This window comes from Salmo salar, chromosome 12 (genome assembly GCF_965601325.2).
Source record: "Salmo salar chromosome 12, fSalSal1, whole genome shotgun sequence".
NCBI classification, from domain to species: Eukaryota; Metazoa; Chordata; class Actinopteri; order Salmoniformes; family Salmonidae; genus Salmo; species Salmo salar.
In genome coordinates this window covers 40,976,925-41,049,013 of record NC_138302.1, presented here as the reverse complement: position 1 = coordinate 41,049,013, position 72,089 = coordinate 40,976,925, and the positions used below count along the sequence as shown (strand labels likewise).

General features: G+C 41.9%; 1 protein-coding gene across 1 annotated transcript; it reads left to right on the top strand.

Annotated features, from left to right (window-relative positions):
• The first annotated feature begins 24,416 nt into the window (after positions 1-24,416).
• LOC106565017 (syndecan-4-like) lies at positions 24,417-68,674 on the top strand. The gene is made up of 5 exons (XM_014131587.1): positions 24,417-24,521; positions 67,714-67,906; positions 68,013-68,041; positions 68,163-68,346; positions 68,523-68,674. Exons 1-5 carry the CDS (start codon positions 24,417-24,419, stop codon positions 68,672-68,674), a joined length of 663 nt encoding a protein of 220 aa, XP_013987062.1.
• The last annotated feature ends 3,415 nt before the right edge of the window (positions 68,675-72,089 follow it).

Sequence of the window (72,089 nt, the reverse complement as noted above, 5' to 3'; positions counted from 1 at the left end):
CTGTATGCCAACTAAATGCATTTAAAACGTTTTCGAGTGTTTGTTACCATCAATCACCAGGCCGACAAAAGGATGTGGACACTGACAGACTTTGTTTTTTTTCAAGACCTCCATATATCACTCATGCCGTCCCCCATTAACTTGGGTCCGAAATATGGTGTTCCCATAGTGGGCATGGAGGTCTAGATGCCCTCTGAATGCATTTAAAACCTTTTTGAGTGTTTTGTTCTCATTCAATCACCAGGCTGACAAAAGCATATGGACACTGACAGACTATGTTTTTTCAAAACCTCCAAATAATCACTCATGCCGGCCCCCATTAACCTCCCTGGCCGAGGTGAGACGCTTGCGCGTGTTTCCCACCCTGGTCAACAGCCAGTGGAATCGCGTGGCGCGAAATACAAATACCGCAAAAATGCTATAACTTAAATTTCTCAAACATATGACTATTTTACACCATTTTAAAAGACAAGACTCTCGTTAATCTAACCACATTGTCCGATTTCAAAAAGGCTTTACAGCGAAAGCAAAACATTAGATTATGTCAGGAGAGTACCCTGCCAAAAATAATCACACAGCCATTTTCAAAGCAAGCATATATGTCACAAAAACCCAGAAGACAGCTAAATGCAGCACTAACCTTTGATGATCTTCATCAGATGACACACCTAGGACATGATGTTATACAATACATGCATGTTTTGTTCAATCAAGTTCATATTTATATCAAAAAACAGCTTTTTACATTAGCATGTGACGTTCAGAACTAGCATACCCCCGCAAACTTCCGGGGAATTTACTAACAATTTACTAAATTACTCACGATAAACGGTCACAAAAAGCATAACAATTCTTATAAGAATTACAGATACAGAACTCCTCTATGCACTCGATATGTCCGATTTTAAAATAGCTTTTTGGTGAAAGCACATTTTGCAATATTCTAAGTACATACCCCAGCCATCACAGGGCCAGCTATTTAGACACCTGGCAAGTTTAGCCTTCACCAAAATCAGATTTACTATAACAAAAATGTTCTTACCTTTCCTGTTCTTCGTCAGAATGCACTCCCAGGACTTCTACTTCAATAACAAATGTAGATTTGGTCCCAAATAATCCATCCTTATATCCAAATATCCTCTGTTTTGTTCCTGCGTTCTAGACACTATACGAATGGTAAATAACGGTCGTGCGCATGGCGCATGGCGTGACAAAAAATTTCTAAATATTCCATTACCGTACTTCGAAGCATGTCAACCGCTGTTTAAAACCAATTTTTATGCCATTTATCTCGTAGAAAAGCGATAATATTCCGACCGGGAATCTGCAATAAGCTAAACAGCCGAATGAAATTTCTCCACGGGGGCGAATCGTGCACGCGCCTCATTCAATGGTCCTCTGATCGGCCACTTGGATAAGGCGATAATCTGTTTCAGCCAGAGGCTGCCTCGTCATCGTTCAGGTTTTTCCCGGGTTCTGAGAGCCTATTGGAGCCCTGGGAATTGTCATGTTACAGCTAAGATCCTTACTCTTCAATAAACAGATGCAAGACGCACGACTCCTTGTCAGACAGGCCACTTCCTGCATGAAACCTTGTCAGGTTTTTGCCTGCCATAGGAGTTCTGTTATACTCACAGACACCATTCAAACAGTTTTAGAAACTTTAGGGTGTTTTCTATCCAAACCTGAACAATAATATGCATATTCTAGCTTCTGAGTTGGTGTAGGAGGCAGTTAAAAATGGGCACATATTTTTTCCAAAATTCTCAATACTGCCCCCTAGACCAAACAGGTTAAACATGATTTAGACCTTGTTTATGAAAAAAAAATTATTTCTGTATTACATGATTGCAACTTGCTGAAAAGTGTCAACAGTGTTCCTATCATCTGGATTAAGCAGTACAGCAAAAATGGTACTTACAGAGTGCACTCAAACATAATTTAGACCTTGTTTATGAAAAACTGTTTATTTCTGTATTTCAAGATTGCAACATGCTGAAAAGTGTCAACAGTGTTCCTATCATCTGGATTAAGCAGTACAGCAAAAATGGTACTTACAGAGTGCATCAAACATGATTTAGACCTTGTTTATGAAAAACTGTTTATTTCTGTATTACATGATTGCAACTTGCTGAAAAGTGTCAACAGTGTTCCTATCATCTGGATTAAGCAGTACAGCAAAAATGGTACTTACAGAGTGCACTCAAACATGATTTAGACCTTGTTTATGAAAAACTGTTTATTTCTGTATTTCATGATTGCAACATGCTGAAAAGTGTCAACAGTGTTCCTATCATCTGGATTAAGCAGTACAGCAAAAATGGTACTTACAGTGTGACTCAAATATGATTTAGACCTTGTTTATGAAAAACTGTTTATTTCTGTATTTCATGATTGCAACATGCTGAAAAGTGTCAACAGTGTTCCTATCATCTGGATTAAGCAGTACAGCAAAAATGGTACTTACAGAGTGACTCAAACATGATTTAGACCTTGTTTATGAAAAACTGTTTATTTCTGTATTACATGATTGCAACATGCTGAAAAGTGTCAACAGTGTTCCTATCATCTGGATTAAGCAGTACAGCAAAAATGGTACTTACAGAGTGACTCAAACATGATTTAGACCTTGTTTATGAAAAACTGTTTATTTCTGTATTACATGATTGCAACATGCTGAAAAGTGTCAACAGTGTTCCTATCATCTGGATTAAGCAGTACAGCAAAAATGGTACTTACAGAGTGCATCAAACATGATTTAGACCTTGTTTATGAAAAACTGTTTATTTCTGTATTTCATGATTGCAACATGCTGAAAAGTGTCAACAGTGTTCCTATCATCTGGATTAAGCAGTACAGCAAAAATGGTACTTACAGAGTGCATCAAACATGATTTAGACCTTGTTTATGAAAAACTGTTTATTTCTGTATTACATGATTGCAACTTGCTGAAAAGTGTCAACAGTGTTCCTATCATCTGGATTAAGCAGTACAGCAAAAATGGTACTTATAGAGTGCATCAAACAAGATTTAGACCTTGTTTATGAAAAACAGTTTATTTCTGTATTTCATGATTGCAACTTGCTGAAAAGTGTCAACAGTGTTCCTATCATCTGGATTAAGCAGTACAGCAAAAATGGTACTTATAGAGTGCATCAAACATGATTTAGACCTTGTTTATGAAAAACTGTTTATTTCTGTATTACATGATTGCAACTTGCTGAAAAGTGTCAACAGTGTTCCTATCTGGATTAACCTCTATGGGCAAGGCGGGACGAATTCGTCCCACCTACGTAACAGCCACCTGAATTCAGTGGCGCGATTTTTGAATCGTTTGAAATACTATTACTTCAATTTCTCAAACATATGACTATTTTACAGCTATTTAAAGACAAGACTCTCCTTAATCTAACCACACTGTCCGATTTCAAAAAGGCTTTACAACGAAAGCAAAACATTAGATTATGTCAGGAGAGTGCCCAGCCAGAAATAATCAGACACCCATTTTTCAAGCTAGCATATAATGTCACAAAAACCCAAACCACAGCTAAATGCAGCACTGACCTTTTATGATCTTCATCAGATGACACACCTAGGACATTATGTTATACAATACATGCATGTCTGTTCAATCAAGTTCATATTTATATCAAAAAACAGCTTTTTACATTAGCATGTGACGTTCAGAAAAAGCAAACTTCCGGGGAATTTACTAACAGTTTGCTAAATTACTCACGATAAACGTTCACAAAAAGCATAACAATTATTTTAAGAATTATAGATACATTACTCCTCTATGCACTCGATATGTCCGATTTTAAAATAGCTTTTCGGATGAAGCACATTTTGCAATATTCTAAGTAGATAGCCCAGCCATCACGGCTAGCTATTTAGACACCCGGCAAGATTAGCCTTCACCAAAATCCTATTTCCTATAAGAAAAATGTTCTTACCTTTCCTGTTCTTCGTCAGAATGCACTCCCAGGACTTCTACTTCAATAACAAATGTAGGTTTGGTCCCAAATAATCCATCGTTATATCCAAATATCCTCTGTTTTGTTCGTGCGTTCTAGACACTATACGAATGGTAAATAACGGTCGTGCGCATGGCGCATGGAGTGACAAAAAATGTCTAAATATTCCATTACCGTACTTCGAAGCATGTCAACCGCTGTTTAAAACCAATTTTTATGCCATTTATCTCGTAGAAAAGCGATAATATTCCGACCGGGAATCTGCAATAAGCTAAACAGCTGAATGAAATTTCTCCACTGGCGAATCGTGCACGCGCCTCATTCAATGGTCCTCTGATCGGCCACTTGGATAAGGCGATAATCTGTTTCAGCCAGAGGCTGCCTCGTCATCGTTCAGGTTTTTCCCGGGTTCTGAGAGCCTATTGGAGCCCTGGGAATTGTCACGTTACAGCTAAGATCCTTACTCTTCAATAAACAGATGCAAGACGCACGACTCCTTGTCAGACAGGCCACTTCCTGCATGAAACCTTGTCAGGTTTTTGCCTGCCATAGGAGTTCTATTATAATCATAAGATACCATTCAAACAGTTTTAAAAACTTTAGGGTGTTTTCTATCCAAACCTGAACAATAATATGCATATTCTAGCTTCTGAGTTGGTGTAGGAGGCAGTTAAAAATGGGCACATATTTTTTCCAAAATTCTCAATACTGCCCCCTAGCCCAAACAGGTTAAGCAGTACAGCAAAAATGGTACTTACAGAGTGACTCAAACATGATTTAGACCTTGTTTATGAAAAACTGTTTATTTCTGTATTACATGATTGCAACTTGCTGAAAAGTGTCAACAGTGTTCCTTTCATCTGGATTAACCTCTTGGGGCTAGGTGGGACGCTAGCGTGCCACCCGTGGTGCACTCCATCAACAGCAGGTGCATTTCAAGAGCGGCAAATTTGAATCCAAATAAATGTCAAAATTCAAATTTTTCAAAAATACAACTATGTTACACCATTTGAAAGATAAACATCTCCTTAATCTAACCACGTTTTACGATTTCAAAAAGGTTTTACGGCGAAAGCATAAATTTAGAGTATGTTAGGACAGTACATTTACAAGAGTTGTGTGTAATGTTTTGTCAAGTCAAAGACAGGGTCACCAAAACCATAAAACCAGCTAAAATGATGCACTAACCTTTTACAATCTCCATCAGATGACACTCCTAGGACATTATGTTAGACAATGCATGCATTTTTAGTTCTATCAAGTTCATTTTTATATCCAAAAACAGCGTTTTACTATGGCATTGATGTTGAGGAAATCGTTTCCCTCCAATAACCGGCAGTCAAGTCAGCGTCAGAAATTAAATAATTAAAATTAGAAAACATTGTTAAAATATTATATTGTCATTTAAAGAATTATAGATTTACATCTCTTGAACGCAATCAACTTGCCAGATTTAAAAATAACCTTACTGGGAAATCACACTTTGCAATAATCTGAGCACTGCGCCCAGAAAAATACGCGTTGCGATACAGACTAGACGTCATGTTGGGGAGATCTAAAATCGAAAATACTATGTAAATAATCCATTACCTTTGATTCTCTTCATCAGATGTCACTTCCAGGTATCACAGGTCCATAACGAATGTAGTTTTGTTCAAAAAAGCTCATCATTTATGTCCAAAAATCTCCGTCTCGTTAGCACATGATGTAAGCCAGCCGGACTTCTCGTCATGAACGAGGGGAAAAAATATATTTCCGTTCGTTCAAACATGTCAAACGTTGTATAGCATAAATCATTAGGGCCTTTTTTAACCAGAACATGAATAATATTCAAGGTGGACGAATGCATACTCTTTTATAACGTATTGGAACGAGGGTACCCAACATGAAGTAGCGCGCCAGGTGTCTAATGGGACATCACCGTTCCATGGCTCTTGTTCGGTCAGATCTCCCTCCAGAAGACTCAAAACACTTTGTAAAGGCTGGTGACATCTAGTGGAAGCAATAGGAAGTGCCAAAATATTCCTAAACCCCTGTGTTTTTCAATGGGATAGGTTTAAAGTCAATACAACACATCAGGTATCCACTTCCTGTCAGAAAATGTCTCAGGGTTTTGCCTGCCAAATGAGTTCTGTTATACTCATAGACACCATTCAAACAGTTTTGGAAACTTTAGAGTGTTTTCTATCCATATATAATAAGTATATGCATATTCTAGTTACTGGGTAGGATTAGTAACCAGATTAAATCGGGTACATTTTTTTTATCCAGACGTGCAAATGCTGCCCCCTAGACCCAACAGGTTAAGCAGAACAGCAAAATGGTACTTACAGAGTGCATCAAACATGATTTAGACCTTATTTATGAAACACTGATTATTTCTGTATTTCATGATTGCATCATGGTGAAAAGTGTCAACAGTGTTCCTATCTGGATTAAGCAGTACAGCAAAAATGGTACTTATAAAGTGCATCAAACATGATTTAGACCATGTTTATGAAAAACTGTTTATTTCTGTATTTCATGATTGCAACATGCTGAAAAGGCTCAACAGTGTTCCTATCATCTGGATTAAGCAGTACAGCAAAAATGGTACTTACAGAGTGCATCAAACATGATTTAGACCTTGTTTATGAAAAACTGTTTATTTCTGTATTACATGATTACAACTTGCTGAAAAGTGTCAACAGTGTTCCTATCATCTGGATTAAGCAGTACAGCAAAAATGGTACTTACAGAGTGACTCAAATATGATTTAGACCTTGTTTATGAAAAACTGTTTATTTCTGTATTTCATGATTGCAGCATGCTGAAAAGTGTCAACAATGTTCCTATCATCTGGATTAAGCAGTACAGCAAAAATGGTACTTACAGAGTGCATCAAACATGATTTAGACCTTGTTTATGAAAAACGGTTTATTTCTGTATTACATGATTGCAACTTGCTGAAAAGTGTCAACAATGTTCCTATCATCTGGAGTAACCTGTTAGGGCTAGGGGGCAGTATTTACATGGCCGAATAAAAAACCTACCCGATTTAATCTGGTTATTACTACTGCCCAGAAGCTAGAATATGCATATAATTATTGGCTTTGGATAGAAAACACCCTAAAGTTTCTAAAACAGTTTGAATGGTGTCTGTGCGTATAACAGAACTCATATGGCAGGCAAAAACCTGAGAAGATTCTGTAAAGGAAGTACCCTCTCTGACCATTCCTTGGGCTTCTTGGCTCTGTTTATTGAAAACTTAGGATCTTTGCTGTAACGTGACACTTCCTACGGCTCCCATAGACTCTCAGAACCCGGGAAAAAGCTGAATGATGTAATTCCAGCCCCTGGCTGAAAAACATTAGCGTCTTTGGTAAGTGGTCTATCAGAGGACCATCAGACTGAGGCGCGTGCACGGGGCGACACCATGTTTTTATTTTCTCTCTCTTTGTACTAAAACACATTTTCCCGGTCGGAATATTATCGCTTTTTTACGAGAAAAATGGCATAAAAATTGATTTTAAACAGCGGTTGACATATTACGAAGTACGGTAATGGAATATTTAGAATTTTTTTTGTCACGAAACACGTCGGGCAACACCCTTCTTTACCCTTTCGGATAGTGTCTTGAACGCACGAACAAAACGCCGCTATTTGGATATAACTATGGATTATTTTGAAACAAACCAACATTTGTTATTGAAGTAGAAGTCCTGGGAGTGCATTCTGACGAAGAACAGCAAAGGTAATAACATTTTTCTTATAGTAAATCTGACTTTGGTGAGGGCTAAACTTGTTGGGTGTCTAAATAGCTAGCCCTGTGATGCCGGGCTATCTACTTAGATTATTGCAAAATGTGCTTTCACCGAAAAGCTATTTTAAAATCGGACATAGCGAGTGCATAGAGGAGTTCTGTATCTATAATTCTTAAAATAATTGTTATATTTTTTGTGAACGTTTATCGTGAGTAATTTAGTAAATTCACCGGAAGTTTGCGGGGGGTATGCTAGTTCTGAACGTCACATGCTAATGTAAAAAGCTGTTTTTTGATATAAATATGAACTTGATTGAACAAAACATGCATGTATTGTATAACATAATGTCCTAGAAGTGTCATCTGATGAAGATCATCAAAGGTTAGTGCTGCGTTTAGCTGTGGTTTGGGTTTATGTGACATTATATGCTAGCTTGAAAAATGGGTGTCTGATTATTTCTGGCTGGGTACTCTGCTGACATAATCTAATGTTTTGCTTTCGTTGTAAAGCCTTTTTGAAATCGGACAGTGTGGTTAGATTAACGAGAGTCTTGTCTTTAAAATCGTGTAAAATAGTCATATGTTTGAGAAATTGAAGTAATAGCATTTCTAAGGTATTTGAATAACGCGCCACGGGATTCCACTGGCTGTTACGTAGGTGGGACGAAATCGTCCCACTGGCCCTAGAGAAGTTTAGTACAGCAAAAATGGTACTTACAGAGTGCATCAAACATGATTTAGACCTTGTTTATGAAAAACTGTTTATTTCTGTATTACATGATTACAACTTGCTGAAAAGTGTCAACAGTGTTCCTATCATCTGGATTAAGCAGTACAGCAAAAATAGTACTTACAGAGTGCATCAAACATGATTTAGACCTTGTTTATGAAAAACTGTTTATTTCTGTATTACATGATTACAACTTGCTGAAAAGTGTCAACAGTGTTCCTATCATCTGGATTAAGCAGTACAGCAAAAATAGTACTTACAAGGTGACTCAAACATGATTTAGACCTTGTTTTTGAAAAACGGTTTATTTCTGTATTACATGATTGCAACTTGCTGAAAAGTGTCAACAGTGTTCCTATCATCTGGATTAAGCAGTACAGCAAAACTGGTACTTACAGAGTGACTCAAATATGATTTAGACCTTGTTTATGAAAAACTGTTTTTTTCTGTATTACATGATTGCAACTTGCTGAAAAGTGTCAACAGTGTTCCTATCATCTGGATTAAGCAGTACAGCAAAAATGGTACTTATAAAGTGCATCAAACATGATTTAGACCTTGTTTATGAAAAACTGTTTATTTCTGTATTTCATGATTGCAACATGCTGAAAAGTGTCAACAGTGTTCCTATCATCTGGAGTAAGCAGTACAGCAAAAATGGTAGTTACAGAGTGACTCAAACATGATTTAGACCTTGTTTATGAAAAACTGTTTATTTCTGTATTACATGATTGCAACTTGCTGAAAAGTGTCAACAGTGTTCCTATCATCTGGATTAAGCAGTACAGCAAAAATGGTACTTACAGAGTGCATCAAACATGATTTAGACCTTGTTTATGAAAAACTGTTTATTTCTGTATTTCATGATTGCAGCATGCTGAAAAGTGTCAACAATGTTCCTATCATCTGGATTAAGCAGTACAGCAAAAATGGTACTTACAGAGTGCATCAAACATGATTTAGACCTTGTTTATGAAAAACTGTTTATTTCTGTATTACATGATTGCAACTTGCTGAAAAGTGTCAAGAGTGTTCCTATCAGCTGGATTAAGCAGTACAGCAAAAATGGTACTTACAGAGTGACTCAAATATGATTTAGAACTTGTTTATGAAAAACTGTTTATTTCTGTATTACATGATTGCAACTTGCTGAAAAGTGTCAACAGTGTTCCTATCATCTGGATTAGGCAGTACAGCAAAAATGGTACTTATAGAGTGCATCAAACATGATTTAGACCTTGTTTATGAAAAACTGTTTATTTCTGTATTTCATGATTGCAACATGCTGAAAAGGGTCAACAGTGTTCCTATCATCTGGATTAAGCAGTACAGCAAAAATGGTACTTACAGAGTGCATCAAACATGATTTAGACCTTGTTTATGAAAAACTGTTTATTTCTGTATTACATGATTACAACTTGCTGAAAAGTGTCAACAGTGTTCCTATCATCTGGATTAAGCAGTACAGCAAAAATAGTACTTACAGAGTGACTCAAACATGATTTAGACCTTGTTTTTGAAAAACTGTTTATTTCTGTATTACATGATTGCAACTTGCTGAAAAGTGTCAACAGTGTTCCTATCATCTGGATTAACCTCTATGGGCTAGGTGGGACGCTAGCGTGCCACCCGTGGTGCACTCCATCAACAGCAGGTGCATTTCAAGAGCGGCAAATTTGAATCCAAATAAATGTCAAAATTCAAATTTTTCAAAAATACAACTATTTTACACCATTTGAAAGATAAACATCTCCTTAATCTAACCACGTTTTACGATTTCAAAAAGGTTTTACGGCGAAAGCATAAATTTAGAGTATGTTAGGACAGTACATTTACAAGAGTTGTGTGTAATGTTTTGTCAAGTCAAAGACAGGGTCACCAAAACCATAAAACCAGCTAAAATGATGCACTAACCTTTTACAATCTCCATCAGATGACACTCCTAGGACATTATGTTAGACAATGCATGCATTTTTAGTTCTATCAAGTTCATATTTATATCCAAAAACAGCGTTTTACTATGGCATTGATGTTGAGGAAATCGTTTCCCTCCAATAACCGGCAGTCAAGTCAGCGTCACAAATTAAATAATTAAAATTAGAAAACATTGGTAAAATATTATATTGTCATTTAAAGAATTATAGATTTACATCTCTTGAACGCAATCAACTTGCCAGATTTAAAAATAACCTTACTGGGAAATCACACTTTGCAATAATCTGAGCACTGCGCCCAGAAAAATACGCGTTGCGATACAGACTAGACGTCATGTTGGGGAGATCTAAAATCGAAAATACTATGTAAATAATCCATTACCTTTGATTCTCTTCATCAGATGTCACTTCCAGGTATCACAGGTCCATAACGAATGTAGTTTTGTTCAAAAAAGCTCATCATTTATGTCCAAAAATCTCCGTCTTGTTACCACATGATCTAAGCCAGCCGGACTTCTCGTCATGAACGAGGGGAAAAAATATATTTCCGTTCGTTCAAACATGTCAAACGTTGTATAGCATAAATCATTAGGGCCTTTTTTAACCAGAACATGAATAATATTCAAGGTGGACGAATGCATACTCTTTTATAACGTATTGGAACGAGGGTACCCAACATGAACTCGCGCGCCAGGTGTCTAATGGGACATCATCCTTCCATGGCTCTTGTTCGGTCAGATCTCCCTCCAGAAGACTCAAAACACTTTGTAAAGGCTGGTGACATCTAGTGGAAGCAATAGGAAGTGCCAAAATATTCCTCAGCCCCTGTGTTTTTCAATGGGATAGGTTTAAAGTCAATACAACACATTAGGTATCCACTTCCTGTCAGAAAATGTCTCAGGGTTTTGCCTGCCAAATGAGTTCTGTTATACTCACAGACACCATTCAAACAGTTTTAGAAACTTTAGAGTGTTTTCTATCCATATATAATAAGTATATGCATATTCTAGTTACTGGGTAGGATTAGTAACCAGATTAAATCGGGTACATTTTTTTTATCCAGACGTGCAAATGCTGCCCCCTAGCCCTAACAGGTTAAACATGATTTAGATTTTGTTTATGAAAAACAGTTTTTTTCTGTATTTCATGATTGCAACATGCTGAAAAGTGTCAACAGTGTTCCTATCATCTGGATTAAGCAGTACAGCAAAAATGGTACTTATAAAGTGCATCAAACATGATTTAGATTATGTTTATGAAAAACTGTTTATTTCTGTATTTCATGATTGCAACATGCTGAAAAGTGTCAACAGTGTTCCTATCTGGATTAAGCAGTACAGCAAAAATGGGACTTGCAGAGTGCATCAAACATGATTTAGACTTTGTTTATGAAACACTATTTATTTCTGTATTTCATGATTGCAACATGGTGAAAAGTGTCAACAGTGTTCCTATCTGGATAAAGCAGTACAGCAAAAATGGTACTTACAGAGTGACTCAAACATGATTTAGACCTTGTTTATGAAAAACGGTTTATTTCTGTATTACATGATTGCAACTTAATGAAAAGTGTCAACAGTGTTCCTATCATCTGGATTAAGCAGTACAGCAACAATTGTACTTATAAAGTGCATCAAACATGATTTAGACATTGTTTATGAAAAACTGTTTAATTCTGTATTACATGATTGCAACTTGCTGAAAAGTGTAAACAGTGTTCATATCATCTGGATTAAGCAGTACAGCAAAAATGGTACTTACAGAGTGACTTAAACATGATTTAGATTTTGTTTATGAAAAACAGTTTTTTTCTGTATTACATGATTGCAACTTGCTGAAAAGTGTCAACAATGTTCCTATCATCTGGATTAAGCAGTACCACAAAAATGGTACTTATAGAGTGCATCAAACATGATTTAGACCTTGTTTATGAAAAACGGTTTAATTCTGTATTACATGATTGCAACATGCTGAAAAGTGTCAACAGTGTTCCTATCATCTGGATTAAGCAGTACAGCAAAAATGGTACTTACAGAGTGACTCAAACATGATTTAGACCTTGTTTATGAAAAACTGTTTAATTCTGTATTACATGATTGCAACTTGCTGAAAAGTGTAAACGGTGTTCATATCATCTGGATTAAGCAGTACAGCAAAAATGGTACTTATAGAGTGACTCAAACATGATTTAGACCTTGTTTATGAAAAACGGTTTATTTCTGTATTTCATGATTGCAACTTGCTGAAAAGTGTAAACAGTGTTCATGTCATCTGGATTAAGCAGTACAGCAAAAGTGGTACTTATAAAGTGCATCAAACATGATTTAGACATTGTTTATGAAAAACTGTTTAACCTGTTTGGGCTAGGGGGCAGTATTGAGAATTTTGGAAAAAATATGTGCCCATTTTTAACTGCCTCCTACACCAACTCAGAAGCTAGAATATGCATATTATTGTTCAGGTTTGGATAGAAAACACCCTGAAGTTTCTAAAACTGTTTGAATGGTGTCTGTGAGTATAACAGAACTCCTATGGCAGGCAAAAACCTGACAAGGTTTCATGCAGGAAGTGGCCTGTCTGACAAGGAGTCTTGCGTCTTGCATCTGTTTATTGAAAAGTAAGGATCTTACCTGTAACGTGACAATTCCCAGGGCTCCAATAGGCTCTCAGGACCCGGGAAAATCATGAAGGTTGACGAGGCAGCCTCAGGCTGAAACAGATTTTTGCCTTATTCAAGTGTCCCATTAGGTGACAATGGAGTGAGGCGCGTGCGCGATTAGCCCCCGTGGAGTATTTTAATTCGGCTGTTTAGTTTATTGCAGATTCCCGGTCGGAATATTATCGCTTTTCTACGAGATAAATGGCATAAAAATTGGTTTTAAACAGCGGTTGACATGCTTCGAAGTACGGTAATGGAATATTTAGAATTTTATTGTCACAAATTGCGCCATGCGCGCGACACTTCTTTACTATTTCGGATAGTGTCTGGAACGCACGAACAAAACGCCGCTATTCGGATATAACGATGGATTATTTTGGACCAAACCAACATTTGTTATTGAAGTAGCAGTCCTGGGTGTGCATTCTGACGAAGACAACAAAAGGTAATCAAACTTTTATAATAGTAAATATGATTATGGTGAGTGCTAAACTTGCCGGGTGTCTAAATAGCGAGCCCGTGATGCCTGGGCTATGTACTTAGAATATTGCAAAATGTGCTTTCACCAAAAAGCTATTTTAAAATCGGACATATCGAGTGCATAGAGGAGGTCTGTATCTATAATTCTTAAAATAATTGTTATGCTTTTTGTGAACGTTTATCGTGAGTAATTTAGTAAAATGTTAGCGAATTCCCCGGAAGTTTGCGGGGGGGGGTATGCTAGTTCTGAACGTCACATGCTAATGTAAAAAGCTGGTTTTTGATATAAATATGAACTTGATTGAACAAAACATGCATGTATTGTATAACGTAATGTCCTAGGGTTGTCATCTGATGAAGATCATCAAAGGTGAGTGCTGCATTTAGCTGTGTTTTGGGTTTTATTGACACATGTCCTTGCTCGGAAAATGGCTGTGTGATTATTTTTGTCAATGTACTCTCCTAACATAATCTAATGTTTTGCTTTTGCTGTAAAGCCTTTTTGAAATCGGACAATGTGGTTAGATTAACGAGAAGTTTATCTTTAAAATGGTGTAGCAAACATCAGCAAACATCAGTCTGGGTTTCTGCTCTTTAGCCTAAAAGCAGAGGACTTCAACCTGGTAAATTCCAACATGCAATATAAAACGATTTCCTAACTTTTTTTTCTTTACCTTCAAAATGAGACAAACACTCACAATCCAACAAGGACCATTAACCCATTTAATCCCAATTTTTTCCCAGACATGAAAATATCCAAATATTGTGTCATTAGTAAAGCCTTTGAAATAATCAATCATAAAAAAATGTTAATTTTCATGGAAAATGTAGGTGAAAAACTGTGTTTTATGGTCGGTCACGGATAATGTGATGTATACGGAATGAACATGTTTCTCTTATGCAGTCATGAACATGCTTATATATCCCATCCCAGTTATTAACACATATAAAACTCTGTCACTGGCAGTCCCCAGCACTGCTACTAGGATGTCCCATCACATTCTGGTGTGACTATTTTACACATCAAAACCCCTTTATACAACACCGATATGAATACTGAGAGCAAAGACAAAAAAACAACAACCTTCAACGTATTTCAACGTTGTTACTTTACTGTAACTTTAGTGCAACATGTATTGAAACATTAATATTGTAACTTTATTGTAACATTTGAACTTGTACTTTAGTGCAATATTCACTAACAACTGTATAGCAGTCGTGTCATTCATTCACACTGAACATAAAGGTAACATTTAGGATAGAGGTAGGCTGTAGAACATGCATTCAAGTAGAGGCCTACACTGAATATATATATTATACACATACACACATATATATTATAGAGGTAACCTGTAGAACATGCATTCAAGTAGAGGCCTTCACTGAACAAAACAAATAAATAAAAAAATCTATATATATTACACACATATATACATATATATATTATAGAGGTAGGCTTCAGAACCAAGTGCACAATTAGTTTGTGCATCACTATTTTGAACTACGATCAGTCAGACCTACTGTTATACAATATGTCTTCAATCAAATGATCCTCTTTTCCAGAAACATTTCAGTCATTTTGATTGTCTTTTTCCCTTTTTCGTCGACTTTTCTTCCTAGAGTCAGTTGTACTGCTTCTCCTCACCCTTTATTGACTTTTCTATTTTTCTTCTATTGGCTTTTTCAGTCCTTTTTCATTCGCTCTCATCTCCTTTTCTACTGTCCGTGGTATATCTTGAAGCGCTCAATGTGCAGTGGCGCTTTGCACTTCTCACATGCATATGTAGTGCGTTCGTCACAACGACGACATCTCTGGGACCGGTGCATCGTGTTGATTGGCCAGTGAGAAGCTTTGTCATATCTTGCCTGATCTTCAACAGTAGCAGCCAGTAGAGATCTCCTTCCACGGCTCAGTGGTTTCGGGCCAAACTTGTGCCATTATCCATGAGAAGATGAGCAGGTTGATGGTCCCTCCCATAACATCTCTGTCAAATAAATGGCTGTTTACGAGTGCTGTTGAGAGACCACGCAGAGATGGGCCGCCACCACTTCTTAGACCTGATGGAGATACGGTATCTTGAAACCTGTAGGTTGTGAAGTTCAACACCACCACTTCTTAGACCTGATGGAGATACGGTATCTTGAAACCTGTAGGTTGTGAAGTTCAACACCACCACTTCTTAGACCTGATGGAGATATGGTATCTTGAAACCTGTAGGTTGTGAAGTTCAACACCACCACTTCTTAGACCTGATGGAGATATGATATCTTGAAACCTGTAGGTTGTGAAGTTCAACACCACCACTTCTTAGACCTGATGGAGATTTGGTATCTTGAAACCTGTGGGTTGTGAAGTTCAACACCACCCATGCGCCCATCGTATCGGTTGATGCATTTTGGTTGTGCGACTTTGTCAAAAAGGCACGTCGCTCCTTGTTCCATCTCTTGACAGAGGCCTCACTGTATTTATTCTCCATGTTTGTTGCCACTGCGACAATGTTATTGTCTTTCTAACGGACCAGCAACTTGTCTCCTTGGGTCAGAACCTCAGAGGTTCCCCGGGGTAACTTCATGAAGTCCTTCTGTGGCTTGAATGGGACATCAAACAGATGATTCTGCCTCATCGTTCCAGAGCTCCCCTATCCTCTTTTTGTCATTTAATTGAGGAGTGCAAGCGAAGTGAAGAGGTTGTCATGAAGGAACTTGCAACCTTGACGCACCTGAGATTGCTCTGCAACACCGAGAACGACACTGGGTCCATGACTCAACCCAGTCTCAGGGAGGAGAGTGTGAGGTGGTGAGGGGTAGGTCTTCATCACCGATAACGTTGTTCCTGTCATGATCAGTTTGCATAGGTTCAGCCCATACATTCAACAGCCTGGCTGGCAAATAGCCTGTCTCCACAATCTCTGAGGGATAACTGCAATGTTGCATGCCTCGTCTGAGCAGTCACCTAGATCGTATGCAGAACTTGACACAAAGTGAAACTAAAAGAAAGAACAGAGTAGAAAGTTAGGTAGAACAAGAGCTATGTGTGTGTATACCTGGATGCACTGTGTTATCCCGCCGGTCGCTATTGTTGCCGTCAACATCTTTACTCATTCTATGATCACACTGAACAAAGTTGAGTAATTGCAAATGCATATAGCAATACACCTTAAAGATGATGTGTACCAAACATCTTTGTCCTATCTTAATGTTAATATACTTTACTAACCTTTTGTTTGGGAGCTTTGATGCAGCCATCGTCTTCTCATGATGCAACCAGGAAGTAAACAGCTCTGGTCATGTGACAACTTACAATAAACATGTGACACTGCACATATTTCATTTAGAGCCTTTATTATTTCAATATATGCTGGAAATGCCTTGATATATCATTCAGACATTTTTTAAAGCCTCATAACTTGAAACGTTTTTTACGGTCACTATTGTGACTGATGGGATTAAATAGGTTAAAATAGGATTTTTCAATTAACTTAAAACACTTATTTTGCAAATGTGATTTGTTTATCATTTAAGATAGCATTTGTGTCATGCCACTTGGGTGGATGTAGTGTGAGGAGGGTGGATGTAGTGTGAGGAGGGTGGATGTAGTGTCAGGAGGGTGGATGTAGTGTGAGGAGGGTGGATGTAGTGAGGAGGGTGGATGTAGTGTGAGGAGGGTGGATGTAGTGTGAGGAGGGTGGATGTAGTGTGAGGAGGGTAGATGTAGTGTGAGGAGGGTGGATGTAGTGTGAGGAGGGTGGATGTAGTGTGAGGATGGTGAAGTTCTTGTGCTCATGACCCTCGGCCTATCACATGTGAGCATACTAGACTCAACATTTGTTTAACTGTTACATCTAGACGTTCCGCTAGCGGAACACCGCTCCAATATCCAATGATAGGGCGTGGCGCGAATTACAAATTCCTCGAAAATCCGAAAACTTCAATTTTTCAAACATATGACTATTTTACACCATTTTAAAGACAAGACTCTCCTTTATCTAACCACACTGTCCGATTTCAAAAAGGCTTTACAACGAAAGCAAAACATTAGATTATGTCAGGAGAGTACCCAGCCGGAAATAATCAGACACCCATTTTTCAAGCTAGCATATAATGTCACAAAAACCAAAACCACAGCTAAATGCAGCACTAACCTTTGATGATCTTCATCAGATGACACTCCTAAGACATTATGTTATACAATACATGCATGTTTTGTTCAATCAAGTTCATATTTATATCAAAAACCAGCTTTTTACATTAGCATGTGATGTTCAGAACTAGCATACCCACCGCAAACTTCCGGTGAATTTACTAAATTACTCACGATAAACGTTGACAGAATACATAACAATTATTTAAAGAATTATAGATACAGAACTCCTTTATGCAATCGCGGTGTCAGATTTTAAAATAGCTTTTCGGCGAAAGCATATTTTGCAATATTCTGAGCACATAACCCGGCCATCACGGCTAGCTAATTTGACACCCAGCAAGTTTGGCCCTCACCAAACTCAGATTTACTATAAGAAAAATTGGATTACCGTTGCTGTTCTTCGTCAGAATGCACTCCCAGGACTTCTACTTCAAAAACAAATGTTGTTTTGGTTCCAAATAATCCATAGTTATATCCAAATACTGCCGTTTTGTTCGTGCGTTCAGGTAACTATCCGAAGGGTGACGCGTGAGCGCATTTCGTGACAAAAAAAATCTAAATATTCCATTACCGTACTTCGAAGCATGTCAAACGCTGTTTAAAATACATTTTTATGCTATTTTTCTCATAAAATAGCGATAATATTCCAACCGGGCGACGTTGTATTCATTCAAAGGCTGAAAGAAAAAAATTGAGAATTCTCATGAACGTGCTTCTCGGTCTCACTGTTCCCAGCCTGACCAGTAACAAACAGAGCTGCTGTACTTCGCCCAGAGACTGCAGACACCCCATTACACTTTCTGGCGCCTTCTGAGAGCCAATGGAAGCCTTAGAAAATGTCACGTTACAGCAGAGATGCTGTATTTTTGATAGAGATGCAACTGAAGGACAACAAATTGTCAGACAGTGCACTTCCTGTATGGAATCTTCTCAGGTTTTGGCCTGCCATATGAGTTCTGTTATACTCACAGACACCATTCAAACAGTTTTAGAAACTTTAGAGCGTTTTCTATTCAAATCTACTAATTATATGCATATTCTCGTTTCTGGGCAGGAGTAATAAACAGATTAAATCGGGTACGTTTTTTATCCGGCCGTGCAAATACTGCCCCCTAGCCCCAACAGGTTTTAAACAGAAGCTACTAAAGGGGAGGCCAGAAACCCTTTTCACAGAACTCTACAAAAATGGTGAGGTGAGTAATCTCATCTTCCTCACTGACCAGCCAAACGCATGGCGCTCAGCAGTCTGCTCTCACTACCCATCCATAAAGAAAGAGGGAATCTGTAATGGGTGGAAGCTGAAAATCAAAGAGGTAGACAAACCTGACAGCACCATGATAACAATCAACCTCTACAAGACTGGGACTGTCATGGTGCCAGGTAACATTAGGCTGTTTGAAACAGACTGGGACTGTCATGGTGCCAGGTAACATTAGGCTGTTTGAAACAGACTGGGACTGTCATGGTGCCAGGTAACATTAGGCTGTTTGAAACAGACTGGGACTGTCATGGTGCCAGGTAACATTAGGCTGATTGAAACAGACTGGGACTGTCATGGTGCCAGGTAACATTAGGCTGTTTGAGACAGACTGGGACTGTCATTGTACCAGGTAACATCAGGCTGTTTGAAACAGACTGGGACTGTCATGGTGCCAGGTAACATTTGGCTGTTTGAAACAGACTTTCAGACCGTGGAGTGAGGACACCACTAGTGACATGCCCTCCCACAAGACAAACTCCACCAGCACCACCCTCACCCCTCACTATCCCCACCCAAAAAGGCACATCCAGTACCTCTCTTCCCACCATAGTGGAGGACACGCCCCAGGAGGAGAGCGACCCCCTCAGTGCAGAGCAGGCTCAGGCCCTCCTCAACACCATGGCTGCCATGAGGGATGAGTTCACCAAACTGGAGGGGGAGGTGGTCCTGCTCAGGGAGAGCGTGAGCAAACAGCAACCAGACAACCAAACCTTAGAGGAGCTCCTAACCAAGCTGCGGACAGAGCAGGAAAGCAGCCTTGCAACACAGCTGAAAGAGTTCAGCAAGAGAGAGACGGACTCAAGAGATAGCTGGCTGATCTAACAAAGGAGGTGAGAGAGCTCCAAAAAGACAGGCAGAACAATAATAATGATCTGACCTCACTAAGAGAGAAGCTGCAGGAGAGAAAGAGAACAGAGGACAGGCTGCGGGAGAGAAAGAGAACAGAGGACAGGCTGCGGGAGAGAAAGAGAACAGAGGACAGGCTGCAGGAGAGAAAGAGAACAGAGGACAGGCTGCAGGAGAGAAAGAGAACAGAGGACAGGCTGCGGGAGAGAAAGAGAACAGAGGACAGGCTGCAGGAGAGAAAGAGAACAGAGGACAGGCTGCAGGAGAGAAAGAGAACAGAGGACAGGCTGCAGGAGAGAAAGAGAACAGAGGACAGGCTGCAGGAGCAGCTAGATCAGCACTCTATGACCTGCCCTCACACAGCAGATGAGCCCAGCTCAACCAGCCAGGCTTCCCCAGCCCTGCCTGCTGCACCCCTCCTCCCCAGCCCACAGAACAGCCTCTCACTGACAGCAGCACCAACACAGACCAGCCACACCCCAGCTCCAACACCCACCAGCCCCCCCTCTGCCCCCTCCAGTCCAGAAGAAACACTGGCTGACATCGTCCTGTTGATGGACTCAAATGGGAAGTTTTTTTAGGAGAAGAAACTTTTCCCTAGACACAAAAGGAGAAAGGTGGGGTGCCCAACAACGCAGAGTGCCATGGAGCTGCTTGATAAGGCCCATCTCGGGTCGCCAAGCCACATAATCATACACACCGGAAGCAACGACCTGCGTGCTCAGCAGGAGAGGGTGGTGGACTTCACAACGGGGAGTGATTGAGAAGGCCTCCGCAATCTTCCCCAACTCAAGAATCGTGGTGTCAATCCTTCTACAGAGGAAGGACTTCCACCCTGCCACAATCCAGAGAATAAACGCCAGCCTCTCCCGGGACTGTGCCCTGCGACCCAATGTACAGTTGGCCCCCCATCCCACCATCCATCTGTACTGTCTCTATGACCATGTTCACCTGTACAGGGAGACAGTCCTCATCCTTGCCAAGACATTTAGCTGTGGTTTGGGTTTATGTCACATATATGCTTGCTTGGAAAATGGCTGTGTGATTATTTGTGTCTATGTACTCTCCTAACATAATCTAATGTTTTGCTTTCGCTGTATAGCCTTTTGGAAATCGGACAACGTGGTTCGATTCAGGAGAAGTGTATCTATAAAATGGTGTAAAATAGTCCTATGTTTGAGAACTTTGAATTTTGACATTTTGTGGTTTTAAATTTGGCGCTCTGATTTGTCACTGGCTGTTGAATAGTGTGGGACGATTTCGTCCCACCTCCCATAGAGAGGTTAAAAATCTTTCCTCGTTGTGCCATTTTTGGCCTCTGGAGGGTAGAGAATTGACTCAGCGCTGAGGGGGAGTGGGGACATGGTGCCTGTAGGCTCTGCTGCGGCTGCTCTGTCCTGCTGCCCCGTTGCCATAGCAACCAGTTTGTTTGTCTCCTGCTGCTAGCTAGCTCTAATTTAGTTCAAAAAACAGCAAAAAGAGTGACAAATCTTCGCACAAAAAAAACAGAAGATATGTTTAGAGTTAGTCCGTGCTCCTTATTGGTTTACTCACTCAGTTTGGTCGTTTGATGTAGTTGTGTTAAACTCCCCTTGCTTGGTTTATTCTAGCTCGTTTCTTCTGGCTAGCTTGTTTGTCTGTTGCCTAGGTCTTTGTTGTGTAGCTAGCTAGCTAGAGTCAAAACTTCTTAACTTGAGGCGCAAAGTTACTTTTTTTCTATTCTGAATGAATAGAGTTGTTCATCACTTCTTGTCTGGAATTCTTTTTCCATTAGAGTGTTTTTCTCATTCTAAAAACAAAAGCTCATGTTGAGCATGACTCTCTCCCTCTCTCTGTCTCTCTCTGCGTCTCTCTCTCTCTGTGTCTGTGTCTCTCTCTGTGTGTCTCCCTCTTTCTCTCTGTCTCTCTGTGTCTCTCTGTGTCTATCTCTCTGTGTCTGTCTCTCTCTGTGTCTGTCCTCTCTCTGTCTCCCTCTGTGTCTTTCTTTCTCTCTCTTTCTCTGTGTCTCTCTCTTTCTCTGTCTCTGTCTCTCTGTAACTCTCTCTCTCTGTGTCTCTCTGTTTGTCTCTCTCTCTCTGTATCTCTCTGTGGCTCTGTCTCTGTGTCTCTCTGTTTGTCTCTCTCTCTCTGTCTCTCTCTCTGTGACAGTTTCATTGCTTCTTTAATCAGAACAACAGTTTTTAGCTGTGCTAACATAATTGCAAAATGGTTTTCGAATTATTACAATTTACAATTTACAATTTACAATTGAATTATCAATTAGAATTTTAAAATGAAAAACTTTGATTAGCTAACACAACGTGCCATTGGAACACAGGAGAGATGGTTGCTGATAATGGGCCTCTGTACGCCTATGTAGATATTTCATAAAAGATCTGCCGTTTTCAGCTACGATAGTCATTTACAACATTAACAATGTCTACACTGTATTTCTGATCAATTTGACGTTATTTTAATGAGCTTTTTTTCCCGTTTTCTTTCAAAAACAAGTGACCCCACACTTTTGAACGGTAGTGTCACGCCCTGGCCATAGAGAGGGTTTTGTTCCCTATTTTGGTTAGGCCAGGGTGTGAGTAGGGTGGGCATTCTATGTGCCCTTTTCTATGTTTTGTGTATTTCTTTGTTTTGGCCGGGTATGGTTCTCAATCAGGGACAGCTGTCTATCGTTGTCTCTGATTAGGAACCATACTTAGGTAGCCTTTTCCCACAGGGTTTTTGTGGGTAGTTCATTTCTGTTTTGTGTTTGCACCTTACGGTACTGTTTCAGTATTCTCTTTGTTATTTTTGTTTTAGTGTTCAGTTATTAAAATAAGCATGAACACTTACCACGCTGCGTTTTGGTCCGATGATTCGTCTTCTTCAGACGACGAATACTGTTACAGGTAGTATATATATTTTTTACCTTTATTTAACCTGTCTGGGCTATGTGGGACGTTAGCGTCCCACTCTATTCAACAGCCAGTGGAAGAGCGTGGCGCGAAATACGAAAACCTCAAAAATGCTATAATTTCAATATCTCAAACATATGACTATTTTACACCATTTGAAAGATAAGACTCTCGTTAATCTAACTACATTGTCCGATTTCAAAAAGGCTTTACAGTGAAAGCAAAACATTAGATTATGTCAGGAGAGTACCCTGCCAAAAATAATCATACAGCCATTTTCAAAGCAAGCATATATGTCACAAAAACCAAAACCACAGCTAAATGCAGCACTAACCTTTGACAATCTTCATTAGATGACACTCCTAGGACATCATGTTACACAATACATGCATTTTTTGTTCGATAAAGTTCATATTTATATATAAAAACAGCATTTTACATCGGCTCGTGACGTTCAGAAAATATTTTCCCTGAAATGCTTCCGGTGATCAGCGCTACAATTTACAAAATTACTATTCGAAAACATTGTTAAAATTTAATATTGTCATTCAAAGAATTATAGATTAACATCTCGTGAATGCAACCGCATTGCCAGATTTAAAAAATAACTACTGGGAAATCACACTTTGCAATAAACGACGTGGTATGCTCAGAAAAATAGGCTAGGCGATACATGTTAGCGCCATCTTGGAACCATCTAAAATCAAAAATACTATCGTAAATATTCCCTTACCTTTGATTATCTTCATCAGAAGGCACTTCCAGGAATCCCAGGTCCACAACAAATGTAGTTTTGTTCGAAAAAGTTAATAATTTATGTCCCAATAGTTCCTTCTTGTTAGCACGTTCCGAAGGCTACTCATAATGTACTGAAGCGCGCGGGACTTGTCGTCACGAATGTGCAACAAAATATATATTTACGTTCGTTCAAACATGTCAAACGTTGTATAACATAAATCTTTAGGGCCTTTTTCAACCAGAGCTTCAATAATATTCAAGGCGGACGATTGCATTGTCTTACTAAACGTTTCGGAACAAAAGGTTTCTCATGGGCGCCCGCGTCATAGTAGTAATAGCCCTCCTCCTGTGACCAACTTCCCAAGCCTCTCTTTGGGTCAGTTTCTACCATAGAAGACTCAAACCACTTTGTAAAGACTGTCGACATCTAGTGAAAGCCTTAGGAAGTGCTAAATGGAGGCAGGAGTAGTAACCAGATTAAATCGGGTACATTTTTTATCCGGCCATGCAAATACTGCCCCCTATCCCCAACAAGATATACTGCCCCCTAGCCCCAACAGGCTAAGTACGCTGCGCCTTGGTCTACTCCTTTAGACGAACATCACAGCCAGTCAGGAGCCCGAGTACAAACTTGGTTCAAACATGAATCTATCTAACCCTATCGACCTGGACCCTAGTTTTCCGGACTCAGCTCAGCTCAGCTAGACCAGAGAATCCAGGCGCTGCTGGACATGTGGGAGATGCAAAGACTGCTGAAGATCTCTCTGGTATCCTCCAAGGTCATCATGAAAAAGGGAGTTCAGAGTTTTTTGGATGCCGTCATCAATTTGCCTCTCAACACCAACACAACACAGAGCTCTGCTTCTGCAGGGACCAGTTGAAACTCCAGGCCTTCGCAGACCATGAACTCACTGCCATATTCTTCACGGTCTTCAACACAATCGCCAAGATCTTGGATTCCAGCGAGCCCCTCGCAGAGGGCTAAAAGCGCAGTTGATGCCCACCAACAAAAGCGCTATTATGGGCTTCCTGTCCGAAGTGTATGGCTACGTGTCCTCCCTGAGAGAGAAGGGAGGTGCAACACTTACCGTCAGCCAGATGACGGCACCGTACATCGCAGCCCTGGTAGCCAACAGGAGTCTCTAGCACCTGTATACGTGTCTCGTCAAGCCTCAGCCTCACCTGGTCAAGCTCAAGCCTGCTACAGCCAAAGCTTCAACCACAAGGTTCTGGTGTTGCTGGAGGCAGGGCAGGGCAGCTTCAATGGGCCTTCCTAATGGGTGAGCAGGACATACAGGAGGAGGAGGAGTGGTATGGGGATGAGGGAGTTCTGGGGTATATGTTCATCGGCATAGGGATGGAACTTTTTTTGTTTCTTATTCGACACAAAAACACCAACACCTCCAGTGATGTCAGGTTACATACTGACTGCTGCTGGGCCACTATCCATCAGTTCACCTCGGCGTATAAGAGGATGGAATTTAAAGTTTAGCATTGTTTACATCGATTACAGGATATGATCTGAATAATAATGGCACCGGAGGAGATGGCTTCCGTTTTACGATCCCGTAACCAATTATGCTATTGTGTGTGTTTTTTTGTGTTATTTGTAACTTATTTTGTACATAATGTTTCTGCCACCGTGTCATAAGACCGAAAAGAGCTTCTAGATATCAGGACAGCGATTCCTTCCCCGTACTGGAGGAATACTTTTACTTTATTGAGTCGGACGGGAAGGATTTACTTCAAACGCCCGACAAGGCCCTCATCATTCGCAGGAGAAAGAGACGGAGATATCGGGGACGAAGATCTGGGTGCGTTGTAAGGAACCATCGGTCCTATTAGCCAACGCACAATCAAAGGATAAGAAAATAGACGAACTAAGTTCACGTATATCCTACCAACAGACATAAAAACTGTAATATCTTATGTTTCACCGAGTCGTGGCTGAACGACGACATGAATAACATACAGCTGGCTGGGTTTTACGCTTTTTTGGCAGCATAGAACAGCGGCCTCTGATAAGACGAGGGGTGGTGGTGGATTTATATTTGTAAACAACAGTTGGTGCATGAAATCTAAGGAGGTCTCGAGGTTTTGCTCGCCTGAGGTAGAGAATCTCAAGATAAGCTGTAGACCACACTATTTACCAAGAGAGTCTTCATCTATATTCTTCGTAGCTGTCTATATACCACCACAAACCAATGCTGGCACTAAGACCGCACTCAGTGAGCTGTATACGGCCAAAAGGCGGCGCTCCTAGTGGCCAGGGACTAATTTAAGTTAATTATTTGTTACTTTTATTTTCTAAACACTTTTTTTTTCTTAACTGCTTTGTGTGTTAAGGGCTTGTAAGCATTTCACTGTATTCGGCGCTTGTGACAAATACAGTTTGATTTGATTTTATTACAGATGTCTGAGAGTTACAAAGCAATAATATCATAACCTGCAAGCTTGCATGAAATACACACAAAATGTTCAAATATCATAGCTAAAGGATGTATGCATTAAAACGTGGCACTGGGTGGCACATGGGCCGATTCAAGCGCAGATTGAGTAATGTCTGTTGTCCCCTCCAGAGATTGGACAGTTTGATGAGCTGAACTAGCAATCCTTCTTCCAGTTTCAAGTTTCACATTTGTTATGTCATGTGCACAAGTACAGTAAAATGCTTTCTTGCAAGCTACAAACCCAACATAGCAGTAATCAATATCAATGTAGCACTAAAATCACATAAGGTAGAACAAAAACACCTGGGAAATATAAATAGGAACACAAGAAAGTAAGAAGGATCGGTTCCAATACCATATTTACAATGTGCAGGGATACTGGAGCGAATTGGGAGATGTGTATTGGGCACAGGAGGTTGGTGGCACCTCAATTGGGGAGGACGGGATCATGGTAATGGCTGGAGCAGAATATTATCAAATACATTAAGCACGTGGTTTCCATGGTGCCATTCCATTCGTTATTATGAGCCGTCCTCCCCTCAGCAGCCTCCACTGGTATATGGGTAAGGTGACTAGACATCAGCATATATGATAGAGTAGCAGCAGCATAAATAATGATTGTATGTGAGGGTGTGCGCATGTGTGTGTGTGCAGAGTATGTGTGTGTTGGAGCGTTAGTGTGCGTGAGTGTGTAGAGTCCTGTGAATGTGCATAGAGACGGTGCAAAAAGAAAATACAAGGGTCAACTCAGATAGTCCCTGTAGCCATCCTGTTAGTTATTTAGCAGTCTGATGGCTTGGGGATAGAAGCTGTTCAGGAGCCTGTTGGTGCCAGAAGTCTATGGCTTGGGTGGCAGGAGTCTTTAACGATTTTCCAGGCCTTCCTTTCACAACACTTGGTATAGAGGTCCTGGGAGCATAGTGTCCATCAACAGGGTAAAGATATCATCAGCCTGAGGAACGAGGAGAATATTGTAATAAAAGGTTCCCTAGCCATGTATGTCAAAATATATTGGATGGGAATTATTGTGACCAAACTGCATCACTGTAAGTCAAACACTTGTGCCTATGGCTCTATTTAGTCCCTTTTCTTTATTCCTGTGTGCTTTATTTTGAATGTATTAATCTAGAAGTACTTTAAATATTTATCTTATCGTGTGCCATGTTTTGGTTGTGTCAGAATGACGCTAGAATGTATAGCGGCCATTTTACGGGCTCCTGACCAATTCTACAAATGTTTAAATTTTTTGTTTGATCTCTTGATTTTTTTGTACGTAATGTTTCCACCATAATTTCCTATGACCGAAAAGAGCTTCTGGGCATCAGAACAGCAATCACTAACCTCCATTTGGATGAAAATGTATATTTCAATGAGTCAGTGGTAGTTGTCACAAAGTGCTTATACATAAATCCAGCCTCAAACCCCAGAGAGCAAGCAATGCAGATGCACAGTGGCTGGGAAAAAATCCCTGGAAGGCAGGAACCTAGGAAGAAACCTAGAGAGGAACCAGGCTCTGAGGGGTGGCCAGTCCTCTTCTGGCTGTGCCAGGTGGCTCTTATAAGAGTACATGGCCATTAGGCCAGATTGTTCTCCAAGTATAAATATATATGAATATACACTGAGCGTACAAAACATTAGCTGCTCTTTCCATGATAAAGACTGACCAGGTGAATCTAGGTGAAGGCTGTGATCCCTTATTGATGTTACTTGTTAAATCCATTTCAGTCAGTGTATATGAAGGGTAGGAGACAGGTTAAAAAAAATATTTTGAAGCCTTGAGACAATTGAGACATGGATTGTGTATGTGTGCGTTTCAGAGGGTGAATGGGCAGACAAAATATTTAAGTGCCTTTGAATGGAGTACGGTAGGCGCACAGGTTTGAGTGTGTCAAGAACTGCAACACTGCTGGGTTTTTCATGCTCAACAGGTTCCTGTGTGAAGGTAAATTATAAAGTATTTTGTCTGTAATGTCTTTTTCGTTATGTGTCTGACCCCAGTAAGACTAGCTGTTGCCATTGGCCTGTTACCAACCCTTAGTAAACTTCTGGAAAAAATTGTGTTTGACGAGATACAATGCTATTTCACAGTAAACAAATTGACAACAGAATTTCAGCATGCTTATAGAGAAGGACACTCAACAAAGCACAGCACTTACACAAATGACTGATGATTGGCTGACAGAAATTGATGATAAAATGATTGTGGTGGCTGTCTTGTTAAACTTCAGCGCAGCTTTGACATTATCGATCATAGTCTGCTGCTGGAAAAACTTGAGTTATGGCTTTACACCCCCTGCTATAATGTGGATAAAGAGTTACTTGTCTAACAGAACACAGAGGGTGTTTTTTAACCTGTTTGGGCTAGGGGGCAGTATTGAGAATTTTGGAAAAAATATGTGCCCATTTTTAACTGCCTCCTACACCAACTCAGAAGCTAGAATATGCATATTATTGTTCAAGTTTGGATAGAAAACACCCTAAAGTTTTTAAAACTGTTTGAATGGTGTCTGTGAGTATAACAGAACTCCTATGGCAGGCAAAAACTTGACAAGGTTTCATGCAGGAAGTGGCCTGTTTGACAAGGAGTCGTGCGTCTTGCATCTGTTTATTGAAGAGTAAGGATCTTAGCTGTAACGTGACAATTCCGAGGGCTCCAATAGGCTCTCAGGACCCGGGAAAATCATGAAGGTTGACGAGGCAGCCTCAGGCTGAAACAGATTATCACCTTATCCAAGTGTCCCATTAGGTGACAATGGAATGAGGCGCGTGCGCGATTAGCCCCCGTGGAGTATTTTAATTCGGCTGTTTAGTTTATTGCAGATTCCCGGTCGGAATATTATCGCTTTTCTACGAGATAAATGGCATAAAAATTGGTTTTAAACAGCGGTTGACATGCTTCGAAGTACGGTAATGGAATATTTAGACATTTTTTGTCACGCATTGCGCCATGCGCGCGACCGTGGATTACCATTCGTATAGTGTCTAGAACGCACGAACAAAACGACGCTATTTGGATATAACTATGGATTATTTGGGACCAAACCTACATTTGTTATTGAAGTAGAAGTCCTGGGCGTGCATTCTGACGAAGAACAGGAAAGGTAAGAACATTTTTCTTATAGGAAATGTTATTATGGTGAAGGCTAATCTTGCCGGGTGTCTAAATAGCTAGCCGTGATGGCTGGGCTATGTACTTAGAATATTGAAAAATGTGCTTAATCCGAAAAGCTATTTTAAAATCGGACATATCGAGTGCATAGAGGAGTAATGTATCTATAATTCTTAAAATAATTGTTATGCTTTTTGTGAACGTTTATCGTGAGTAATTTAGCAAACTGTTAGTAAATTTGCGGGGGGTTTGCGGGGGGTATGCTTTTTCTGAACGTCACATGCTAATGTGAAAAGCTGTTTTTTGATATAAATATGAACTTGATTGAACAGACATGCATGTATTGTATAACATAATGTCCTAGGTGTGTCATCTGATGAAGATCATAAAAGGTTAGTGCTGCATTTAGCTGTGGTTTGGGTTTTGGTGACATTATATGCTAGCTTGAAAAATGGGTGTCTGATTATTTCTGGCTGGGCACTCTCCTGACATCATCTAATGTTTTGCTTTCGTTGTAAAGCCTTTTTGAAATCGGACAGTGTGGTTAGATAAACGAGAGTCTTGTCTTTAAATAGCTGTAAAATAGTCATATGTTTGAGAAATTGAAGTAATAGTATTTCAAACGATTCAAAAATCGCGCCACTGGATTAGACTGGCTGTTACGTAGGTGGGACGAATTCGTCCCGCCTAGCCCATAGAGGTTAATGGAAGCCTATCAAATATAATCCAGTTAGAATCAGGAATTCCCCAGGGTAGCTGTTTAGGCCCCTTGCTTTTTTCAATTTCTACTAACGACATGCCACTGACATTGAGTAAAGCCAGAGTTTCTATGTATGCGGATGACTCATCACTATACATGGCAGCTACTACAGCGACTGAAATGACTGCAACACTCAACAAAGACCTGCACTTAGTTTCAGAGTGGGTGGCAAGGAATGTATATATAAATTTTTTTATTTCACCTTTATTTAACCAGGTAGGCCAGTTGAGAGAAAGTTCTCATTTACAACTGCGACCTGGCCAAGATAAAGCAAAGCAGTACAACAAAAACAACACAAAGTTACACATGGGATAAACAATCGTACAGTCAATAGCACAATAGAAAAAATCTGTATACATTGTGTGCAAATGAAGTAAGGAGGTAGGCAATAAATAGGCCAATAGTGGCGAAGAAATGACAATTTAGCAATTTACACTGGAGTGATATGTGCCGATGAGGATGTGCAAGTAGAAATATTGGTGTGCAAAAGAGCAGAAAAACTAAAACAAATATGAGGAGTTGGTAGTAGGAGTTGGTAGTAGGTAGTTAGTTGGGCAATTTTCAGATGGGCTGTTAGTTAGCCCTAAATATTTATAAAACTAAAAGCATTGTATTTGGAACAAAACACTCACTAAACCCTAAACCTCAACTAAATCTTGTAATAAATAATGTGGAAATTGAGCAAGTTGAGATGACTAAACTGCTTGGAGTAGCACTAGATTGCAAACTGTTATGGTCAAAACATATTGATGCAATAGTAACTTAGATGGTGAGAAGTCTGTCTATAATAAAGCGATGCTCTGCCTTCTTAACTTCTTATGGCTTGGGGGCGCTATTTTCACGTCCGAAAGAAAAGTGTGTCCAAAGTAAACTGCCTGCTACTCAGGCCCAGAAGCTAGGGTATGCATATTATTAGTAGATTTGGATAGAAAACATTTCTAAAACTGTTTGAATAATGTCTGTGAGTATAACAGAACTTATTTGGCAGGTGAAACCCCGAGGACAAACCATCCAGGAATATTTTTTTTTAGGTCACTCCTAATGTGTTTTCATTGGGAATCTAGAATTCTAAGGCAGATGCTTGCAGTTCCTATCGCTTCCACTGTATGTCAACAGTCTTTAGAAATTGGTTGATGTTTTTCCTTTGTGTAATGAAGAAGTAGCCCTGTTCAGAACGAGAGTCGAGTTGTTTAATAGAGGCACGTGACCTGAAAAGCACGCTCCTCTTTGTTTTCCTCCGGTATTGAAACAGTTTATCCCATCTTAAATTTTAGCGGTTATTTACGTTAAAAAAATACCTAAAGTTGTATTAGGAAAGTTGTTTGAAATGTTTGGACAAAGTTTACAGGTAACTTATGAGATATTTTGTAGTCAAGTTGCGCGAGTTGGAACCGGTGTTTTTCTGGATCAAACGCGCCAAATAAATGGACATTTTGGATATATAACGACGGAATTAATCGAACAAAAGGACCATTTGTGATGTTTATGGGACATAATGGAGTGCCAACAGAAGAATCTCGGCATGAATTATATCGTTATTTCTGAGTTTTGTGTCGCGACTGGCGGGATGAAATATGATTGTCTGTGTTTGTTTGATGGGATTGCTGTCCTCAGATAATAGCATGGTTTGCTTTCGCCGTAAAGCCTTTTTGAAATCTGACATGGAGGCTAGATTAACAAGAAGTAAAGCTTTAATTTGGTGTATTGCATTTGTGATTGTATGACAGTTAAATATTTCTAATAATTTAATTTGAATTTGGCGCTCTGCCATTTCACCGGATGTTGTCAAATCGATCCCGTTAACGGGATTTGATCCATAAGACGTTTTAACAACACTATCAACAAGGCAGGTCCTACAGGCCCTAGTTTTGTCGCACCTTGACTACTGTTCATTGGTGTGGTCAGGTGTCACAAAAAAGGACTTAGGAAAATTACAATTGGCTCAGAACAGGGCAGCACAGCTGGTCCTTGGATGTACACAGAGAGCTAATATTAATTATATGCATGTCAATCTCTCCTGGCTCAAAGTGGAAGAGAGATTGACTTCATCACTACTTTTATTTGTGAGAGGTATTGACATGTGGAATGCACCGAGCCGTCTGTCTAAACTACTGGCACACAGCTCGGACACCCATGTGTACTAGTGATGCACCGATATGATGTTTTTGGCCGATATCGATATCCAATATTTTTCTTGACAAAAAAAACCCGATACCGATAACCAATATTTATAATTTTTGTGGCCTTTTAAGCATTCTAGTACAGTCAAATAGCGTTCTAAGGCACTGCATCTCAGTGCAAGAGGCATCACTACAGTCCCTGGTTCGAAACCAGGCTGTAACACATCCGGCCGTGATTGGGAGTCCCATAGGGCGGCGCACAATTGGTCCAGCATCGTCCGGGTTTGGCCAGTGTAGGCTGTCATTGTAAATAAGAATTTGTTCTTAAAACTTCTTCGGGATCGGTGTCCCTTCCACAGGACGGTTGAGCTAACGTAGGCTAGTGTGTGAGCATGAGGTTATGAGTAACAAGAAGATTTCCCAGGACATCTGATATTGGCAGAAAGCTTAAATTATTGTTAATCTTACTGCACTGTCCAATTTACAGTAGCTATTACAGTGAAAGAATACCATGCTATTGTTTGAGGAGAGTGTACACTTTTGAGCATAAAAAGTTATTAATAAACAAATTAGGCACATTTGGGCAGTCTTGATATAACATTTTGAACAGAAATGCAATAGTTCATTGGATCAGTCTAAACCTTTGCACATACACTGCTGCCATCTAGTGGCCAAAATATAAATTGCACCTGGGCTGTAATAATACATTATGGCCTTTCTCTTGCATTTCAAAGATGGTACAAAAAAAATACAAAATAATGTATGTTTTTTTTATCTCAACTTTATTTAACCAGGTAGCCCAGTTGAGAACAAGTTCTCATTTACAACTGCAACCTGGCCAAGATAAAGCAAAGCAGTGTGACAAAAACAATAGAGTTACAAATGGGATAAACAATCGTACAGTCAATAACACAATAGAAAAATCTGTATACAGTGTGTGCAAATGAAGTAAGGAGGTAAGGCAATAAATAGGCCAATAGTGGAGAAGTAATTTCAATTTAGCAATTTACACTGGAGTGATATATGTGCAGATGAGGATGTGCAGGTAGAAATACTGGTGTGCAAAAGAGCAGAAAAACTCAAATAAATATGGGGATGAGGTAGGTAGCTGGTTGGATGGACTATTTATAGATGGGCTGTGTACAGCTGCAGGGATCGGTAAGCTGCTCTGACAGCTGACGCTTAAAGTTAGTGAGGGAGATATAAGTCTCCAACTTCAGTGAGTTTTGCAATTCGTTCCAGTCAAAGGCAGCAAAGAACTGGAAGGAAAGGCGGCCAAAGCAGGTGTTGGCTTTGGGAATGAACAGTGAATTATACCTGCTGGAGCGCGTGCTACGGGTGGGTGTTGCTATGGTGACCAGTGAGCTGAGATAAGGCAGAGCTTTACCTAGCAAGGACTTATAGATTACCTAGAGCAAGTGGGTTTGGCGACGAATACGTAGTGAGGACCAGCCAACGAGAACACACAGGTCGCAGTGATGGGTAGTATATGGGGCTTTGGTGACAAAACGGATGGCACTGTGATAGACTGCATCCAATTTGCTGAGTAGAGTGTTGGAGGCTATTTTGTAAATGACATTGCCGAAGTCAAGGATCGGTAGGATAGTCAGTTTTACAAGGGTATGTTTGGCAGCGTGAGTGAAGGAGGCTTTGGTGCGAACTAGGAAGCCGATTCTAGATTTAATTTTGGATTGGAGATGCTAAATGTGAGTCTGGAAGTAGAGTTTACAGTCTATCCAGACACCTAGGTATTTATAGTTGTCCACATATTCTAAGTCAGAACCGTCCAGAGTAGTGATGTTAGTAGGGCGGGTGGGTGCAGGCAGCAATCGGTTGAACAGCATGCACTTAGTTTTACTAGCATTTAAGAGCAGTTGGAGGCCACGGAAAGAGTGTTGTATGGCATTGAAGCTCGTTTGGAGGTTTGTTAACACAGTGTCCAAAGAAGGGCCAGATGTATACAGAATGGTGTCGTCAGCGTGGAGGTGGATCAAAGAATCCCCTGCAGCAAGAGCAACATCATTGATATATACAGAGAAAAGAGTAGGCCCGAGAATTGAACCCTGTGGCACCCCCATAGAGATGCCAGAGGTCCGGACAACAGGCCCTCCGATTTGACACACTGAACTCTGTCTGAGAAGTAGTTAGGGAATCAGGCTGTTGAGTCTGCCGATAAGAATACGGTGATTGACAGAGTCAAAAGCCTTGGCCAGGTCGATGAAGACGGCTGCACAGCACTGTCTTTTAGCTAGCCAACAAGTCAACAAGTCAAGCAACAATAAGGATTAGGCACAATAGTGGACTTTGCGGTTAGCCTTCAAAATAAAAGTATGGCATAATTCTACTATTTGTATTCATTTGCATCACTGTCAATGACATACTTTTATTTTGAAGGCAAACCGCAAATTCCACTATTGTGCCTAATCCTTATTGTTAACTGGTGCTCGACCGTCGGCGAAAGCCAACATCACCCACGACAGAAAACGGTTGATTGTCAAGGGCAATGAATTCCATTATCTTGGCTTTAATGGATTTCGCCTTTTGAGTTGTCTCACTGAAATTGTTACTCTTTCAAATGACTGCTTAACTTGTTGACTACTCGATTCACACAGCAGACATTGTGGACTAGTTTAAGAATGCTGTGTTGCACGTATAGCGCAACATTTTACATGGTGTCATTACGTCATGTACCTTTGTTATATAGGTATGCAGGTCAGATTTGACATCGGTTTTGCACACTGGGCGTTAAACTAGACATCGGCCGATACCAATATTGCCATTTTTAGCTAATATCGTCCGATTCCAATATGTTCACCGATATATCATACATCCCTAATGCATACACCACAAGACATGCCATCAGAGGTCTCTTTACAGTTCCCAAGTCCAGAACAGACTATGGGAGGTGCACAGTACTACATAGAGCCATGATTACATCAAGTGACTGATGCAAGCAGTAAAATTAGATTACAAAAACATGTAAAAAAAATACTTATGGAACAGCGGGGACTGTGAAGCAACACAAACATAGGCATAGACACATGATGGCGCAGACTGAGATGGTCGCCTCGCTTCACGTTCTTAGGAAACTATACAATATATTTTTTTTATGTATTATTTCTTACGCTGTTACCCCAGGAAATCGTAAGGCTTATTACATACTGCCGGGAGGAACTATTGGATATAAGAGCAACGTTAACTTACCAACATTACGACCACGAATACGACTTTCCCGAAGTGGATCCTCTGTTTGGACCACCACCCAGGACAATGGATCGGATCCCAGTAGGTGACCCAAAACGGCACCGCAGAAGAGGCAGACGGAGCGGTCTTCTAGTCAGGCTCCGTAGACGGGCACATCGCTCACCACTCCCGAGTATACTACTCGCCAATGTACAGTCTCTTGACAACAAGGTAGATGAATTTCAAGCAAGGGTTGCCTTCCAGAGAGACCACAGAGATTGTAACATTCTCTGTTTCACGGAAACATGACTCACTCGGGATACGTTATCAGGGTCGGTACAGCCACCCGGTTTCTTCACGCATCGCGCTGACAGAATCAAACATCTCTTTGGTAAGAGGAAGGGCGGGGGGTGTATGCCTTATTATTAACGAGTCGTGGTGTGATCATAACAACATACAGGAACTCAAGTTCTTTTGTTCACCTGACCTAGAATTCCTTACAATCAAATGCCGACTGCATTATCTACCAAGAGAATTCTCTTCGATTATATTCACAGCCGCGTATATCCCCCCCAAGCAGACACCTCGATGGCCCTGAAAGAACTTCATTGGACTCTATGTAAACTGGAAACCACATATCCTGAGGCTGCATTTATTGTGGCTGGGGATTTTAACAAGGCTTATCTGAAAACAAGGCTCCCTAAATGTTATCAGCATATCAAATGCGCTGGCAAAATTCTGGATCATTGCTACTCTAACTTCCGTGACGGATACAAAGCCCTCCCTCGCCCTCCTTTCGGCAAATCTGACCACGACTCCATTTTGTTGCTCCCAGCCTATAGACAGAAACTAAAACAGGAAACGCCCGGGCTCAGGTCTGTTCAACGCTGGTCCAACCAATCTGATTCCATGCACTTGCTTCGATCAAGTGGACTGGGATCTGTTCCGGATAGCATCGGACAACAACATTGATGTATACGCTGATTCGGTGAGCGAGTTTATTAGCAAGTGCATCAGTGATGTTGTTCCCACGGTGACTATTAAAACCTTCCCCAACCAGAAACGGTGGTTTGATGGCAGCATTCGCGCAAAACTGAAAGCGCGAACTACTGCTGACCGAATACAAACTGTGTAGCTATTCCCTCCGCAAGGCAATCAAACAAGCTAAGCGTCATTATAGAGACAAAGTAGAGTCGCAATTCAACAGCTCAGACACAAGACGTATGTGGCAGGGTCTACAGTCAATCACGGATTACAAAAAGAAAACCAGCCCTGTCGCAGACCCCAATTTCTTGCTCCCAGACAAACTAAACAACTTCTTTGCTCACTTTGAGGACAATACAGTGCCACTGACACGGCCGCTACCAAAATCAATCCCTATCCCAGTCTGCTGTTCCCACATGCTTCAAGAGCGCCACCATTGTTCCTAACCCCAAGAAAGCTAAGGTAACTGAGCTAAACGACTATCGCCCCGTAGCACTCACTACCGTCAAAATGAAGTGCTTTGAGAGACTAGTCAAGGATCATATCACCTCCACCCTACCTGACACACTAGACCCATTCCAATTTGCTTACCGCCCCAATAGGTCCACAGATGACGCAATCGCACTCACACTGCACACTGCACACTGCCCTAACCCATCTGGACAAGAGGAATACCTATGTAAGAATGCTGTTCATCGACTACAGTTCAGCATTTAACACCATAGTACCCTCCAAACTCATCATTAAGCTCGAGACCCTAGGTCTCGACCCCCGCCCTGTGCAACTGGGTCCTGGACTTTCTAACGGGTGGTGAGGGTAGGAAACAACATCTCCACCCTGCTGATCCTCAACACTAGGGCACCACAAGGATGCATTCTCAGCCCTCTCCTGTACTCCCTGTTCCCCCATGACTACGTGGCCATGCACGCCTCCTACAGGGAGGAGGCGAGGGCCCTCGGAGTGTGGTGTCAGGAAAACAACCTCACACTCAACGTCAACAGAACAAAGGAGATGATCGTGGACTTCAGGAAACAGCAGAGGGAGCAACCCCCTATCCACATCGATGGGACAATAGTGGAGAAAGTGGAAAGTTTTAAGTTCCTCTGCGTACACATCACGGACAAACTAAAATGGTCCACTCACACAGCCACCGTGGTGAAGAAGGTGCAACAGCACCTCTTCAACCTCAGGAGGCTGAAGAAATTTGGCTTGTCACCAAAAACACTCACAAACTTTTACAGATGCACAATCGAGAGCATCCTGTCAGGCTGTATCACCGCCTGGTATGGCTACTGCTCTGCCCACAACCGCAAAGCTCTCCAGAGGGCAGTGATGTCTACACAACGCATCACCGGGGGCAAACTACCTGCCCTCCAAGACACCTACATCACCAGATGTCACAGGAAGGCCAAAAAGATCATCAAGGACAACAACCACCCGAGCAACTGCCTGTTCACCCCGCTATCATCCAGAAGGCGAGGTCAGTACAGGTGCATCAAAGCTGGGACCGAGAGACTGGAAAACAGCTTCTATCTCAAGGCCATCATACTGTTAAACAGCCATCACTAACATTGAGTGGCTGCTGCCAACATACTGACTCATCTCTAGCCACTTTAATAATTAAAAATTGGATGTAATAAATGTATCATTAGTCACTTTAAACAATGCCACTTTATATAATGTTTACATACCCTACATTACTCATCTCATATGTATATACTGTACTCTATACCATCTACTGCATCTTGCCTATGCCGTCCGGCCATCGCTCATCCATATATTTATATGTACATATTCATTCCTTTACACTTGTGTGTATAATTGTTAGATTACTTGTTAGATGTTACTGCACGGTCGGAACTAGAAGCACAAGCATTTCGCTACACTCGCATTAACATCTGCTAACCATGTGTATGCGACCAATAAAATTTGATGCATACACACATGATAACATACTCACTATACACACACATGGATTTAGTACTGTAGATATGTGGTAGTGGTGGAGTAGGGGCCTGAGGGCACACAGTGTGTTGTGAAATCTGTGAATGTATTGTAATGTTTTAAAATTGTATAAACTGCCTTAATTTTGCTGGACCTCAGGAAGAGTAGCTGCTGCTTTGGCAGTGTCACGGTTGTCTGAAGGAGCAGACCAAGATGTTCCACATATTTATTATAACCGTGAAACTGAATGCAATACATAAATAAACTTAATATACAAAAACAACAAACTGTGACACAGCGAGCGCAACAAACACTACTCAAAATATAACAACCCACAAACAACAGGAAGAAACACCCCTACTTAAATATGACCTCCAATTAGAGGCAACGAGGACCAGCTGCCTCCAATTGAAGGTCAACCCAAGAAACCCCAACATAGAAATAGACAAACTAGAACTAAAACATAGAAATAGAAAACATAGAAAAACACAAAACACCCCCTGTCACGCCCTGACCACTCTACTACAGAAAATTACATCTTACTAGGGTCAGGACGTGACAGGCAGCAGCTAATGGGGATTCAACGTTCATGGCTGTGTTCTCAATCCTTATTCTCGTATACCTCTACACACTACACTGAAGTTTTTAATAGTCCTTTAGATGCTCGTGAGTCTGAGGACACCTGTCACCTGAACCTCCTGCAGACCACCTGAACCTCCTGCAGACCACCTGAACCTCCTGCAGACAACCTGAACTACATTTGGCATCATCTTCTGGATGTTGGTCTCCTGTTTTAATGTTAATTTAGTAGTGTAGGGGTTGTTATAACATCTGTGGAAGTATATTGTAATTTGTAGATAATAGTTTATGGTTATGTCCTCTATCCCTGTTATTCACCCTGATTGTTTTGAATAGGACTCTACAGTTAATTTAAACAGCAGCCATGTAGTTTTGCTCTCTGTGTGTGTTAGAGTGTGACGTAGACTCCAGAAGTCATAAGAAAAGCAGCCTTTCTTGCAACTCCTGTGACCAGTACCCAAATGAGGACCTTACATTCTTACTGATCGTGTCCTGCTATAGTTAGTAATGTATATGGACTCCATCCCTGTAGTCTGCAAACTTCAGGGGTCTACGTCACACTCCTTCTCTTCAATCAAAGCTGACACATTAATCTCTGTGAGACACCACCATAACAACCATTGCCTGATTAGCAACACCCCCAAAAACGGAGAACATGTTATAGAATAAAAACCCACACTTTGTCCTATGAAACATTTTCAGTTGCTGCCCTATTAAACCTGATTGATCTTTTGAAGCAATGCTCTAATGCTACACATGGTGGATGTCTTTTCTATCCAAATCTACTAATTATATGCATATTCTAGTTTCTGGGCAGGAGTAGTAACCAGATTAAATCGGGTACGTTTTTTATCCGGCCGTGAAAATACTGCCCCCTATCCCAAACAGGTTAATGGTGTTCTACAACTCAATAAATTACTTTGCAATGACCCAGTGTCACAAATGATGGCTTCTATTGATTGTGCAGCATACCCTGTGATAGCCTTGGATGTAATATAGCTGGACACATTGGTAAACTAACGTTAGCTAGTCATGCTGCCTCATGCTTGTTGTGTTAAACCCAGCTATAGTTTTGTTCCATTACTGGTAGCTACTGTAGCATGTTTTATCTATCAGTGATCATTGCTTTGGTGATTGATTTGATGAGTAGTCATGGATACAGCACACTGCTGATTACACAGCCAACGACGTGTGCCACACCATGCAATAATTACTCCAAATGCATTTTCTCATTATTTATTACATACCTTTCAACTTCTGTTGGAAACTGGAACAATTATTTTCCTCCCTTCCTCTGGGCAGTATTGCAGCCGATTGCTGCACATAGTCTCATCTTTGTATCTTCGTAATAATTGCAGAAGTTATCACAACAAACACATTCTAGCTCAACAATTTCAATCAAGAAATTAGCTTTGCATAATGATTAGAGTTTTTATATTGCTTCCCCTCTCCCTAAACAAAATCACAGAAAACATTTGACAGTAGACAACGTATTTATTGATGACATATGTTGATTATCGTGAAAAAAAATGTAATTCACAGAAGGAGTTCTAGTAGTGGCAATTTGCAAAGACATCGATTTCTAGCTATTTAAGCAAAGTATGTTTTTTTTTGAGTGTGTGAGTTGTGAATAGGCTAGCCAGCTAGATATCTTCTTGGGACAAGCTGCCAAGCTACCGCCAAGAAGAGGATGAAGACCATTTGTGCCTTACTGAATGTGCATGAAGTTCATTAGGAAAATGCCCACTATTTAATGCACTCGTCCTAAAAAGAGTAATCGCTATAAACAATTAGGTAAGTCAAGTCTACCAACCTTAGTGCACTCTGTTTGTTACAGATTCTAGTTTGGAAACAGAAAACTGTATGGAGATCAAATGTTTCATTTGATGAGAAAATTAGCAGAATGTCGGCCAAAATCCATCTCGCTCCATTTTCTCTCACTCCCTGTCACTGGTCTTCCTCTCTCTACCATATTTTATTTGGTAGTGAGAGAAAACGCCAACCGGATGCTTCACATTTATACATCCAGTGAAATATCTGTCTCATTGTTCTATTTGTGCTTTTATGCTGCGCAAGAGGAGGGTTTTAATGCCGCGTTCAAAACAACTGGGAACTCAGATCTAGGAAATATCCAACTCCCAACTTCAGTGCGTTCAAGACAACTGGTGTAACACGGGAAAAAACTAGCTCCGACTGGGAAAATCCTTTGAATGGTCATCCAACTCGGAATTCCAAGTCGGAGCCCCGGACATCTTCCTAGAGCTCCGACTTTCCGAACTGAAGATTACTGAGGTCATGATATGGCCTCGTGTTTTCCGAGTTCCCAGTTGTCTTGAAAGCACCATAAAGAGTTTACCAGGAGATTACGTCAGAAAAGCAATTCCATTAACTGACTATCCATGAGTGGCGCACATATTACAGTAAATGTTATTTTTGTTTTCTTTATTACATTTACATTTAAGTCATTTAGCAGACGCTCTTATCCAGAGCGATTTACAAATTGGTGCATTCACCTTATGATATCCAGTGGAACAACCACTTTACAATAGTGCATCTAAAGCTTTTAAGGGGGGGGGGGGGGGGTTAGAAGGATTACTTTATCCTATCCCAGGTATTCCTTAAAGAGGTGGGGTTTCAGGTGTCTCCGGAAGGTGGTGATTGACTCCGCTGTCCTGGCGTCGTGAGGGAGCTTGTTCCACCATTGGGGTGCCAGAGCAGCGAACAGTTTTGACTGGGCTGAGCGGGAACTGTGCTTCCTCAGAGGTAGGGAGGCGAGCAGGCCAGAGGTGGATGAACGCAGTGCCCTTGTTTGGGTGTAGGGCCTGATCAGAGCCTGAAGGTACGGAGGTGCCGTTACCCTCACAGCTCCGTAGGCAAGCACCATGGTCTTGTAGCGGATGCGAGCTTCAACTGGAAGCCAGTGGAGAGAGCGGAGGAGCGGGGTGACGTGAGAGAACTTGGGAAGGTTGAACACCAGACGGGCTGCGGCGTTCTGGATGAGTTGTAGGGGTTTAATGGCACAGGCAGGGAGCCCAGCCAACAGCGAGTTGCAGTAATCCAGACGGGAGATGACAAGTGCCTGGATTAGGACCTGCGCCGCTTCCTGTGTAAGGCAGGGTCGTACTCTGCGAATGTTGTAGAGCATGAACCTACAGGATCGGGTCACCGCCTTGATGTTAGTGGAGAATGACAGGGTGTTGTCCAGGGTCACGCCAAGGTTCTTAGCACTCTGGGAGGAGGACACAAGGGAGTTGTCAACCGTGATGGCGAGATCATGGAACAGGCAGTCCTTCCCCGGGAGGAAGAGCAGCTCCGTCTTGCCGAGGTTCAGCTTGAGGTGGTGATCCGTCATCCACACTGATATGTCTGCCAGACATGCAGAGATGCGATTCGCCACCTGGTTATCAGAAGGGGGAAAGGAGAAGATTAATTGTGTGTCGTCTGCATAGCAATGATAGGAGAGACCATGTTAGGATATGACAGAGCCAAGTGACTTGGTGTATAGCGAGAATAGGAGAGGGCCTAGAACAGAGCCCTGGGGGACACCAGTGGTGAGAGCACGTGGTGCGGAGACAGATTCTCGCCACGCCACCTGGTAGGAGTGACCTGTCAGGTAGGACGCAATCCAAGCGTGGGCCGCGCCGGAGATGGCCAACTCGGAGAGGGTGGAGAGGAGGATCTGATGGTTCACAGTATCAAATGCAGCAGATAGGTCTAGAAGGATGAGCGCAGAGGAGAGAGAGTTAGCTTTAGCAGTGCGGAGAGCCTCCGTGACACAGAGAAGAGAAGTCTTAGTTGAATGACCAGTCTTGAAACCTGACTGATTTGGATCAAGAAGGTCATTCTGAGAGAGATAGCAGGAGAGCTGGCCAAGGACGGCACGTTCAAGAGTTTTGGAGAGAAAAGAAAGAAGGGATACTGGTCTGTAGTTGTTGACATCGGAGGGATCGAGTGTAGGTTTTTTCAGAAGGGGTGCAACTCTCGCTCTCTTGAAGACGGAAGGGACGTAGCCAGCGGTCAAGGATGAGTTGATGAGTGAGGTGAGGTAAGGGAGAGGGTCTCCGGAAATGGTCTGGAGAAGAGAGGAGGGGATAGGGTCAAGTGGGCAGGTTGTTGGGCGGCCGGCCGTCACAAGACGCGAGATTTCATCTGGAGAGAGAGGGGAGAAAGAGGTCAAAGCACAGGGTAGGGCAGTGTGAGCAGGACCAGCAGTGTCGTTTGACTTAGCAAACGAGGATCGGATGTCGTCAACCTTCTTTTCAAAATGGTTGACGAAGTCATCCGCAGAGAGGGAGGAGGGGGGGGGGGGAGGATTCAGGAGGGAGGAGAAGGTGGCAAAGAGCTTCCTAGGGTTAGAGGCAGATGCTTGGAATTTAGAGTGGTAGAAAGTGGCTTTAGCAGCAGAGACAGAAGAGGAAAATGTAGAGAGGAGGGAGTGAAAGGATGCCAGGTCCGCAGGGAGGCGAGTTTTCCTCCATTTCCGCTCGGCTGCCCGGAGCCCTGTTCTATGAGCTCGCAGTGAGTCGTCGAGCCACGGAGCAGGAGGGGAGGACCGAGCCGGCCTGGAGGATAGGGGACAGAGGAAATCAAAGGATGCAGAAAGGGAGGAGAGGAGGGTTGAGGAGGCAGAATCAGGAGATAGGTTGGAGAAGGTTTGAGCAGAGGGAAGAGATGATAGGATGGAAGAGGAGAGAGTAGCGGGAGAGAGAGAGAGCGAAGGTTGGGACGGCGCAATACCATCCGAGTAGGGGCAGAGTGAGAAGTGTTGGATGAGAGCGAGAGGGAAAAGGATACAAGGTAGTGGTCGGAGACTTGGAGGGGAGTTGCAATGAGATTAGTGGAAGAACAGCATCTAGTAAAGATGAGGTCAAGCGTATTGCCTGCCTTGTGAGTAGGGGGGAAGGTGAGAGGGTGAGGTCAAAAGAGGAGAGGAGTGGAAAGAAGGAGGCAGAGAGGAATGAGTCAAAGATAGACGTGGGGAGGTTAAAGTCACCCAGAACTGTGAGAGGTGAGCCATCCTCAGGAAAGGAACTTATTAAGGCGTCAAGCTCATTGATGAACTCTCCAAGGGAACCTGGAGGGCGATAAATGATAAGGATGTTAAGCTTGAAAGGGCTGGTAACTGTGACAGCATGGAATTCAAATGAGGAGATAGACAGATGGGTCAGGGGAGAAAGAGAGAATGTCCACTTGGGAGAGATGAGGATTCCAGTGCCACCACCCCGCTGGCCAGATGCTCTCGGGGTATGCGAGAACACGTGGGCAGACGAGGAGAGAGCAGTAGGAGTAGCAGTGTTATCTGTGGTAATCCATGTTTCCGTCAGCGCCAGGAAGTCGAGGGACTGGAGGGTAGCATAGGCTGAGATGAACTCAGCCTTGTTGGCCGCAGACCGGCAGTTCCAGAGGCTGCCGGAGACCTGGAACTCCACGTGGGTCGTGCGCGCTGGGACCACCAGGTTAGAGTGGCAGGGGCCACGCGGTGTGAAGCGTTTGTATGGCCTGTGCAGAGGGGAGAGAACAGGGATAGACAGACACATAGTTGACAAGCTACAGAAGAGGCTACGCAAATGCAAAGGAGATTGGAATGACAAGTGGACTACACGTCTCGAATGTTCAGAAAGTTAAGCTTACGTTGCAAAAATCTTATTGACAAATTACTAAAATGATACAGTACTGCTGGCTGGTGAAGTAGGCTAGCTAGCAGTGGCTGCGTTGTTGACTTTGTTTGAACGTGTAGCTGGCTAGGTAACCTCGATAGTTTCAGTACTACACCTTATCATGATACAAAAGCAACTATGTAGCTAGCTAACATAGCACTAATCAAGACGTTCCTTTGTAATGTCATTATGTCATTATGGAGAAAATAAGTGAGGGGAAGACTGGTAAATAATGCATTGCAATTTCACTTTTCAGTCATGAAACCGTTTTCAATTGAGTGTCGAAGGAAATCGATTTCCTCAAATGAATAATAATACTATTAAACATTTAATTTTCTTTATTCCCGCTAACTGCCTATTGTCAAACCAAGTTAATCGGATTTGTTTTAGGCATCCCCACTCAAGATGAATTATTGCTATTGCAAGCACATGAATGATATCCTAGCTATATGATTCTACATTTGAACCGTTCAAGTATTTGTACATCGAATGAGCAAAGATGTTCCAGTAAGTAACATGTTTAATCTTGGTGGAGGGGGTTCTGAACACGAGTTTCCAGTGCGTTATGACGACGGGAGAGGTCTTATTGGTTGGTTACAGCGGAGGTGGAGTGGAACGTGGATAAAGACACATCAATCTGACGTTGCTCGTGTTTGGTCAGTGACTGGAGGGAAGTAAGTAGCCAGCAATACAAGTTGAGCACTATCAAGGCGATAAAGTTGGCAACGTGGACTTTGTGGAAATAGGACATTCAAAAGAACTCACTGTTGTATGCCACACTTGTTTCTCCGATTAACGATACACTTTGTTGAAGAAACGGTCAATAGAAACATGCACAAAGTGTACCTCGTTTTGTTTTTATTTGCTTCCGTCTACTCTGAGTCGGTAAGTAATAACGTTACCTAGTGAACTGGTTAGTAATGTAACTTTTACTGTATACATTAGCTAGCTTGCGCAATACTCACTAACTTAAATATATTTTTTGTGTTCCTTTCAATTTACTGAGCAGCTAGTTACCGTTACCACTTTTTCTTTTTTTTGGGGGGGGGGGGGACAGATAGTTAACTTCTTAAACCAACTTCTGTTGGTTTAAGCCAGGACGTTGCTGTGATTGCTAATCTGTTAACTAGCTAGCCTACAGTTAGCCACTGGAACATTAGTTAGCTGGCAGCACTTCATCTTGAGCAGTGTTTTCGACATGGCTAATGTAATGACTATTAGGGTACAGTTTCACGAAACCTGCATCTTTACAAAGTACATATTGTTTAACGTTACCAAACTACACATTTAGCAGTGTTTGTTTAGCTAGCCAGTTAGCTACCTATTGTATTTGTCAACACAACGTTAGCTTGGCCAGTGAAGTAAATTTTTAAAATGCTAAATACTTTCCTAAAATGAGTTTAGGCATACGGTTTGAGGCCCCTGGCCTCCCATCCTATAAGAGAAAGCAATGGCGTTTCAGTTGTGGTAACTAGCAAGAACTTGTTCTAGCTAGATTAATTTGTTTGGGAGGTGGTTTCATGCAAATGACTATTATCAAGCACTTGCGGTTCAGAATGCTAACTATGGAATTCGATTTTTGAACTAGTTAGCCTAAATGGGTACTCAAATTCCTCAAAAATACAAAAACTTCAATTTTTCAAACATATGACTATTTCACAGCATTTTAACCTCTATGGGCTAGGTGGGACGCTAGCGTGCCACCCGTGGTGCACTCCATCAACAGCAGGTGCATTTCAAGAGCGGCAAATTTGAATCCAAATACATGTCAAAATTCAAATTTTTCAAAAATACAACTATTTTACACCATTTGAAAGATAAACATCTCCTTAATCTAACCACGTTTTACGATTTCAAAAAGGTTTTACGGCGAAAGCATAAATTTAGAGTATGTTAGGACAGTACATTTACAAGAGTTGTGTGTAATGTTTTGTCAAGTCAAAGACAGGGTCACCAAAACCATAAAACCAGCTAAAATGATGCACTAACCTTTTACAATCTCCATCAGATGACACTCCTAGGACATTATGTTAGACAATGCATGCATTTTTAGTTCTATCAAGTTCATATTTATATCCAAAAACAGCGTTTTACTATGGCATTGATGTTGAGGAAAAATCGTTTCCCTCCAATAACCGGCAGTCAAGTCAGCGTCACAAATTAAATAATTAAAATTAGAAAACATTGGTAAAATATTATATTGTCATTTAAAGAATTATAGATTTACATCTCTTGAACGCAATCAACTTGCCAGATTTAAAAATAACCTTACTGGGAAATCACACTTTGCAATAATCTGAGCACTGCGCCCAGAAAAATACGCGTTGCGATACAGACTAGACGTCATGTTGGGGAGATCTAAAATCGAAAATACTATGTAAATAATCCATTACCTTTGATTCGCTTCATCAGATGTCACTTCCAGGTATCACAGGTCCATAACGAATGTAGTTTTGTTCAAAAAAGCTCATCATTTATGTCCAAAAATCTCGGTCTTGTTAGCACATGATCTAAGCCAGCCGGACTTCTCGTCATGAACGAGGGGAAAAAATATATTTCCGTTCGTTCAAACATGTCAAACGTTGTATAGCATAAATCATTAGGGCCTTTTTTAACCAGAACATGAATAATATTCAAGGTGGACGAATGCATACTCTTTTATAACGTATTGGAACGAGGGTACCCAACATGAACTCGCGCGCCAGGTGTCTAATGGGACATCATCGTTCCAAGGCTCTTGTTCGGTCAGATCTCCCTCCAGAAGACTCAAAACACTTTGTAAAGGCTGGTGACATCTAGTGGAAGCAATAGGAAGTGCCAAAATATTCCTCAGCCCCTGTGTTTTTCAATGGGATAGGTTTAAAGTCAATACAACACATCAGGTATCCACTTCCTGTCAGAAAATGTCTCAGGGTTTTGCCTGCCAAATGAGTTCTGTTATACTCACAGACACCATTCAAACAGTTTTAGAAACTTTAGAGTGTTTTCTATCCATATATAATAAGTATATGCATATTCTAGTTACTGGGTAGGATTAGTAACCAGATTAAATCGGGTACATTTTTTTTATCCAGACGTGCAAATGCTGCCCCCTAGCCCTAACAGGTTAAAGACAAGACTCTCCTTTATCTAACCACACTGTCTGATTTCAAAAAGGCTTTACAGCGAAAGCAAAACATTAGATTATGTCAGCAGAGTACCAAGCCAGAAATAATCAGACACCCATTTTTCAAGCTAGCATATAATGTCACAAAAACCCAGAAGACAACTAAATGCAGCACTAACCTTTGATGATCTTCATCAGATGACACACCTAGGACATTATGTTATACAATACATGCATGTTTTGTTCAATCAAGTTCATATTTATATCAAAAAACAGCTTTTTACATTAGCATGTGACGTTCAGAACTAGCATACCCCCCGCAAACTTCCGGGGAATTTGCTAACAATTTACTAAATTACTCACGATAAACGTTCACAAAAAGCATAACAATTATTTTAAGAATTATAGATACAGAACTCCTCTATGCACTCGATATGTCCGATTTTAAAATAGCTTTTTGGTGAAAGCACATTTTGCAATATTCTAAGTACATAGCCCAGGCATCACGGGCTAGCTATTTAGACACCTGGCAAGTTTAGCACTCACCAATATCAGATTTACTATTATAAAAGTTTGATTACCTTTTGTTGTCTTCGTCAGAATGCACTCCCAGGACTGCTACTTCAATAACAAATGTTGGTTTGGTCCAAAATAATCCATCGTTATATCCGAATAGCGGCGTTTTGTTCGTGCGTCCCAGACACTATCCGAATGGTAAAGAAGGGTCGTGCGCATGGCGCAATTCGTGACAAAAAAAATCTAAATATTCCATTACCGTACTTCGAAGCATGTCAACCGCTGTTTAAAATCCATTTTTATGCAATTTTTCTCGTAAAAAAGCGATAATATTCCGACCGGGAATGTCCATTTAGCTAAACAGAGGAAAGAAACAAAGCTTTCGGTCGACGCGGGCACGAGCCTGAGTCTCACAGTACTGTAACCAGCCACTACCCAAACGCGCTACTTTTTTTCAGCCAGAGCCTGCAAAGCCACGATTCAGCTTTTTGCCGCCTTCTGAGAACCTATGGCAGCCGTAGGAAGTGTCACGGGACAGCTAAGATCCTCACTCTTCAATAAACAGAGACAAGAAGAACGACACCTTGTCAGACAGGCCACCTCCTGCATGAAATCTTCTCAGGTTTTTGCCTGCCATATGAGTTCTGTTATACTCACAGACACCATTCAAACAGTTTTAGAAACTTTAGGGTGTTTTCTATCCAAAGCCAATAATTATATGCATTTTCTAGTTACTGGGCAGGAGTAGTAATCAGATTCAATTGGGTACGTTTTTTATCCAGCCGTGAAAATACTGCCCCCTAGCCATAACAGGTTAAGTTAAAGTGTACAACACCCATTGAATATGGCCGGTGTCAGTAAACGTTGACAAAAAAGCATAATGAAATTGTTGCCAGCAGAGCTGGTTAGGCTATGTTCATGTTATCCAGAGGTAACCCCCCCCCCAACAACAAAATAAAAACATATTTAAAAAGTGTGCGCTCTGATCGATATGAGATGGGTGGGGCTAAAGCACAATGCTGAATGGGTGTAGACAAAGCGATCTTCACTAGATAACTTTTAAAGGCCATTTTCTCAAGTGGTGGTTACAAGCATATTAACTTCCAAAGCAGAATTACTTTCATTGTTCCTCAACAATGCTGTGTATGATACCATTTTGTAGCTTTCTCTAAAAAATAAAAAAAATATCAAATTTTGATACATGAGACTGAATCCAGGTGGTGAGTCACACAGACAATTTCTTGTCCATGTGGGCTCTTTAATTTCAGCTCATGAAACCTGGGACCAACACTTTACATGTTGCATTTATGTTCTTCAGTATAAATTACATTCAACTGCCAAAGTGGAGGCACAGGGGGAAAATATTTACCTTCACACAAGCACTGCCTGGACAAACCCCCTGCTCTTAGTGCCCACATCCACCAAAATGGACCACAATGCAGAAGCCATTATTAGGCTGCAACCTGGTGAACGTATCTATCAAGTTCTCTCCACAGCCTTTCACTGGGCATTCAATTCAGCCCATCAATGCGGGGACGGGGGGCTCATAGCGCAAACACTTAATTCAAAACCTGCATTCCAACAAGACATAAGAAATAGCCATGGTCCCAGCAATGGGAACAGGCAGCATTTTAATAGCAGATAATATAGGCCAACAGATTTGGAGTGTAAATCAGATTGATAACAGATGTGTTCACATTTGTATCCATTCAGAAACACATGTTTACGACAGTTGGATACCAAATGTAAAACAGACCTGTTAGTTCTAAGTCAACCTCAAAGTAATTTTAGTCTCAGAACCAAAAATACTAGTGACGCACCGATGACATTTTTAGCCGATACCGACATCCAATATTTTCCTTGCCAAAAAAAGAAACAATGCCGATAACCAATATTTAATTTTAGCGGCCTAAAGCATTCTAGTACAGTTAAATAGTTAAACCACTGTCTTTTAACAGATGGCATACAAGTTAAGGCACATGAAAGCACAGATGTTCCAGAAGGCATTTCTGCCAAAAAAACACATTTTGTAAAAAAACAAACAAAAAAACAACGTTGACATGGCTCTCCTGTGAAGTTGTGACGCGTAGTTTCCTGAAATGTGTCACATGAACAGATTTCTCAATTTTGTGCACATTGTTACCATCCTTGTTAGTGAGCATTTCTCATTTGTCAGGTGGATGGATTATCTTGGCAAGTGTGGCATATCAAGAAGCTGATTAAACAGAATGGTCATTACATGGGTGCACCTTGTGCTGGGACAAAAGACCACTCTAAAATGTGCAGTTTTGTCACACAATGCAATGCCACAGATGTCTCAAGTTGCAAGACCAGAGCTGTTGCCAGAGAATTGCATGTTCATTTCTCTACCAAATTCATAAATTTAGAGAATTTGCCTGTACATCCTCACAACTGCAGACCATGTGTAACCATGCCAGCCCAGGACCTCCACATCGTCTGAGACTGGCTATCTGGACAGCTGATGAAACAGTGGGTTGCAAAACTGAAGAATTTCTGCACAAGCTGTCAGTCTCGGAAGCTCCTCTGTGTGCTCATCCACACCTGCGTATTGTTCTAGCTGCAGTTTGGTGTCGTAACTGACTTCAGTGGGCAAAGGCTCACCTTTGATGGCAACTGGAGAAGTGTGCTTCATGGATGAATCCTGGTTTCAACTGTACTGGGCAGATTGCATACAGATTGCAACGTGTGGGCGAGCAGTTTGCTGACGTCAACATTGTGAACAGAGTGCCTCATGTTGGCAGTATGGGCAGGCATAAGCAAAGAACAACGATAAAATGCAATTGTGTTCGATGTTAATTTGAATGCACAGAGATACCGTGACGAGATCCTGAGGACCATTGTCGTGCCATTCATCCGCCACCATAACCTCGTGTTTCAGCAAGGCCAAATGTCGCAAGGATCTGTACACAATTCTTGGAAGCTGAAATGTCCCAGTTCTTCCATGGCCTACATACTCACCATGTCACCCATTGAGCATGTTTGTGATGAATATCCAAGAACTTTGCACAGCCATTGAGGAGTGGGACAACATTCCACAGGTCACAATTACAGCCTGATCAACTCCATGCGAAGGAGCTGTGTCGCGCTGCATGAGGCAAATGGTCACACCAGATACTGACTGGTTTTCTTATCCACAGCTTTTTTTTAATATAGGTATGTGACCAACGGATGCGTATCTGAAATCCATAGATGAGGGCCGACTGCATTTATTTACTTATGAACTGTAAGCCTTTTGAAAATCTTGCATTTTTGTTAGTGTTGATACGTTGATGGTAGTAAAGTGTGTTTCTGGGTTCTAAACTCAGCAAAAAAAAGATGTCCTCTCTCTGTTAACTGCGTTTGTCAGCAAACTTAAATATTTGTATGAACATAAGATTCATCAACTGAAACAAACTGAACAAGTTCCACAGACATGTGACTAACAGAAATGGAATGTGTCCCTGATCAAAAGTAAGTCAGTATCTGGTGTGGCCACCAGCTGCATTAAGTACTGCAGTGCATCTCCTCATGGACTGCACAAGATTTGCCAGTTCTTGCTGTGAGATGTTACCCCACTCTTCCACCAAGGCACTTGCAAGTTCCCGGACATTTATGGGGGGAATGGCTCTAGCCCTCACCCCCCGATCCAACAGGTCCCAGACGTGCTCAATGGGATTGCGATGCGGGCTCTTTGCTGTCCACAGCAGAACACTGACAGTCACGCACAGAACAAGCAGTATGGCTGGTGGCATTGTCATGCTGGAGGGTCATGTCAGGATGAGCCTGCAGGAAGGGTACCACATGAGGGAGGAGGAAGTCTTCCCTGAAATGCACAGCGTTGAGATTGCCTGCAATGAGAACAAGCTCAGTCCGATGATGCTGTGACACACCGCCCCAGACCATGACAGACCCTCCACCTCCAAATCAATCCCACTCCAGAGTACAGGCCTCGGTGTAATGCTCATTCCTTCGACGATAAACACGAATCCGACCATCACCCCTGGTGAGACAAAACCGCATCTCGTCAGTGGAGAGCACTTTTTTCCAGTCCTGTCTGGTCCAGCGATGGTGGGTTTTCCCATGGGTCACGTTGTTGCCGGTGATGTCTGGTGAGGACCAGCCTTACAATAGGCCTACAAGTCCTCAGTCCAGCCTCTCTCAGCCTATTGCTGACACTGATGGAGGGATTGTGCGTTCCTGGTGTAACTCAGGCAGTTGTTGCCATCCTGTCCTGCATGTGTGATGTTTGGATGTGCAGGTGTTACACGTGGTCTGCCACTGCGAGGACGATCAGCTGTCCGTCCTGTCTCCCTGTAGCGCTGTCTTAGGCGTCTCGCAGTACGGAAATTGCAATTTATTGCCATGGCCACATCTGCAGTCCTCATGCCTCCTTGCAGCATCCCTAAGGCACGTTCACACAGGGACCCTGGGCATCTTTCTTTTGGTGTTTTTCAGAGTCAGTAGAAAGGCCTCTTTAGTGTCCTAAGTTTTCATAACTGTGACCTTAATCACCTACCGTCTGTAAGCTGTTAGTGTCTTAACGACCGTTCCACAGGTGCATGTTCATTAATTGTTTATGGTTCATTGAACAAGCATGGGAAAGTGTTTAAACCCTTTACAATGATCTGTGAAGTTGTTTGGCTTTTTACGAGTTCTTTGAAAGACTAGGTCCTGAAATATAAATATATATTTTGTTGTTGCTGAGTGTACTTTGAAAGATCTTGCGGATTTGTGGCTGAGTACTAGAAATAAATGACGTCTTTGCCAAAAATGGGATTTGAACCGTGATTTGTTTCCATTGGGAATTCTACCATTTATAGCCTCCGGGCTTGGACATGGCCTGCTTTATCATGTTCCAGGCTGTTGCCCTGCAATGATATCAAGGAATCAACACAACTCTGCATAGTTTGGGACATGGGCCTAATCCTAACTGGTGTAAGGTAATGACACGCTCCTGACGCATAGGCAAACATGACTAGCACCTTATCTAAATTTGTGTAATATTAAGGATTTTCCGGCTGCTTAATCATTTCCCTTCCACATTCAGTTACCAGATCTTGACTTGTTCCTTTTTCATTCAGAACACTATGTTTAGGATTTGCATGATTTTTAAGTGAAATATCAGCTGTTCTTTTCACTTACTTGACTTTGGCTTAGGTGAATGTCCTTGCTTCATGACTCCTGCCATGTAAAACAAAACTTTGCTTCCACAGTTGTCGCTCTTATAAAGCTGCCAACACTGAGGCCTTTTTGTTTTTTCAGACCCAGAACAAATGCTCCTGTTATGACTTGCTCTTTTTGGGTGAGGATCATAGGTGCCAGATCCTCCCCCTTCTCTCTCACCAGTTTTATGACGTTTGTAAATACCTGCAGGAACTCTACCACACAATGAAAGGGAAGTTAAAAATACCTTCGTTACAACAGACTTTGTAGTACTGTGACATCCAAGTTTGGATAATGAAACATTTATGTAATCCAAGTAGTTGGAAGGGTCCGTGGGTACTTAAAGACCAATCATGTCGAATTCATTACTAATTTGTGATGTAACTAAGGACAGTAGAACACCTCTCTCAATGTGTATATTTCCCAGTGATCAGATTCACATCTAGATGTTGTGAAACTTTAGTTTCATATGTAATTATATTTGTGAGATGTGACGTTAGCCTTCTAAATGAGAGAATTGTTTTTCATATGAAGTTTTAACCAGTCAGTGAGCACAGACATTATGTCGGCGTCATGGAAGGCTCCTTTTTCCAGAGTGCATAAAAGGACCCATGACAATTTTACATTAGACCAGCGGGATCGACAGCTTTAGCTGGAAGGTAAGACACTCAAACGTTCAACAGAAGAATCTCTATAAACCAGACGGCATGAAGCGGTGGCTACATGGCTGAGAAGTGGCTTAAAACTAAAGACCAAGCAGGTGGACAGTCTTGAACTGGCCATCACAAAGAGTTACACTCCACAATTCTATAGCAGCACGATATCAACCCTGAGCATATCAGACTGCTTTTCTCCACTACATCACCAGATTCCTGCCGTAAGCTCTGGACCATTACTCCAGAGTGGCCCAGCCCTGATGCTAGACTTGAGACCGGCCCATCTCCCGGCCTGCTCAGTGGACCCTATGATTACTCGGCTACACAGCTGATGCCTCCCGGACTCTTCACTAACACAACTAGAAGCCACTACATCACCTGATTCCTGCCATAAGCTCTGGACCTTTGCTTCGGATCATTGCAGCTAGCTAGCTGCTACCGAGTGGCTATAGTGACTAATCCCCTTGTCCCGAAGCTAGCACCAGTTAACCTCAAGCCAGGCGCATCTCCCGGCTAGCTAGCAAACAATCACTCCAGCTACAATACCTCTTTTGTCAATTGGCCTGGACCCTTTGTCGACACGCAGCCCCGCTGATCCATCACGACTGGTCTGCCGACGTAATTCCATCATGTGCCCTCAACCGGCCTTTGTCAGACGTCGGTGAAGACGCTTCTGCTAGCCCCGGACAGCTAACTTTGGGAACGCTGTCCCCCGCTTTGCCAGCGTAGTAACGACTACCTAACGGCTCCCCTGTTTCATCTATTGCTGTTCACTGGACCCTATGATCACCTGGCTACATAGCTGATGCCTGATGGACTGTTCATTAACTTCTCAGGGCTAGACGACAACTTCCGGTGAAATTGGAGGGCACGCAATTCAAATAAATTATGGCTATTAAACATTTAGGTACATACAAGTGTCTTATATCGGTTAAAAGCTTAGTCTTGTTCATCTAACTGCATTGTCCGATTTACAATGGGCTTAACAGCGAAAGCATGCCATGCGATTGTTGAAGACGGCACCCCACATCAAAATATTTTTCAACCAGCACAGGTTTCATAAAATCACATGGTGATTTAAATATTAACTTTTTTCAAAAATCTTCCTCTGATTTGCAATCCAAAGGGTCCCAGCTACAACATGTAGTGTCGTTTTGTTAAAATCCTTTATATCCCAAAAAGTCTTTAGTTGGCGCCATCGATTTTGAGTAATCCACTCGTTCAACGTGCAGAGAAAGTTTAGTGGCAGCTTTTTGGATTCCTATGTTAAAACAAGTCAAAATACATTTCTATTTAATCCTGAGGTACCCTAAAATGTCATTAAACTATAATATTTCATACGGAAAGATGTTCAATAGAAAAGCAAAATAAGCAAGCGTGCGTCCCCTTCGTCACGCGCGCACAGACTGATTTCCAACTCTGACTCCCAGTACAAACTCAATTCTTCCCCGTTTGGAAAGAAACAAGCCTGAAATATTGAACCAAGACTGACATCTAGTGGAAGCCGAAGGAATTGCAATATGGGAGCTGGAATTGCATATGACCCATAGCTTTCCATTGTAAGAGCATGGGCTCAATAAAAAGTCTGCTTGGTTTTTCTTTTGGATTTTCTCCTACCATATTAATTGTTAGTCTCATACATTATAACATTTCTATGAACTTCAGTGTTTTCTATCAAACGGTACCAATTATATGCATATCCTGGCTTCTGGGCCTGAGTAACAGGCAGTTTACTTTGGGCATGTCAGTCAGATAGGAAGTGGAGAAATAGACCTTAGCCTCCGTTTTTTATTTCGTTTATCTGTCGGCCCCAGCCTCGAACTCAGGCCCTGTGTAGTTAACTGACCCTCTGCCCATTCATCACCATTTTACCTGTTGTTATCTTAGCTGATTAGCTGTTGTCTTAGCTAGCTCTCCCATTCCGTTGGTAGAGCACGGTTTTCTCCCTGTGGCTCAGTTGGTAGAGCATGGTGATTGCAACGCCAGGGTTGTGGGTTCGATTCCCACGGGGGGCCAGTATGGGGATAAAAAAAATGTATGAATTGAAATGTATGCATTCACTACTGTAAGTCGCTCTGGATAAGAGCGTCTGCTAAATGACTAAAATGTAAATGTAATTCAACACCTGTGATTGCTTTGTCTCTCTCTAATGCCAATATGCCTTGTATACTGTGTAGGGTACTTATTGTTTTATTTTACTGCGGAGCCCCTAGCCCCTAGCCCCATTCAACATGCCTCAGATACCTCTTGTCCCACCTCCCACACATGCGGTGACCTCACCTAGCATAACTAGTGCCTCCAGAGATGCAACCTCTTATCGTCACTCAATGCCTAGGTTTACCTCCACTGTACCCACACCCTACCGTCTGTACATTATGCTGTCACTATTCTACCACGCCCAGAAATCTGCTCCTTTTATTCTCTGCCCCCAACGCACTAGACCACCAGTTATGATAGCCTTTAGCCGTACCCTCATCCTACTCCTCGGGTGATGTAGAGGTTAACCCAGGCCCTATGTGTCCCCAGGCGCTCTCATTTGTTGACTTCTGTAACCGTAAAAGCCTTGGTTTCATGCATGTTAACATCAGAAGCCTCCTCCCTAAGTTTGTTTTACTCACTGCTTTAGCACACTCCGCCAACCCTGAAGTCCTTGCCGTATCTGAATCCTGGTTTAGGAAGGCCACCAAAAATTCTGAGATTTCCATCCCCAACTACATTTTCAGTCAAGATAGAATTGCCAAAGGGGGAGCATTTGTAATCTACTGCAGAGAGCCTGCAAAGTGCTGTCATACTTTCCAGGTCTATGCTCAAACAGTTCAAGCATCTAATTTTTAATATGAATCTCTCCAGAAATAAGTCTCACTTTTGCTGCCTGTTTATAGAGCCCCTGCCCCCCCATCTCCCAGCTGTGCCCTGGACACCATATGTGAATTGATTGCCCCCCCATCTATCTTCAGAGTTCGTTCTGTTAGGTGACCTAAACTGGGATATGCTTAACACCGCAGCTATCCTACAATCTAAGCAAGATGCCCTCAATCTTACACAAATTATCAAGGAACCTAACAGGTATAACCCTAAATCTGTAAGCATGGGCACCCTCATAGATGTTATCCTGACCAACTTGCCCTCCAAATACACCTCTGCTGATTTCAATCAAGATCTCAGCGATCACTGCCTCATTGCCTGCATCCGTTATGGGTCCGCAGTCAAACGACCACCCCTCATCACTGTCAAACACTCCCTAAAACACTTCTGTGTGCAGGCCATTCTAATCGACCTGGCCCGGGTATCCTGGAAGGATATTGACCTCATCCCGTCAGTAGAGGATGCATGGTTCTTTAAAAGTAATTTCCTCAACACTTTAAATAAGCATGCCCCTTTCAAAAAATGTAGAACTAAGAACAGATATAGCACTTGGTTCACTCCAGACCTGACTGCCCTCGACCAGCACAAAAACATCCTGTGGCGCACTAGCATCGATTAGTCCCAGCAATATGCAACTTTCCAGGGAAGTCTGGAACCAATAAACAGTCAGTTAGGAAAGCAAAGGCTAGCTTTTTCAAACAGAAATTTGCAGCCTGTACCTCTAACTCTAAAAAGTTCTGGGACACTAAAGTCCATGGAGAATAAGAGCACCTCCTCTCAGCTGCCCACTGCACTGAGGCTAGGAAACACTCATCACCGATAAATCCACGATAATCTAATTTCAATAATAATTTCTCTACGGCTGGCCATGCTTTCCTCCTGGATACCCCAACCCCTGGCCAACAGCTCCGCACCCTCCATAGCAACTTGCCCAAGCCTCCCCAGCTTCTCCTTCACCCAAATCCAGATAGCAGATCTGAAAGAGCTGCAAAACATGGACCTGTACAAATCAGCTGGGCTAGGCAATCTGGACCCTCTTTCTAAAATTATCCACCGCCATTGTCACAACCCCTATTACTAGTCTGTTCAGCCTCTTATTCGTATCGTCCGAGATTCCTAAAGATTGGAAAGCTGCCGCGGTCATACCCCTCTTCAAAGGGGGTGACACTCTAGACCCAAACTGTTACAGACCTATATCCATCCTGCCTATCTTGAGCCCCTGAAAACCAAGTTAACAAGCAAACTGACTATTTTAGAATCCCACCATACCTTCTCTGCTGTGCAATCCGGTTTCTGAGCTGGTCACGGGTGCACCTCAGCCACGCTCAAGGTACTAAACGATATCATAACCACCACCTGCTCCAATATCCAACACCTGCTCCAATATCCAATGATAGACGTGGCGCGAATTACAAATTCCTCAAAAATACAAAAACTTCCATTTTTCAAACATATGACTATTTTACAGCATTTTAAAGACAAGACTCTCCTTTATCTAACCACACTGTCCGATTACAAAAAGGCTTTACAGCGAAAGCAAAACATTAGATTGTCAGGAGAGTACCCAGCCAGAAATAATCAGACACACATTTTTCTAGCTAGCATATAATGTCACAAAAAACAAAACCACAGCTAAATGCAGCACTAACCTTTGATCTTCATTAGATGACACACCTAGGACATTGTTATACAATACATGCATGTTTTGTTCAATCAAGTTCATATTTATATCAAAAACCAGCTTTTTACATTAGCATGTGACGTTCAGAACTATCATACCCCCCGCAAACCTCCGGTGAATTTACTAAATTACTCACGATAAACGTTCACAAAAAACATAACAATTATTTAAAGAATTATAGATACAGAACTCTTTGTGCAATCGAGGTGTCCGATTTTAAAATAGCTTTTCGGTGAAAGCACATTTTGCAATATTCTGAGTAGATAGCCCAGCCATCACGGCTAGCTATTTAGACACCCGGCAAGTTTAGCCTTCACCAAAATCAGATTTACTATTATAAAAGTTTGATTACCTTTTGTTGTCTTCGTCAGAATGCACTCCCAGGACTGCTACTTCAATAACAAATGTTGGTTTGGTCCAAAATAATCCATCGTTATATCCGAATAGCGGCGTTTTGTTCGTGCGTCCCAGAAACTATCCGAAATGGTAAATCAGGGTCGTGCGCATGGCGCAATTCGTGACAAGAAATTTCTAAATATTCCATTACCATACTTCGAAGCATGTCAACCGCTGTTTCAAATCAATTTTTATGCAATTTATCTCGTAAAAAAGCGATAATATTCCGACCGGGAATCTCCTTTTCGGAAAACAGAGGAAAAAACACAAAGACGGGGGCGGCCAGTGCACGCGCCTAAGCCCACAGTCCCTTGATCGGCCACTTGAGAAAGGCGATAATGTGTTTCAGCCTGGGGCTGGAATGACGACATTCAGGTTTTTCCCGGGCTCTGAGAGCCTATTGGAGCCGTGGGAAGTGTCACGTTACCGCAGAGATCCTTTGTAATTGAATGAGATGTCAAAGAAAGACAATAAATGGTCAGACAGGCCACTTCCTGTAAAGGAATCTCTCAGGTTTTGACCTGCCATTTGAGTTCTGTTATACTCAGACACCATTCAAACAGTTTTAGAAACTTTGGAGTTTTTTCTATCCAAAGCCAATAATTATATGCATATTCTAGTTACTGGGCAGGAGTAGTAACCAGATTAAATCGGGTACGTTTTTTATCCAGCCGTGTCAATACTGCACCCTAGCCCTAATAGGTTAACCTGTTGGGTCTAGGGGGCAGCATTTGCACGTCTGGATAAAAAAAATGTACCCGATTTAATCTGGTTACTAATCCTACCCAGTAACTAGAATATGCATATACTTATTATATATGGATAGAAAACACTCTAAAGTTTCCAAAACTGTTTGAATGGTGTCTGTGAGTATAACAGAACTCATTTGGCAGGCAAAACCCTGAGACATTTTCTGACAGGAAGTGGATACCTGATGTGTTGTATTGACTTTAAACCTATCCCATTGAAAAACACAGGGGTTTAGGAATATTTTGGCACTTCCTATTGCTTCCACTAGATGTCACCAGCCTTTACAAAGTGTTTTGAGTCTTCTGGAGGGAGATCTGACCGAACAAGAGCCATGGAACGGTGATGTCCCATTAGACACCTGGCGCGCTAGTTCATGTTGGGTACCCTCGTTCCAATACGTTATAAAAGAGTATGCATTCGTCCACCTTGAATATTATTCATGTTCTGGTTAAAAAAGGCCCTAATGATTTATGCTATACAACGTTTGACATGTTTGAACGAACGGAAATATATTTTTTCCCCTCGTTCATGACGAGAAGTCCGGCTGGCTTACATCATGTGCTAACGAGACGGAGATTTTTGGACATAAATGATGAGCTTTTTTGAACAAAACTACATTCGTTATGGACCTGTGATACCTGGAAGTGACATCTGATGAAGAGAATCAAAGGTAATGGATTATTTACATAGTATTTTCGATTTTAGATCTCCCCAACATGACGTCTAGTCTGTATCGCAACGCGTATTTTTCTGGGCGCAGTGCTCAGATTATTGCAAAGTGTGATTTCCCAGTAAGGTTATTTTTAAATCTGGCAAGTTGATTGCGTTCAAGAGATGTAAATCTATAATTCTTTAAATGACAATATAATATTTTACCAATGTTTTCTAATTTTAATTATTTAATTTCTGACGCTGACTTGACTGCCGGTTATTGGAGGGAAACGATTTCCTCAACATCAATGCCATAGTAAAACGCTGTTTTTGTATATAAATATGAACTTGATAGAACTAAAAATGCATGCATTGTCTAACATAATGTCCTAGGAGTGTCATCTGATGGAGATTGTAAAAGGTTAGTGCATCATTTTAGCTGGTTTTATGGTTTTGGTGACCCTGTCTTTGACTTGACAAAACATTACACACAACTCTTGTAAATGTACTGTCCTAACATACTCTAAATTTATGCTTTCGCCGTAAAACCTTTTTGAAATCGTAAAACGTGGTTAGATTAAGGAGATGTTTATCTTTCAAATGGTGTAACATAGTTGTATTTTTGAAAAATTTGAATTTTGACATTTATTTGGATTCAAATTTGCCGCTCTTGAAATGCACCTGCTGTTGATGGAGTGCACCACGGGTGGCACGCTAGCGTCCCACCTAGCCCCAAGAGGTTAAGAACAGTTCCCTATCAAGCGACCATTGGTACTTCTGACGTCTCCATTATAACAGAGCCCGCTGAACAAGCTACAACTACGGAATACTTATCTCTGCTGGACAACCAGACTTTCTGTTGAATTACTCCCCGTAGATGGATCAAGTGTTTTCAACGGATAGACAGCAAAGACATACACACATAAATATGTACATTGCAATTATTTCTAAGGAGCTGCTGTTCATTTGCAGAGTATTCGCATTTCCATGAGCATCGTTCTCAGCTGTAATGTACGTTAGTGAAGTCCTTGTCTTTTTCTCCTGCTCTTTCTTACATGCCCCTCCCTTTCCCCCTCTTTTGAATCTTCCATTTTGTGTAACAAGCAGTCATATTGGTTTAGTCCACTAGGGACTTTTCATTGCATTATGTAGCTTGTAAGATATTCTGTTTATATCATTCTGTTTGATTAGTTAGAAATTGGCTTATTTATTTACTGTCGCTGATTTATGCACTCACTGATTTATGCGAAGGTTCGTGCAGATATCCAAGAATTTTGGGACGTTCACAATGAGACTGAAGGTAACTATTAATTAATGACTGATCGATTACTGAAATGTAAGATCTTTAAGTTACTGTTTTCCGGATTAAATACACTTTGTCTGTGGTGCCCCAAGATTGCTAATGAGTTAATTGTTGCAGGATTAATTTAATCAAAATAGTTAATCGATTTGATAAAATCGTTATCACGTTAATTATGGTAAAGACACGACGCTCTTAAGAGAGTGGCTCTCTTATTGTGTTAGCACCCACAATTTTACATAAGTAGGTTTTTATATGACCATAGAGTTTAGTCTATTTCATGTTTTTCTTTTTTGCCTTGGAAATTTTGCGACACTGGTATCTTGACAACCCTCGTCCCAGTCATGTTATTGGCTCGTAACCAACCGTGCAAAAAATATATATATATTTGCATTCTAGCTTTTGTACAGAATGTTGCTGCTACTGTTTCTTAAGACCGAAAAAGTATCTGGACATCAGAACAGCGACTACGCTCCTTGAAGTGGACTAAGAATATTTCTTTAATGAGTTGGATGAGAGGTATTTACTCCAGACACCCGAACAGGCTGTCATCCACAGGAGAAAGATTTCGCAGGAGATAAGTGTGCCTTGAGGATCCGGTGACAAGTGGCTAATCTGCCTTGGTACAATGGCAATCGCTGGATAATAAATTGGACGAAGTAAAAGCACATATCTTATCAATGGGACATTAAATACTGTAATATCTTATGTTTCACCGAGTCTGTGGGTTATATGCTGTATCGGCAGGATCGAACAGCAGCCTCGTAAGACTGGGTCGCGGTCCATGTATATTTGTAAACAGCTGGTGCGCGATATCTAAGGAAGTCTCGGTTTTGCTCGCCTGAGGTAGCGTGGTCTTCAGCTTATGAGATATTCTATCTACCTAGAGTGCATCTATTTTTCGTAGCTGTCTACATACCACCACAGACCGACGCTGGCACTAAGACCAAACTTGATGAGCTGTATACCGCCATAATCAAACAGGAAAATGCTCATCTGTTTTGCTAGCACAGACTGGAATATGTTCTGGGATTCTTCCGATGGTATTGAGGAGTACACCACATCAGTCACTGGCTTCATTGACGACGTCATCCCCACAGTGACTGTACATACCCCAACCAGAAGCCATGGATTACAGGCAACATTGTCACTGAGCTAAATGGTAGAGCTTCCGCTTTCAAGGAGCGGGACTCTAACCTGGAAGCTTATAAGAAATCCTGCAAAGTGTTAGTACACAACTAAGATCAAATCGTACTACACCGGCTCTGACACTCGTCGGATGTGGCAGAGCTTGCAAACTTTTAGGCTACAAAAGTAAGCACAGCTGCAAACTGCCCAGTGACATAAGCCTACCAGACGAGCAAGATTACTTCTATGCTCGCTTCGAGGCAAGTAACACTGAAACATGCATGAGAGCAAAAGCTGTTCCAGACGACTGATCACGCGCTCCAAGGCCGACGTGTGTAAGACCTTTAAACAGGTCAACATTCACAAGGACGCAGGGCCAGACGGATTACCAGGACGTGTACTTCCGAGCATGCGCTGACCAACTGGCAAGTTTCTTCACTGACGTTTTCAACCTGTCCCTGACTTAGTCTGTAATGCCAACATGTTTCAAGCAGACCATAGCACTCACATCTGTCGCCATGAAGTGCTTTGAAAGGCTGGTCATGGCTCACATCAATACCATTATCCCAGAAACCCTAGACCCACTTTAATTTGCATACCACCCCAAAATATCCATAGATGATGCAATCTCTATTGCACTCAACACTGCCATTTCCCACCTGGACAAAAGGAACACCTACGTGAGAATGCTATCCATTGACTACAGCTCAGCACTCAAGACCATAGTGCCCTCAAAGCTCATCACTAAGCTAAGGATCCTGGGACTAAACACCTACCTCTGCAACTGGATCCTGGACTTCCTGACAGGCTGCCCCCAGGTGGTAAGGGTAGATAACATCTGCCACGCTGATCATCAACATGGGGGGGCCCCTCCTGTACTCCCTGTTCACTCATGACTGCATGGCCAGGCACAACTCCATCACAATCAACTTTGCCAATGACACAACATTGGTTGGCCTGATTACCGACAACGATAAGACGGCCTATAGGGAGGAGGTCCGAGACCTGGCTGTATGGCGCAAGGACAACTTCTCCCTCAACGTGACCAAGACAAAGGAGATGATAGTGGACTACAGGAAAAGGAGGACCAAGCACACCATTCTCATCGACGGGGCTGTAGTGGAGCAGGTTGAGAGCTTCAAATTCCTTGGTGTCCACATCGCCAAAAGACTCTTGGTCCACAAAGCCAATTCCCCCTCAGGAGACTGAAAATATTTGGTATGTTTCTACAGCTGCACCATCGAGCGCATCCTGACGGGTTGCATCACTGCCTGGAATGGCAACAGCTCAGCCTCCGACCGCAAGGCACTCGAGTGTGGCGCGTACGGCCCAGTACATCACTGGGGCCAAGCTTCCTGCCATCCAGGACCTCTATACTAGGCGGTGTCAGAGAAAGGCCCAAACAATTGTCAAAGACTCCAGCCACCCTGGTCATAGACTGTTCTCTCTGCTACCGCACGGCAAGTGGTACCGGAGCGCCAAGTCTTGGTCCAAGAGGCTTCTCAACAGCTTCTACCCCCCCCCCCCCAAGCCATAATACTGCTGAAAATCTAATCAAATGGCTACCCCAGACTATTTGCAATGCCTCTCCCCCCACGCTGCTGCTACTCATCTATGCATATGTAGCAGTGTGATGTTCCCCTAGATTATGCACCAAGTTGTGCACAAGGACCAATTCAAATAGGCTAGGTCAAGAGGGGATGTTAATAATTTTATAATAATAATTCAGTGTTTTATTTAATTACAGCTGCATGGCTGTTGTTCTTTTGTGTACAAACACTTTTTCATGTCAATATTGTACATGCACGTGATTGTAAAAGTTGTGTATATTTTGGTTTGGCCCATCGCGTTATCTGTATTTCCGTACCCCCTTATTGTTCTTTTCCCTGACCTTCGGCATAGCAAGGTATGTTGTCCTTGGCGCCGAAATTGTTTAATATAAAACCGTGGTAATGTTACACAATGTGCTGTTATGCAACCATAAGTTTGTTACAATGTGGACAATATAAAGATTTATGTTAACCTCTCTGGGATATGTGGAATGCTAGCGTCTCACCTGGCCAACGTCCAGTGAAAATGCAGAGTGCCAGATTCAAATAAATTACTATAAAATGTAAACTTTCATGAAATCACACATGCAATACACCAAACTAAAGCTGCACTTGTGAATCCAGCCAACGTGTCAGATTTCAAAAAGGCTTTACGGCGAAAGCAAACAATGCTATAATCTGAGGATAGCACCCCACCAAACAAACAGACAATCATGATTCAACCCGCCAGACGCGACACAAAACGCAGAAAAAATATATAATGCATGCCTTTGACGAGCTTCTTCTGTTGGCACTCCAATATGTTCCATAAACATCACAAATGGTCCTTTTGTTCGATTAATTCCGTCGTTATATATCCAAAATGTCAATTTATTTGGTGCGTTTGATCCAGAAAAAAACAGGTTCCAAATCGCGCAACATGACTACAAAATATCTCATAAGTTACCTGTAATCGTTGTCCAAACCTTTCAAACAACTTTCCTAATACAACTTGAGGTATTTTTTTTACGTAAATAATTTATTAAAATTTAAGACGGGATAAACAGCGTTCAATACCGGAGGAAAACAAAGTGGAGCGAGCTTTCTGGTTGTGCGCCTCTTTCAAAAAGTACACTTCTCTCTAGCCTCATTCTGAACAGTGCTACTTAATTTCTCAAAGGAAAAACCTCAACCACTTTCTAAAGACTGTTGACATCCAGTGGAAGCAATAGGAACTGCAAGCAAGTCGCTTAGAAATCTGGAATCCCAATGAAAAACAATTGAAAAGAGTGACCGCAAAAAAAAAATATGAATGGTTTGTCCTTGGGGTTTCGCCTGCGAAATAAGTTCTGTTATACTCGGACATCATTCAAACAGTTTTAGAAACTTCAATGTTTTCTATCCAAATCTAGCAGGCAGATTACTACGGACACGCTTGTCATCCGGATGTCAAAATACTGCCCCATAGCCCAAAGAAGTTAACAAGTTTCACTGAGCTCGCTAACTAGGGTATCTATTGTAACTTGTGAGTACTTGGGACAATGTTTGCGTGAGTGTCCATGTGCTCGCGCAGGTGCCTGAGCGCTATGACTGCGCCAAGGGCTAACGTATTGTGTGTTGTCTCTTCGTGTGCAGGGCAAATAAAAATAATTCAACCAGCAGACCTCCAGTTGTGGCAGTGTCCTAATTAAAAGTACACAACGCAGAACGAACCACGCTACACAGTCACTTTAACCTCTTTGGGGTAGGTTCACCTGGCCAACATCTGGTGAAATTGCGGAGTGTGAAATTCAAATTACAAAAATCATAATATTGAACATTCATGAAAATACAAGTGTCATACATCATTTAAAAGCTTAACTTGTTAATCCAGCCGCTTCGTCAGATTTCAAAAAGGCTTTACGGCAAAAGCACACCATGCGATTATCTGAGGAAAGCGCCCCGCACACAAAAGCATTGCATTCATTTTCCAACCAAGCAGAGGCGTCACAAAAGTCAGAAATGGCGATAAAATAAGTCACTTCGAAGCTCTTCATCTGGTTGCAATCACAAGGGTCCCAGCTACATAACAAATGGTCATTTTGTTCGATAAAGTCCTTTATATCCCAAAAGTCAGTTTAGTTGGCGCGCTTGAAAATGCATACAAATGACTCCCGTAAGTTACCAACAAACTTCTACCAAACAAGTCAAACAATGTTTTTAATAAATCCTCAGGTACCCTAATATGTAAATAAACTATACAATTTAAGACAAAGTATGTCCATTACCGGAGATAAATAACGGAGTGCGCGCCCTCACCGGAACGCGCTACAAACACTACAGCCAAAATGGGAGCCACTTCGAAAAACTACAAATTCTAGCTAATTTTTCCAAAAACAAGCCTGAAACTCTTTCTAAAGACTCTTGACATCTAGTGGAAGCCCTAGGAACTGCAGTCGCGGAGGTATTCCTTTTATATTCCCATAGACGGGCATTGTAATCAGTGGTGAGCTATAACATTTTTTTATCTGGATGGATTGTCCTCGGGTTTTCGCCTTCCATATCAGTTCTGTTATACTCACAGACCATTATTTTAACAGTTTTAGAAACTTTAGTTTTCTATCCAATACTACCAATTGTATGCATATCCTAGCTTCTGGGCCTGAGTAACAGACAGTTTACTTTGGGCACCTCATTCAACCAAATTTCCAAATACTGCTCCCTACCCCGAAGAAGTGGAAAGATCCCATAAATGTTCCATACGCAGAAAGCTTATTTATCTTATTTTGTGCACACATTTGTTTACATCCCTGTTAGTGAGCGTTTCTCCTTTGCCAAGATAATCCAGCCACCTGACAGGTGTGGCATAGCAAGAAGCTGATTTATTTACATTACACAGGTGTACCTTGTGGTAGGGACAAAAGGCCATGCTAAAAATGTGCAGTTTTGTCACAACACATTGCCACAGATGTCTCACGTTTTGAGGGAGCGTGCAATTGGCATGCTGACTGCAGGAATGTCCACCAGAGGTGTTGCTAGAGAATTCAATGATAATGTCTTTACCATAAGTTGTCTCCCAATGTCGTTTTGGAGTATTTGGCAGTGCGTCCAACCGGCCTCAACTGCAGACTGTGTAACCACTCCACCACAGGACCGCCACACCCAGCTTCTTTACCTATGGGATTATCAGAGACCAGCCACCCACACAACCTCTGCACATACTTCAACTGGGCAGATGGCAGACCACATGGCGTCATGTGGGCAAGTGGTTCGCTGATGTCAATGTTGTAAACAGAGTGCCCCATGGTGGGGTTCTGGTATGGACGGGCATACGCTACGGACAATGAATACAATATATATATTTTTTTTGATGGCAATTTGAATGCACAAAGATACCGCGACAAGATCCTGAGGCCCATGTTTCAGCATGATAATGCACAGCCCAATGTCGCAAGGTTCTGTACACAATTCCTGGAAGCTGAAAATGTCCCAGTTCTTCCATGGCCTGCATACTCAGACATGTCACCCATTGAGCATGTGTGGGTTGCTCTGGATCGACATATACAACAGTGTTCCAATTCCCGCCAATATCCTGCAACTTCGCACTTCCATTTTGAAGAAGAGTGGGGCAACATTTCACAGGCTACTAGATGTAGGCTCAGACTTGATGTAGTTCTCCGCTGTTGAAAAGTGGTTTTGGAAATATAGCCAAATGCCAGCTAGGATTTGTTTCTACTTGCTGATCTTGTTTTACTGTGAATGTTTCTTTTTATTTATTCTGCCTCTTAAGTGCTGTGTTTTGTGCCAGCAGGTGTGGGAGACTGAGACATGGATGCCCATGAAGACGACTCAAGCTGTTTTTCATGACGAGCTCATCTCGTCTGGAGACTCCGCCAACGGCTCAGACTTTGGCTTCCCCGATGAGGAGCACGACACATTTGACAACGAGGACAAGGCCGACGACAATGAGGATTATGACAATTTCTCTGGCTCTGGCGACGGAGGTTGGATTTAGCAAAAAGTTACTTTGCTTTAGCTAGCTGATAGAATATAAAGTTACTTTGCTTTAGCTAGCTGATAGACTATAATTGTGTATTCTTTTCTCGACAGGACCAACTATTACAATCAAAAACGACAAGGTGAAGTTTCTCATAATTAGCTATTATGTTCTAAATGGGAGCCCACAAATTGCTAACGTTTTGTTTCCTCTTTTTAGTGTAATGACTTATAGGCCTAATTCTCACTGCTTTTTGTCCATAGCCTTCTATGAACAACAAGATTCCAGACCTGAGGCTCAAACCCACAGTGAACGAGATTCAATTGGTCCAGAAGAACAATGAAGTGTTAGTGCGGGTTTCTCCCAAGCCTGAGGAGCACCCATCGAACGTACTGATGGCCCATGCAGGGGAGGAGAGCATCTTCAACAAGACTGAAGTCCTAGCAGGTGAGGCAATGGCACACTATTTGTGCTAGTTAAATTGTTGAATCTGAGTTTATTTAACTTTGAAAAAGGTATGGAAGTTTAAATTTCGCTTTGTCAGAAATGTGGCTTGATTTGCTGCTTGTCAAATTAAAGCAATGCAAGAATGTTAATTGTAATTCCACTGCGTTTTGTTTCAGCTCTTATTGCTGGTGGAGCAGTGGGGCTGTTCTTTGCTGTCCTCCTCATCCTCCTGCTTGTCTACCGCATGAAGAAGAAGGATGAAGGCAGCTACGACCTGGGAAAGAAGCCCATCTACAAGAAGGCTCCCACCACAGAGGTCTACGCATAAAGCCCACCTTCGCCGGGCTGCGTGCCTCTCGAAAGCAAACCTCTTGTCTGCTTACTGTACAGCCGGGAAGTCCTAAAGGGAGAAACCATCACAAGCAAAAAACTGCTTCTCTGGTTCATTAAAACATTTTTTGGAAACAACACTTTATTAACTGTCCGTTAAAAGGAAGAGAACCATTTCAGCTGCCAAACAATGCAGTACAAGATAGTTGTACTTTTTTTTTCTTGCTCGTGTAAAAACGAAAGTGTACATTCTGCAGCGACACTGCAGCAAAATCTTGACATTTCCCTCCCACCTTCTCTTTAATGACACTAACAAGGTGAATGAGAACTTCACACTCAGTGAGGTGACATGGTACAAATATTGGTACAGCTATTTATTTTTAACCTTGGTACCCATTCTTGTGTTAATACTACTATTACAGAAGTCTGTCACTGTTGCATTTTATATTTACAGTGCATTCGTAAAGTATTCAGACCCCTTTTCCCACATTTTGTTAGTTTCAGCCTTATTCTAAAATGGATTGAATTGGGTTCTTTTCTACTCAATCTACACCTAATACCCCATAATGACAAACCAAAAATAATACTGAAATATCACAAGTATTCAGCACCTTTACTCAGTACTCATCCACCTCTGGCCTGCTGGCCCCCCTACCTCTGAGGAAGCACAGTTCCCGCTCAGCCCAGTCAAAACTGTTCGCTGCTCTGGTACCCCTATGGTGGAACAAGCTCCCTCACGACGCCAGGACAACGGAGTCAATCACCACCTTCCGGAGACACCTGAAACCCCACCTCTTTAAGGAATACCTGGGATAGGACAAAGTAATCCTTCTAACGCCCCCCCTAAAAGATTTAGATGTACTATTGTAAAGTGGTTGTTCCACTGGATATCATAAGGTGAATGCACCAATTTGTAAGTCGCTCTGGATAAGAGCGTCTGCTAAATGACTTAAATGTAAAATGTAAATGTACTTTGTTGAAGTATCTTTTTGGCAGCGACTACAGCCTTGAATCTTCTTGGGTATGACGCTACAAGCTTGGCAAACTTGTACATTTACATTTTACATATTTAGCAGACGCTCTTATCCAGAGCGACTTACAGTAGTGAATGCATACATTTCATACATTTTTTTCCCCCCGTACTGGTCCCCCGTGGGAATCAAACCCACAATCCTGGCGTTGCAAACACCATGCTCTACCAACTGAGCCACACGGGACCACTATTTGGAGAGTTTTTCCCATTCTTCTCTGCAGATCCTCGAGCTCAGGTTGGCTGCACAGCTATTTTCAGGTCTCTCCAGAGATGTTAGATTGGGTTCAAGTCCGGGCTCTGGCTGGGCCAGTCAAGAACATTCAGAGGTCCCGAAGCCACTCCTGCGTTGCCTTGGCTGTGGGCTTAGGGTCGTTGCCCTATTGGAAGGTGAACCTCCCAGTCTGAGAACCTGTTCCAGAGCGCTCAGGACTTCAAGGATCTTTCCCTCGATCCTGATTAGTCTCCCAGTCCCTGCTGCTGAAGTCCCCACAGCATGATCAAATCAAAGTTTTATTTGTCAGGTGTGCCGAATACAACAGGTGTAGACCTTACAGTGAAATGCTTACTTACAGGCTCTAACCAACAGTGCAAAAAAGGTGAACAATATGTAAGTAAAGAAATAAAAACAACAGGAAAAATAACAGTAGCGAGGCTGCATACAGGCACTGGTTAGTCGGGCTGATTGAGGTAGTATGTACATGTAGATATGGTTAAAGTGACTGCATATATGATGAACAGAGAGTAGCAGTAGCGTAAAAGAGTGGGTGGCGGGTGGTGGGTGGGACACAATGCAGATTAGCCAATGTGCGGGAGCACTGGTTGGTCGGGCCAATTGAGGTAGTATGTACATGAATGTATAGTTAAAGTGACTGCATATATGATAAACAGAGAGTAGCAGCAGCGTGAGGGGTTGGGGGGGGGGGGGCACACAATGCAAATAGTCCAGCTAGCCATTTGATTACCTGTTCAGGAGTCTTGGGGGTAAAAACTGTTGAAACCTTTTTGTCCTAGACTTGGCACTCCGGTACCGCTTGCCATGCGGTAGTAGAGAGAACAGTCTGGCTGGGGTCTTTGACAATTTTTTAGGGCCTTCCTTTGACACCGCCTGGTGTAGAGGTCTTGGATGGCAGCCAGCTTAGCCCCAGTGATGTACTGGGCCGTACGCACTACCCTCTGTAGTGCCTTGCGGTCAGAGGACGAGCAATTGCCATAACAGGCAGTAATGCAACCAGTCAGGATGCTCTCGATGTTGCAGCTGTAGAACATTTTGAGAATCTGAGGACCCATGCCAAATCTTTTTAGTTTCCTGAGGGGGAATAGGCTTTGTCGTGCCCTCTTCATGGCTGTCTTGGTGTGTTTGGACCATTCTAGTTTGTTGGTGATGTGGACACCAAGGAACTTGAAGCTCTCAACCTGCTCCACTACAGCCCTGTCGATGATGCTGCCACCACCATGCTTGTCCTTCTGGAAGGTTCTCCCATCTCCACAGAGGAGCTCTGTCAGTGACCATTAGGTTCTTGGTCACCTCCCTGACCAAGGCCCTTCTCCCCCGATTGCTCAGTTTGGCCGGGCTTCCAGACTTCTTCCGTTTAAGAATGATTGAGGCCACTGTGTTCTTGGTGACCTTCAATGCTGAAGAAATGTTTTGGTACCCTTCCCCAGATCTGTGCCTCATCACAATCCTGTCTCGGAGCTCTGTGGACAATTCCTTCGACCTCATGGCTTGGTTTTTGCTCTGACATGCACTGTCGTGTGGGGTGTGTTTCCAAATCCTATCCAGTCAATTGAATTTACCCCAGATGGACTCAAGTTGTAAAAACATCTTAAGGAGGATCAATGGAAACAGGATGCACCTGAGCTCAATTTCGAGTCTCATAGCAAAGGGTCTGAATACTTAAGGTATTTCTGTTTTATATTTTTAGAATGGGGGGGGGGGGGGGGGATTATTTAATCCAATTGAGAATAAGGCTGTAATGTGGAAAAGGGGAAGGGGTCTGAATGGCTATGTTTTGATTCAAATGTATTTAGTCAAGAACAGATTGAAGTGAATCCCAGATTGATGAAAATAACTTGGTACATGCTACCATATCACTAGCAGTGGCCAAGGTGTTTTATGATTTAATTTGGACGGTGCACAAATCGGCATGCTGTTATTCCTCTTGGACAACTCGCTGTGTGAATACACCCGCATTCCAGCCACTCAATCGTATGTACACCATCATATGTACATGACTGGTGATCTCGTATGTTTTGTCAGGCCTTATCTCAGTGATTACCATGCTTGTAAACTAAGCTATTTGAACAGGTTATGGTTTATCGCTGTTGACAGAAAACAAGACTCCTCACTGCACATGGACTATACGCTTCCAGGGATCTGTGT

Coding starts and splice junctions, on each gene's coding strand:
- LOC106565017 (XM_014131587.1), top strand. CDS start 24,417: ATGGGCTTCCTGTCCGAAGTGTATGGCTACGTGTCCTCCCTGAGAGAG. Junction 67,907..68,012: donor CTCTGGCTCTGGCGACGGAG/GTTGGATTTAGC, acceptor TTTTCTCGACAG/GACCAACTATTACAATCAAA. Junction 68,347..68,522: donor CAAGACTGAAGTCCTAGCAG/GTGAGGCAATGG, acceptor GTTTTGTTTCAG/CTCTTATTGCTGGTGGAGCA.